The sequence below is a fragment of the Panthera pardus genome, unplaced genomic scaffold, assembly GCF_024362965.1.
Source record: "Panthera pardus isolate Hobbes unplaced genomic scaffold, ASM2436296v1 HiC_scaffold_26, whole genome shotgun sequence".
In the NCBI taxonomy this organism is placed as follows: Eukaryota; Metazoa; Chordata; class Mammalia; order Carnivora; family Felidae; genus Panthera; species Panthera pardus.
Window position 1 is genome coordinate 26,893,291 of NW_026526832.1, and position 72,089 is coordinate 26,965,379.

A 72,089-nucleotide genomic window follows, 5' to 3' on the forward strand; every position below is an offset into this window, starting at 1 on the left:
AAACAGGACAATATCATGCACTTGAGTACAAAATATAATCAAAGTGTTGCAGGACAGACAACATATAAATGACAAAGTGTCATATAGTATGTTTGATAATAGGGGGGTGTACACGGTGTTATAGGAGGATCAAGGAGCATCCAAATCTAAGAGGTGACGCTAGCTTGGTAGTTTCAAAACTCCCTCATCTCTATTAGTGAAAGAGGAATAGAGTGCTAGGGAAATACCCTCTCCCTTGAGGCTATTTTTTTAAAGCAGGGGAAAAAATTAATAAAGAATTGACTTCCTCCATAGAAGTATAAGTAATGGGATTTTAGTCAAATATTTATTTCACAGATACCTACGTGTATAAAAGGATTATTGTAATTATCTATGCATTAAAACTTATCAAGCTTGTAGTCTTCTCATCACTATAAAAATGTTCAGGCACACGAATACTTCAAATGTCCACAAGATCTTTATATACTAAAAGTCATCAGGGTAGCAAAGTTTCTCACATGAGAAAATTATTCAGATTTAATAATGAATAACCATCATATAAAACAAGTCTCTTCAATGATCCAGTTGCTAACTGACTGGGAAAATGAGCAGAATTCTAATATAATACTTATATTAACATAGTTAAGTGTGGACTCTGTTTTAAAATAGTTTTCTCAATAAAATGACCTAAGTTCTTTTCAGATCCTTTGTATTTTCTCTTTCATTTTGTCTTGAGTAGTAAGATAACAGTTGTAGTATTGAGTTAGTATTATAGTATTGGTGTCAGACCAACCAAAGTTTAGATTTTGGTTCCTTCCTTTTCTCATAAAGTTACTTAGCTCCCATGATACTTGAACCTACAAAGTAAGATTCCTATTTCAAAATGTGGTCTGGAAGCTATGTGCAGGTAAGAAATCGGGGCAAGAAACACTAAAGGCAGGAAGATAAGGACAAAGGCTCTTAATTTATTTCACAAAACTATATTTGCACAGTGTAATGAGTTAGCAATTATAAAACTATTTTATGTATACTCTAAAGTTGAGGAATGAATATGCTAGGGGGAAGCCAGAAGGAGGAAGTTATAAATATAGAAAGAAAGATTGGAATGAACACTGTAGATCTGGATTGTGATTGGAGATATTGGTATCAATTCATGGTTTTTAAGATCATAGACAAGTAAATAGTTAAATAGACATGTAAATAAACCCAGGTATGTGCATGTGCATGTATGTGTGTTTTAGTTCCATCTGTTGGAAGGGCCTAGCAGCAATGACATATGAGAAGCAACAAACCACTTAATGCCCACATACTCATTTCTTTTTTTTTAAGGTTCATTTACTTAGTTTTGAGAGAGGCACAGACAGTGTGAGTGGGGGAGGGGCAGAAAGAGGGAGAGAGAGGATCTCAAGCAGGCTCTAAACTGTCAGCACAGAGTTCAACGCAGGGCTCGAACTCACGAACCCGTGAGATCACATCCTGGGCCAAAACCATGAGTTGGATGCTTAACCGACTGAGCCACCCAGGTGCCCCCATACTGGTTTCTATATACTATTGTCCAGTAAAAGGAAATAGACTTCTAGAGAAATACCTGATTCCAGAGATGGAAGAGAAAAAGTACAAGATGAGTCTAGAGAATTCTGTCATTTCTGAAAGTAAGAAAGTACCGAATAATCTTGAGGACGTTTCAGAGATACATAGGAAGCTTGAAAGAGTTCCAAGGGGCCAAATCTGGAACAATATGAATATCTAAAAAATATGGTGACAATTGAATTACACACAACGAATAAAATAAAAATCTATGAGTCCATAATTACAGAAATGAGTAAATGTGTGAGAAGAGAATGTACTTCATTAAAGTAGAATGCCACCTGAGTACAGAAGGAATGGAGCTAGAAAATCATCAATGAAGCTAAAACTAGAGGTGAAAGTTTGAAGGATGGGGTAAGTGCAGAGGCTCTCAATACACCTCTTCACAATTACACATTACATACAAAGGGACAATTAGGAACTTCACTATGGAGAAACCTGAAAGGCACAGATTCAACCAAATCTTCCAACTAAAATCACCAATACTGGGACAAACTGACATTGTGGTCCTCCTAACGAGATGCACTGAGAAGGACACAATATTGTTTCAGTGACACTATCCCAAAAATAAGTAATCTGGATCTAATGATAAGGAACTGTCACAAAGACCCAAATTGAGGGGCATTTTAGAGAATATTTTACTAATAATTTTCAAAAAGGCCCAAGTCAAAACAAACAAACAAAACAAAACAAAAACAAAAGAGAAGGGCTAAAGAATTGTACCCGAGATAGAAGATTAAAGAGAAATAAAAACTAATGTAGTGTGTGGTCCTGGATTAGATCCTGAACAAGAAAAACAATAAGAAACAGTATATTGTAACAGCTGCCAAATGTGAATAGAGGCCCAGGATTAGATAATAATATTATATCAGTGTTAACCTTCCTGATTTTAATAATGGCATTATACTTATGCAAGAGAACACCCTATCTTAGCAAATGCACACTGAAATACTTAGGGGTATAAGGGGCACAATGTCACCAACTCTCAAAGTGTCAAAAAAATTATCTATCTATCCATCCATCCATCCATCCATCCAGGAAGAGGAATAAAGGGAGAGAGAATTAAATTGGATAAAATATAAACAATCAGTGAATCTGAATAAAAGAAATCCAAGAGCTCCTTTTACTATTTATTTGTCTATAAGTTTTAAATTACATTTAAATCAACTATAACATGCATTTATTCAGTGAACATAATTCTTGCTCTCAATCAGTTCACAGTAGAGTAGGGAGAATTTCAACAACTACATGAAACACCTTGTTCTGGCAGAAAGATATACTGGCAAAGAGGTGACTCAGAATAGGAAGTGGCCGCCTCTGCTTGGGGAAATCAATGAACCTAGTCCAGAAGTTCCTATCAGAAGTGATGAGGGCTGGAACCAGACAATGACAGAGGAGACAGATTCAAGAGATGTTGTGGAAGTTGAATCAGCAGAATTCAGTGATCAAATGAATGGCAGGATGGTGGAGCCAGGAGAAGCTTGGCATGACTCTTGTGTCCCTGCTCAGGTAACAGAGCTCACTGGGATAAGAAACACAGGATGAAGAAAAGATATTAGAGGGAGAGAATAAATCCAAATTTGAACATGACAAGTTGTAGATATCCACGAATCATCAGGCAGCAACGATACCTTTATTTACTTAGAATAGTCTCTCAAGGTATCAAGTAGACTAATCACTGAGGGCATTTGGCTGAAATTAGAAAACCACAAATGGGTATAATGTCATTCAAGCCTAGGTTTGGTGGAAATCGGATTGGGATCTGATTAAATTTAGAGTCATAGAAAGCACCTCCTCAAACCCTCGCCTGATCTCTGACACAGATAGTCTTTCCAGGGGACACATTGTCTTTATACTTATCTTTTTATTCATCCAGGAAATATTTACTTCAAACACTGTACAAGGCACTGGAGATACAGAGATGATTAATTCATTGGCCCTGCCCCCCAAGGTTTTCAGGGATTAGTGGAAAAGAAAAATAATTATAAATCAGTGTGCTTAGGGTAGAGGCTGCACAGGATTATGTAGAAGGGACAAGAGTATGACGGTGAACATGCAATCAGGGGTGTGGCTGGTTTTGAAAGATATTAAGGAAATCAAGCTAAAGCGTGCTAAGAAGTGCCTGAATGTGATAGGGAAGCGGATACAGGGGTCTAGGATAAATTCAGGATGGATTTTACCTGAGCTACCAGGAAGGTATTGGTGCCATTCACAGGGATGAGAACACAAGAGTCGAAGGCAAGCTTTCTTTGTTTTAATGGGGAGGAGGAAGAGGCTAGCAGCAGTGACTAACTGGAAAAGAAAGGAGAGGCCATCAATCTCAAAGCCAAACTCCAAAAAAACCCCGAAAAATGTCACCAACGCCAATTTCATCCACAAAAATACCGAATGCATGCTGGACTGGACTTGGCACTCCGCGCTGCGCTGAGGGACATGCATCGCTGACCCATATTTTGCAACAGTATCGAGGGGGAGCACCTCCAGAAACAAGCCGCTTGCTCCTTAAATAGCAAACACACATATGTTCTCACCACCAGCGGGGCTATTGCCAGGAAATCACACAGACCCCAAATAAAAAACAAGCCAAAGGAAAACAAAGAGACAAGCCTCCTAGTCTCCTGTTCATGGGGCACTGAAGTTCAGGGCAAGGCCCTCTCTAGGTGGTCACGGGGTCCAGATAAAATCCTTCCCAGAGCCTCTGAAATTTGTTTGTGCAGGTGAATCAGAAGGCAGGGGACCTGGGAAGAGGATGGTTACGGCGTGCCTGTTCCGTGCCAGGCACTGTGCTTCTTCCCTCACATTCCTTGTTTCCTGTCTATGAAGTCAGTGTTATTATCATTCCTATTTCACAAATGAGGAAACAGGCTGTGAGGGTGAGCGACTCTCAGAGGCCGCTGGGCAGTGGCCGTGCTAATGTTCAGAGCCAAGCCTGCAGATGCCAAAGCTGTTTCTTTTCTCAGCAATGCATCCATCGCCTGTCTCGAGGAAGTAAGCGTGCTTTCTGGGAGCTTGTCGGGGCCGGAGGTGAGGCGCCTATCACTGCCACGTCCACGCAGAAAACAACCTGGTAACAATGCAGGCCCAGTATGCTGAACGTGTGTACGTGTAGATGTCTCAACACTCCTTTTTTTGTTGTTATTCTTTTTGGGGTTTTGTTTTTAAAGCTAACTAATAAGGAGAGAGCCTCTTAGTCTCCACAGTTCCACTCAGATTATGGGTTCTCTGAGCAAGTTGATAAAGTCCTGAAAGTCTCAGGCCAGGAGTTGTTTCCCTGCTTTGTTCTACTCGAGACTTGACTCTGGGAATCAGAAGCATCAGAATGTCATACAGAACCAGACAGCTTAGATGGCCTCTGGGAACTCCAGGACACGTTCTCCTTAACACACTGGAGTTCCAGGTGCAGAAGCTTCCATGCCATGAACACGGGGAGGGCACATATTTAAGTCCTATTTAGCACTTGGTTCATCTGACCGGCATGCAGCAGGAAACTGGATAATTTTTTTTTTTTTTTTCCCTCGGATGAGGCATAGCAAGCTGATTAATGATGTGAGGGAGAGTGGGCTAAGGAGGGGAGTTCTACAAAAGTTTCCTTTCGGAGAGCCACAGCCGGCACAGGGAAAGAAAGGTGTGCTTTGTAAGGGGGTGGCAGGCAGTGTTTAGCTAATTAGGGTTTGGTTAATGCTGGTGAGTGTCGAACATTCCCGCTAATGGCTGTTACTAATGGGAGAAATGGGATCATTTGTTAACTTTACTTAGGAAAGTGAGTGTTGAAGGCAGAATGGAGAAAAAAAAAAGGTGAACATGGCCCATTTTGGCTAAGCCAAATGCAAAGTGGAAAAAATGCCTCATGAGTTTCTTTAAAAAAGCAAGACCCCAATTTCACACGTGCACCACGCTCCCTTGCCTTTAGAAGACAGTGGTCACCCATTCCTACTTAGCCTGCTGGCTTTTCAGGCCCTTTGTTGACCTTCCAATTGACCTTTCCTCCCAGTGCAACATGCATAACTTCTTAAATGGAAGTCGTCTTGGGAGGCATGTGTTATTAAGAACTTACCATGAACTATGCTCTGTGCTTTGACTTGTATGATTTCATTCAAGTTTGACAACACAATTGTGAGATATGTATATGCATCTAATTCCCATTTTACAGATGAAAAAATCGAAGCTCAAAGCCCTAATCTACACAACTAAGTGGCACTTTTATTTTCCAGGGCCTTCTGTTTTATAGAGCATCTTTACCTTTAAGACTCCCCCAGGATAACCTTTAAAACTTATTTTCTAAAGTACAAATGTTTTCCTTTTCTTTTAATTCTTTCCCAATCCATCAGATACATTCCATTCCAGTGTCCCACAGAAAGAGCTCTCTGGCCGTTTGACTTCATGGTAACCCCTGAGTCATGTGGGTAATCAAGATGGACTGACCCAAGAAATATGAACTGCCAAAACAGCTATTCTTCACTAGTGAATTCTGAATGGCTTACTCTCCTCTCTGGATAGTCTTCCCAGAACTTGTACGTTGCAGCCATGACCTATGCAAGTGGAAGGCTGATATAAAAGTCATCTGGACAGAGCCTAGTACATATGTACATTGGCCTCTAGTCACTCCTTTGAACAAGGAATTTCCACTTATGAACTTTCGGCAAGAGTACTCTGCATATGCACTATGAACAGGGTCGATATGAGAAGCTGCTCCGTAATCATGCTCTCAGGCTGGTAAAGACATGGTCTCATCCAATAGGGTTTATATTTGGAAATATGAAGACTTGTTCTTTGGACTATTCAATCACCTGCATAGAATTTCAGATCGGCCCGTTGTTAATCTGGGTATAGAAGAATGGGCCATTGGAGAGGCTCCTTCAAGAGGAAGTCGAATTGAGTAGCCACTGAAGCTTTAGAGGCAGGTAGGACTGATAATCTTGATTTTACTAATTTTCAATTTTTTGACTTTGGACAGGTTGCTTCACTCTGCTTGGTAGTTGAAATGTAATAAATAATATAAAATGTGTGAACTGTTTAATTCATAAAGATTTCAAATCTTCCCTATGGCAGCAGCATCCCAAAAGAGAAAGAAAAAAAAAAGTAGTCACTGCAAACCTTTGAAGACCTGCTTGGTTTTGGCATTTACACAATGTTACTTCCCCAGCATTATATTAGATAAAGTAAGTCACAGGCAGACCTGAATTCAAGGGGTGGGAAACAGACTTCACTTCCTGATGGGAATGGCTACAAAATATTGTGCATGGCTTAGTTGGCCACAGAACCCGGTACTCTGAGTTAAACATACAACATGCATTACTCATATATTTCTTCCTAAAAAAGAAACCCTCAAACTAGGTGTTATACACCCATTTTATAGACATGAAAAACAGGCTCACAAACATTAAGAATTTATCTGAGATTAACGAAGTAGTTAATAAAGAGCAGGTCTGCTCTTTAAACTCAGTTTTTATTCCAAAACCAACACTGATAACTCAAATATATACTTTAAAGGCCAAGCATGAGCAATGCTTACATTTCTATAGAAAGGAGCTAAGAAAAATACACTACTTTATCCTCACATTTATGTTTTTAGGACTATTCCAAAGAAAACTTCTTTTTTTTTTTTAATTTTGTCAATGTTTATTTTAGAGAGAGATTGAGAGACAGAGTGTGAGTGGGAGGGGCAGAGAGAGGAGGACACAGAATCTGAAGCAGGCTGCAGGCTCTGAGCTGTCAGCACAGAGCCCGATGCAAGGCTCAAACTCATGAACCATGAGATTATGACTTGAGCTGAAGTGGATGCTTAATTGACTTAGCCACCCTGGCACCCCAAGAAAACTTAAGTACATAAACTCTCCTTTTAGATGTCAAGGTGCTTCCAAGTCTGTTCCATGCCAGCCTCGACAATCTACAGGGAAGGGTCTACTACTCCTCCCAAAATGTCCAAACACATGAATCCAAGGGACTTAGAACAGGCTCAAACAACTCATCACATATTACTTTTCCCAGCCCATATTCTCAAAAAACAGGAAATGTTTTTAAATCAAGTGCCAAGAGCAGCCCTACCTAATTAGCCCATATTCCCAGAGATAGATGATGGTGATCATCAATTTGCAAGCCTAGGTTTTATTCATCTAACTCCCTGTTTTGAAAGATCACTAACATCAAGTCAGTTAAATGAATGTTGTAGGCAATATTCTAAGATGACCCCTCCAAAAAAATCCCTCACCCTTGAATAATTTCCTCCCCTGTGAATACAATGGAACATCACTCCCATGATTATGTTATTGTACCTGACAAAAGGGATTTTGTAATTATAATTAAGGTCACTCATCAGTTGACTCTGAGTTCATTGAAAAGGAGATTATCCAGGTAGGGGTAACCTAATTTTGTGACTTCTTTAAAAACAGAGTTTTCTGTCTGGCAACAGAAGAGAAAGGCAGAGAGATTTAAAAGGAAAGGAATTTGGGGTGCCTGTGTGGCTCAGTCAGTTAAGCATCCAATTATTGATTTTGGCTCAGGTCATGATCTCACCAGGTTTGTGAGATCGAGCCCTGCATAGGGCTCTGCGCTGACAGCGATGAGCCTGCTTGGGATTCTCTTTTTTCCTCTCCCTCTGCCCTGCCCCTGCTCATGTGCTCTCTCTCTCTCTCCCTCTCCCCCTCTCTCTTTCTCTCTCTCAAGATAAATAAATAAACAACAAACAAACGAACAAACAATGAGAGAAATTCATCCAAGGCAAGTTCTCCAATAATGAGATGGAGAATGTGGGGCAAAATCTGAGAATGGCCCCTAGGAGCTGAAGGTAATCCTTGGCCAAGGATTGGCCAATCCAAAAACTTGCACTTCAGTCCTGTAGTCACAAGATACTAGATTTTATAACATGAATGGGCTTAGAAGCAGATTTTTCCCCAGAGTTTCCAGATAAGAGCCCAGCCTGGCTGATACCTTGATTTCAGCCTTAGGAGACCTTGAGCAGAGAACCCAAATGGTTGTACAACTCTGTGAATACACTAAAAACAATTGAATTATACACTTTAAATGGATTAATTGTTTGGCATGTTAATTATATCTCAATAAAAGAGGTTTTTTAAGATTTATTTTAAAGATCTTATTTTTCAGAGAAAGAGTGCAAGCGGGGAAGGGGCAGAGAGAGAAGGGGACAGGATATCCAAAGCCAGTTCTGCACTGACAGCAGTGAGCCCGATGCAGGACTTGAACTCATTGGATGCTCAGCTGACTGAGATACCCAGGTGCCCGTCAATAAAGCTGTTTTCTAAAAAGAAAAGTGAGAAAAGTTTTGTAGGAGAAATTGAGGTATATAAGGCTAGGGAAGCAGGTGAGGAATGAGGGCGAGGCTAAATCATGGAAAGCCTTGCATATCAAGCTAATCTGACTGGAATGTGTTCCTCCAAAAATAATGGTTCCCTACAAAGGGTTTTAAATAAGGGAGTGAAAAGTCCTATTATTGTTTTAGAAAGATACCTCTAGTGGCTCTATAAGGATGAATTTGAGAAGAGAGACATATACTGCAGACTAGGAGGTTGGTAAAGAGATTAACTCACTGAAAAGATAGACTTGGCCTAAGGCAAAAGGACTGGAAGAAGGCCTAATGTTTGAGAAACAATGGAGACAGAAAAAAAGATGTAACTTTTTAAGATAAGGAAGAAGCTCAAGACCACTGGGGTTTCTAGTTTGAGAGTCCAGCTTTGTAAGGATGATGGTGCCTGCCTGGCCTTTTTTAGAGTCTGGGGAACTGGACCCAAGGGAATTGTGGGAGGTGGTGGGTGGGGATGTGCATTAGGTACTTAGAAATTTCTACTTAGATCCTGGGGCTCTGCCCTCTAGCCAAACACAAATGATACCGATTAAGTCTTTTTGTGATTGTGGTCTGGGCAGTGAAATTTTTAAGAGATCCTAAGTCATTCTAACACACAGCCAAGCCTGTGAACCTCTGGCTTGGATAGCTCCTTTCCAGGTGAGGCTGGCAGAAGAGCGCCCACCGGTTGCTTACCAATGCTTACAGCCTAGCCTACAAGACTTGGCCCTACTGAACAGAGATTGTTACAGAAACTGGTCTGGATCACCCGGCAGAAGAACCAAGTGGCACTTGCAGATCTTGGAAGGCAGGAGGTTTATTTTACACTGGTGGGTTCCGAGGAGTTCATTCCCCAGAGGTCTGAGCCCAGAACATCCACAGAGGGGACAATTTGTAGTCTGTTACTTCTGCATTCCTCATTAGTAGAAATTTGGTGCTGGGGCAAGCAGTTCTTCCAGGAAGAACCCAGAAGGGGAGTCTTCAGGCAGGGACTGGAATTCCCCTATCAGTCCTGTCGGCCATCTTCTAACAGATTTTTCCCTATCAAGATAAGCCCCATCATGAGTCATGGGGTTTCTTGGGCCCATCCAAGAAGCAGTTTCACTGAGGGTGGATTTTACCACAACAGATAAAATTTAAGGTAAGGAGAAGACTATTTGAACTGGTTAAGTGTGGGCTAGCTAGAGCTCTACTCTGAGTGGTAAGAATTCCTAATTACTCTTGTTCAGTGATTATCAAAGTGTAGTTCTCAGACAAGCAACACCAACTTCATCTGGGTACTCATTACAAATTCAGTTTTTTGGGCTTTAATCCCAACCTAATGATCACAAACCTTGGAAAGGAGGCCCAACAATCAATGTATATTTTTTTAAATAAAGTAAACCTTTACAAATTTTCAAATAATAATAGATTCATAGGCAATTATAAGAAATAATACAGAACCATCCCATTAATGAGAGAGTGTGGGCCAGCTGAGGGTCAAGTTCAGGCTAACAGCACCACTACCCACTCCCCACACCCCCAGCCTCCCCCATGCACCCCACTCCTGCCAGGTGGGACCTGTATGATATTCTTTGGACACCCCCACTACCCAAAAACAAAATAAATAAGTCTCCACCAGTTGACAAGAAAAAGGCAACCCCATCAATGGCCTAAAGTCCAGGAACTCCCTACTGTCTTAATGTTAATTGTTTGCTAGAGGGAAAAACAACCTTAGCTTTGACAATAGTTAGGTTTCCAGCAAGTCTTTAGCATGTGAAAGTCTCTTTGGAAACTTCCCTTTTGATTTTACCTACTCCAAGTCCTTGGTATATAACCAGACATTCCACACAACCCCAGTCCAGCTCTTCCTGCCCACAGGTCCTGTCCTTGTGCTTTAATAAAATCATCTTTTTACACCAAAAACATCTTCAAGAATTCTTTCTTAGCCATCAGCTCTGAACCCCACAAACCCCACCATCACCCCAAAACTTCATCACCATCACCCTTTGCCCAATATATGCCAATAGCAACATCTTGCAAAACTATAGTACAATATCACAGTCAGTATATCGAGACTGATACAATTAAGTTAAAAATATAGAATATTTACACCATCATAAGGATCTCTCATGTTGCCCTTTTTCATTTAAAATTTTTTAATGCTTATTTATTTTTGAGAGAGAGACAGACAGACAGACAGACAGAGAATAAGCAGGGGAAGGGCAGAGAAGGAGATATAAAATCTGAAGCTGGATCCATAGTCCAAGCTGTCAGTACAGAGCCCCACACAGGGCTTGAACCATAAACCGCAAGATCATCACCTGAGCCAAAATCAGACACTTGAGCCATCCAGGCACCCCTCATGTTGCCCTTTTATAGCCACGTTCACTTCCATCTTGGCCTCATGTACTTCTTAAACCTTGGCCACTACTGTCCCCAATTCTATAATTTTGTCATTCAATAATGTTATATAAATAGAATCAAACAAAATATAGCTTTGGGGGACTGGCTTTTTTTACTCAGTATAATTCTCTGGAGAGTCACCTAGTTGTTGTGAGAATCAATGTTTTCTTTGTACTGTTGAGTAGCGTTCCATGGTATGGACGTTTGTGTAACCATTCACCTACTACAGTCTTGTTTCAATAAGCCATCCAGGTCATTCTGATGCATGTTTGTTTTTGAGAACCACTGATATCTAGAAAAATAACTTAAAAAGACAGGGAAAAAAAATAAGGTGTTTTTGTACCTCTCCTTCCTACTCACTGACCTTGTGGGTCTCCTCTCATCTTCACCACTACTGTTATCACAGTACTGATATCACTCTGTATCCTGCTTATTACTGCTATGCATTTCTTAAGGGAATGATGTATTTATTTAAGAAATATTTATTGTGGTACCTCCTAGTAACTGTTCTAGGCACCAGGAAAACAGCAGTGGACAAGGTATACAGGTCTCTGCTGATGAAAAATTTTCAGGACAGTGAGGCCAAAGGAGACAATAAACAAAGTCAGGTCAAAATAAATGCCATCTGCTTAAATCCCAACCAACCCAATGTGGCCCTCTTGAACATAAGTAACACTCCATCAAGAGCACTTGGATTCTGATGGGCCCATCCAATACATGTCTGAATGTACTAGTCACTATGGAAAGAAAGATTTTGTACTAAGAACTTTATGTTAGCTGAGAAAGAAGATACTCAGGAAAGTATTATTCATAATAGCAAAATACTGGAGATACTCCAAATATTCAATAATAGGGAAATACTTATGCAAATTGTAGCAGACCCACTGTAGAGCATATGGAGTCATTAAATTAATGATTACTCAGACCAAGTAATATCATGAAAATAGCTGTGTTTAATATTATATAGAAAAAAATCAAGATACTGAACTGTATACACTATATAATTCTAATAATATTTTACAAAGAAAGAAAAATTAAATGTCAGACAAATGGGTGAAAAAATTTTGGAAGAATATAATTATGACTATCTTAGGATACTGAGTTCACAGATGCCTTTTTTTGAACTCTCTAATTTTCACTAAATTTCATTATCTTTGAACTTATTTATATGCATACGTACAAACAGTTTATTATTTTTTTTTTAATTTTTTTTTTTTTAACGTTTATTTATTTTTGAGACAGAGAGACAGAGCATGAACAGGGGAGGGGCAGAGAGAGAGGGAGACACAGAATCTGAAACAGGCTCCAGGCTCTGAGCTATCAGCACAGAGCCCGACGCGGGGCTTGAACTCACGGACCATGAGATCATGACCTGAGCTGAAGTCGGACGCTTAACCGACCGAGCCACCCAGGCACCCCCGTACAAACAGTTTAAAATATTAATAAATGTTGTTGACATTCTGACATGCTAGTTACTTGTGTATCTTTAGACTCAGAGAAGAAAAGCTATGAGAGCAACAGAGCCACTTTCCACCATATTTATTCCAATAGACCTGGATGGACATAGTGAAAAAAAAGATTCTTCGGAGTCTTCCCAGTGCACTAGTGCCTAGTTGTATTAAGCAATATGCCTCCTACGTTATGAAAATCTCCTGGCAAAAGCAGAGTCTCCTGGTGTCCCCAGAAATTTTGCATAATATCACAGCTTCACAAGAAAATAAGAAATAGCAGAAGGATGACCCAGTAGGAGTCATGTCCCACAAATGACTATGCAAAATCCTCTTAGCTCTGTCAAGGGAATGGGTATATTCCTGTCGATAACCATGGCAAGAATCAAAATTCATTAGCCAAAAATAGATGGGAAAGGCCTAGTTATACACATTTGTGGTATTCTAAAATGTCTTTTAGAGTCCTTTTATGGAACTCTTTTAAATAAAAAAATTTCATCCACAACTAGAATGAAAATTTCACTATAGAAAATGATTTTGGTTGATCTGGAAAGTGTGCATGACAGTGTCATAACCTTGTAGTATCTTGGCTTTATTACCAAGGTTGAACTCATGGGGAAATGAACCCAAGACAAACAAGAGATATGCTGCTGTGATGGTTAATTTTATGTAACAACTGGACTAGGCTAAGGAATGCCCAGATAGCAGGTTAAACTGGTGTATATATTTGGGTGTATATATGAGGATGTTTCTGGAAGAGATTAGCATGTGAATCAGTAGACTAAGCAAAGAAGATCCACCCTCATCAATGTGGGCAAGCATCATCCAACCCATTAAGGGTTCAAAGGGAACAAAAAAGGTGGAGGAAGGGTGAATTCTCTCTCTTCTTGAGCCATAACATCTACCTTTTTCTCCTGCCCTTGGACATCAGAGCTCCTGATACTGAGACCTTCAGACCCTAGAGCTTAAACCAGGGGTCTTTCAAGCTCTCTGGCCTTTACCCTTGGATTGGGAGTTCACCATTGGCTACCCTAGTTTCCAGGCCTTCAGATTGATACTGACGCATACCACTGGCTTTCCTCATTCTCCAGCTTGCAGATGGCAATCAGAAGAACCTTCACAGTCACATGAATTGGTTCCCACAATAAATGTCTTCATATATATCTATATATCTCCTATTGGTTCTGTTTCTCTAGAGAATCCTGACTAGCACAACTGCCTACATGTATGCGTAGTTTTCAGTGTTCAATAACAAAGTTAATAATCAGCAGATAATAAAGAAAGACAAATGAGGAAATCTGAAAAAATACGAATAATTCTTTAACATCATCCTCAGCACTCAAAACAAAATGACATATTTAAATCTTGGTACACAAAAAAATTCAAAACACTCATGAAGCTCATAGTCTATCCGAGGCTGTGTGCTACGGGAAGGGAGCAATAATCAAGGAACTTATTGAACATATGAATGCTGATTTACATGGAAGAGTCATGGAAAGGACAAGAAGCAAAGGCTGATCCTGGCTCCAAGAACCAGTCAGAAACCAGACTCTTCCAATCCTTCATCTCTGCAAAATCTTCCTCCTGTGTGTTACAGAAAGCAAGTCTCAGAGCGCTCCAGCTTTTGCTCCTGCTACTTTAACAACTGCTCCCTCCCAGCCTGCTCTCCTTGCTCTGTCTCACCAGTGGGACTCTCTAGAGTCTAGGATACGGGAAGAACCACCAAACTGATATTTGATTGATTATACATGTATATGAACAATAGGTATTTTTAAACTTCTGTTCCTACAACCAGATTGCATTGGAGATTAGAGATTTTCTGTTTGAACTCTCTAGTATAGCTATAGCATAATTATGAATAACACAGTGATAGCTAACATTTATTAATCACTTATAAATGCCGAGAACTGTCTTAAGTACTTCACACTATTTCAACTATCACGATTACTATCATTGTGTGCATTTTGATGTTGATACCATCATTTTCTCCATTTTACAAATAAGGAAATTGAGATTTAGGAAGATTAAACCACTTGTTCAGAATCTCAGAGAGATACTGGGTGGGGGTGAGGTACAGGGTGACAGTGGGGAAAGAATTCAAACCGAGGGCCTCTAAACTTGAGCCAATGTGTTTTACTATCTAGAAGACTCCTTGGAGTACTTTGATTAAAGCTTTCAAAAACTTCCTCTGATATTCAAATTAAATTATTAACTCCAATTAAGAGAGGAGGAAATCTGCCTTAGTCCTGGCTGGTTTGACCAACTCAGGCTGGTGTGTGTGTCTCTTTCCTAGAGCCTGGTTGAAGATAAAACCAGAACCATTAAATGCATTACATTAGCAGACCCTGTAAACCAGAGCTGGGGACTGGATTGTATATTTTCTGTGTGTACACAAGAGGGACAAATATGTGCTTAAAGTTTCGAGGATGGGGCAAATAGCAAAACGACAGTGCAGGTATCATTCTCCTACACTGTCTGGCCCAAGGGAAGGTGCTTTGACTTTGTAAAATGGAAATGACCTTGCCATTGTGAAAGAAACACCCAACATGAAACTAAAAACAGGTCTAAACTCCATTGTTCTCCATGAGACCAAAACCTCAGCTGTCAAAAATCATCTCCAGATTGCACAAAGTTCTCCAAAATCTTTTGGGGTAAACAATAATAAATGATCGGGGCCGCAAATGAGTTTGCCATTCAATTTTGCAGTACCAGAAAATGTACATCCACAGTGGGGTTTACCTGATGAGTAATATAGTAATGTTTAAAAAGAAGCAAGCAGTAATATTGATATTGCTACGTATAAAACATTTTAACATTGTGTAGACATCACTTCCTAAAAACTCTAAGAATGGTTATGAGTAGATGTACTCAAATTTGAAGAAATACTATTGCTTTTTTTATAGTCACATATATAGAGTCAGTTTGTTACTATGGAATCACATATGATGTCATAAATTTGACATTCTAAGCGCAAACCTAGGCAGAGCAACAGAAACAACAGGAAATGGAGCTGGGGAGAGGAAAACCTGCGTAACAACAAAAGAAATTCCAGTTAAAAGAAATGAGTCAAACATCTCTGAAACAGAAAAAGAAGGTGAGTGAGCTGAATGTCCTAGAACCTTGCCAAAGAGCTAAGGAAATGTAGCTATCAACAAATGTGGATAGCATTACCTCTGGGGATGTTCGGCAACAATTAAATCATTTCAGATAATGACTGCATGTGGAGAAAAGGGAAGGAAAATAAAGGAAATGAAGAATGGAGAAGAATGAGATTAGAGCATACAGTAGCAATCAGTTGAATTATTTAGCCTTTATTGGGCTGACGCTCCTATGTCAGTGGCAAGAGGTGGAAACACTGTTGCTATCTGTGAAGAATGCACAGCCTAGTAGGAAAGAGAATATATAAACAAAATACAGTTCAGTGCTCAGTGAAAATATGTATAAAAGACACAGGCAACATAAAAGAATGTTTAACTCTGGGAACTTCTCCCAGGTCATGCTGAGCTGGGTTTTGAAGAACATTAAAGAGAAGAGGAGGTTACAAGGAAATAGGGTGATATGGAGGCAAATGCCAAGTCATTTAGCACAAGCAAACACAGAGATAAAAGTGTACGGTGGAGGGCGAGTTGGAGGCGGACAGGATGCACCATGAGGCTCCTGGTCTGTAAATCCAAGCAAATGAAGGGTGTACCTGGAAATGAAGCATAATTAGATTTATGTTTGATAAAGGTCACTTTAAATTGATGGGGTAGATCTAGAAGTTGGGAGGATTTAAAGTTATGAAGCCTGACCACAAGTCTATAATTCTGAGAATGCAGTCCTATACTGATCTGAGATCTGGAACGAGGCAATGATACTAGGGATGGAGACGAAGGATTGGGTTTAAAATATCTTTTGACGGGATTTTAGGGTGATGGTGTGGAGAACGGCTAGGAGGATTTTAAGATCAGTTCTAGGACCACACAGCTCTGCCATTCTCTGCAGTCACAGTCTCCGTCACTCAACTAACACAGATGCACAAAGAGCTTTATGCCTAGACTGCGCCTGAGCACCGTGGTCTAAGCTAGAAGATGAGCTCTTAAAACAGAAATAATGCTAATCTTGGTTGCATTACAGCTGCCGAATTAGTGTGAAACAATACAAACACACACAATGGTATGTTCCGCAATTGAAAATGAAAATATTTGACTAGCTGTCCATGACATGAATTATCTCCCTGTGCTCTCCTACACAGACTTCCCTACAAGTTTGTTAATTAAGAAATGTCCATCCTTTCACTGTAGCTGGTATGAGTAATTAGAAAATATGTACTGAAGACAGGTCGGTCATTAGATCTGCATGGGATTAAGAACCTTGATTTTAAAAATCAAGCTAATATTGGTGAGGCTTAGATGCACAGAAGATTGGAGTTCTGGTTTGTTAAGAAAACAAACAAGAGAAGTTTTAATTCTACGTGGCAAAAGGAAAAGTTCCTCATGCAGCAATCTTCAGAGGAATGGAGAGAAAAAAAATTATTCTGTGTGAGCAATTTCACATTAAATTGAAGTCTGGCTGAGCCCTAGAAAATTCTGCCATAGCCTTTCCCTTGTTATCAGTTTTTTAAATGATAAATACCTCATGCCTCAATATATAAGCCAACAAATTTCTAAATTAAAAAATTGTTTATATAGTTCTCTGATAGGTGTTATTTTTTACCCATGCCTGTTATAACAGAGGGAAAATGTCTAAAATTTATATATACTTTTAAATTGGGAAAGAGACAAATTCTAATTTTTATTTATCCTCCCATTCCTAAACCCAAGGTTTCTAATGCCCCTAGGATTAAAAAATTAATAAATACACTTTGTTTTCATATTAAGAATGATACTGGATCAAAGAACTCAAAAGACAGCATAGACACAGAGAAAAGAAAGGATTCTGAGAAATCAGGAGTTCGTCTGAGCACGCAGGTGAGCTGACCTCTTTAGATATGATGAGTGAATTAAAGAGTAGAAAGCAAAACAGAAAATGTAAGGCAGCAGGGGAGTTCTGGGAGAGAAGACTGAGCTGCCGAGATTTCTACTAAAGGAAACCTAATGTTCTCATGAGAGGTTAAAGACAGACTAGGAGAAGCTGGTCCCTGCCTTCCCCACCAGTACACATCCCCATGTTCATATAGAATATATGGTGTAGAAACCACAGCCATATTCTCTGCTCAGCCTATGGGAGGAGACTGGTCATTGTTCAAATCAGGGAGGGAAGGGGAGTCTGGCCATCGCATTGACCATTTTCTGCACAATCTTTCAGATGAGGCGTGCAGTCAATCCGAATCACTTCCTGAGATGTTGCCCCATGCGAGGTCACTCGTCGTGTAGACGCTGCCTTTGTGCAGCAGAGGGAACAGTACTTCTTGGCCCCTGCCGCACAATACGTGTTTATATTCACATGTGCCTCTTGTGGGAGCAGGGCCGGCAGATCACCATGATCAGGGTGAGCAGAGATCAAACAACTGATTTTGGAGGGGAGCCACAGGCAGTCTGGGTGAGGGGCAGGATACGGGGAATAAAAACTCTTCCGCTTGCCTCTCCATGGTGTCCTCCATTCTTACTCCTCCCAAAGGAAATGCCAGAGTGCTCTATTCCCTCTTCGGTAGCTGCTTTGGAGCCATGCTGCAGCCCAATTTAGGAGGCACCTGCCCTCATCTTTGTAGTAGGGTCAAAAATGGTGAATCACACCTTCTTAGTTTCAGCTAACAGGCTTACCCTTAAGGGAACAAGTGGGGAAAAGGGAGGAAAAACGGTCAACTCTACTATGTTCCATATAAGAGGAGTCACAGGTAAAAAAAATAGGAGACATCAGATTTGTTTCTTAGTTTTGGGTTCTCCTCCAGGTGGATCCCCACTGTTTGTCCCTCAAAGAGTTTAGGATTGGGCCAGAGCTAGAATAGTACATAAGGGTCAAGGTTGAATTAATCATATAGGCCAGGGACATTCTCACTGGACTCTGCTATATTTAGCTTGACATGGCTGTTCTGTAGGTACATGCATGGCAGGAGTGGGTGATGGGGCATCATACTCCTGGGTCTCTTCTCTCCTCCAAAGGAATCACAAGAATCACCATTGCCGAAGACTGATTCTCGGGGGTACGTTGTGCGAAATCAGTGGTCACGAACTTCACGGAGCCCATCCACCAGAGCTCCATCAGTAGACGAAACCAGAAGCAAGAGTGCCAGTCTTAAGGTAGAGATGGAGATGAAATGAAGGGAACATGATATAATAATGATAATGGCGATGATGATGATGATGATGATGATAATGATAATAATTTTTTATTGATGCTTTCTATGTGCCAGGCCCTATTCTATTCATTTTACATGTTTTAGCTAATTCAGTCATCATTAACAAAACAAACAAACCTATAAAGCCCTATTTTATGGTGGAGAAAATTGAAACACAGAGTAACTTGCCTAAGATCTCACATTAATAACACTAATAGAGCTAGATTAAAACCCAGGGTTACCAGGTCTATAAACTGTACACTTAATGATTATGCTCTTTGACATCTCCTTCCATCTTTCCTTCCTTCAATAACTGAGTACCGAAGCCTTAGAAGATGGGGTGGAAAAATCAACAAAGGAAATAAGTTGTTGAAAAGTGTTACATTGTGTGGTGCTTTGGGCCCTTATGGAAGCCTTGTCCCATGAGAAGAAAACATTAGTTTTGAGATTGAGTTTTTGAGTACAGAGAGAATGACACAGACCTAGATGGAGAATATGTATCCCTACCAATCCATCTACCCCTGTTTGAAAAGTGGCTCAATAATCTAACCAAGAATGTCTTTTGAAACACATGAAACAATCATCAAAATTGAAATAAGATATAGGTGCTTAATAATTTACTGCACAGGTATACTTCCTTTCTAATTAGATGATTCTCTCCCAATGAGCTCCACTGGCACAAAGTTCTGAAGGCAACAGGGAGACCCTTGGTTCTCTAGACTACCAACCTTCCCAGCAATTGCTGCATTAATCAAAGGGCAAATAGAGAGAGAGATGCCTACAGATGTTTTGTAGAGTCTGCTGGTGGAGCATCTGGTCTAGTAGCTCATAGTTAACTGGAGGTCACAGATGAAGGCAGTGGTGAGCAAGGTCCCTTACTCAAGCCCTCCATCCCACCTGGAGGTCTCTGAATGAGCAGTTAAAATGAAAGCAAGCCATAGAACTTTGGAACTATGTGCCAGCTGCCTAAGGGCAAGAAGACCTGTAATATCTACTCCAAACTAAAACAAAACAAAACAAACAAAAAACAGTGTGAGGTGCTGATGGGATGGGGCGGCGGGGGGGGGGGGGGGGGGGGGGGGGTGGGGAGGGGAAAATAAAAGCAATCTGTCTCTGTGTCTGTTTAACAGAAATACCTAATGACTGGGTTCTTGAAACATGTGAGCCCCTCCAAGCCCTACTTAAAGGAGCTGGGATGACCGGGATCCAACTAAGGGCTAAAAATGTAACAAAGGGAAGGGCAAGGGTCCTTTACTCCTGCTGGGCAGAGATAGGGGGAAAGGCGAGCATCTAATTCAGACTCCCACTTTCTCGCTCCAGCTCCCCGCTAGCTCCACAACCTCCCGGACTTCATCCACCTCCCCCAGCCAGCAAGAGTCCCAGAAAGAGCTGTCGGCGCAGCCCTCGCCGCCCACGCCACCCATGCCTCTCGACTCGAGCCCTCCCACTCCCCCGGAGTCCTATTCCCAGTCCCGGCGCAGCAGCAAGATGCAGGAGAATCCAGAAGCCTGGGCTCATGGCATCGCGCGGGACTCCATGCAGCTACGGGAATACCCTCCTCGCACGCCCCCCACCGAATGGAAGTCCTATGCCCAGCGCAGGACGACCTACTCCACCCAGCTGGACCGCGACTGCCTGTCAGAACTGCCCCGGCAGCAGCAGCTGGAGGAAGAGGAGGAAGAGGATGAGGCCTATTGGGCATCCGTGAGAACTCTGTATGAGAAGACCCCCAGCTGCTCTCGCCCCCGACCGGTGAGCGTGGCCCACCGACCTGGGACCCAGGACTCCCCCTCTCTGCAACCCTACAGCCTGAATCTCCCCCAGCCTTCCTCCTCTCCAGTGTGTAGGGAAGTCCTGCCCAGCCTCCTGCTTCTCCTCCCCCTAAACCCCCACCCCTGTAGGTTCAGGAGTTGGAGGGGGGGCGGGTGTTGGGTTGTGGAATCTCAGCCCTTTGCTGTCTCCAGCATCTCAGTGCTCCAAGCGGACGCCTAGGTGTTTTCTTTCCACCTTTCCACCTTGCCCTGGCATGAGCCCCTTTGCTGATCCCTTCCTTCTGTGTGACTGTCCTCGCATTGGCACCCCTCTTATGCAGCCCAAACCCAAGCATGCCATCACCATCGCTGTGTCATCCCGGGCACTTTTCAACATGGTGGACGGCAGGAAAATCTTCGAGGAAGAGGGTCTAGAAAAGTACATGGAATATCAGCTCACCAATGAGAATGTCATCCTGACCCCAGGGCCTGCATTCCGCTTTGTCAAGGTACCCTCCAAAGCTGTGTTCCTCCTGTCAGAACCCTGGATGGAGAGGGAAGGACCCAGGCAGGTCCTTGGGAACTCATCCAGGTTTCTTTATAATTACTGGTCTACCTTTGTAATTCTTGCCCTTTTCAAGTTGACCTCAGGTCAACTTATGCTTTCACAGAGGCTCCTAGACTGGTGAGAAAGGGTCTCCAGTTCTAGATTTCGGATGCTGAGATGGCCCTCAGCCGAGTTCTAATGATGACATGTGTAAGAGACACCTTTGTTCCCTTCCTAGAAGGAGTGGTAACCGGAAACGATAATGAGTTATAATCCCAGCATTAGAAACAAAATGAAATTCACTTTAGCTGCCCCAAACATAATATCGAGATGATCTTGGTTGGTGCTTAGAGGCATGATTTTAATAGAGAAAGTAAAGTTCTCTGAACTCACACTGAAATGTATAGCACTTGTGATCCCCTATATAACTTATAAAATTTTACACCATAACATTATAACCAGACAGAAATAAATGACATCTCCACAAGTTGTGAGTAGAAGGTATTTGTGGGGCATGGTAGATGCATCGGAGGAAACCACTAACCTATTTTAAAGACTCATGTTTGAAAAATAGACAAAGTGCTTTGGTAGCACATATCCTAAAATTCGAACAATACAGAAACCATTAACATGGCTCTTGTGCAAGGGTAACCTGCAAATTCATGAAGCATTCTATATTTTCACAATAAAAAATAATCACCAGATGATACGGAAAAGCAGATTTTATGAATCCAAAAAAAAAAAAAATAGACAAAGCATAAAAGGGTTAACCTGATCCTTCCCTCTACCTACCCCACAGAGATAATTCTAAGAAATCAAATGTAACGGTCTTCAACAAACTTTCCCTATCTACTCAGCAAACATTAACTGATGTCCTGTGTAGCAGAGGCTGGAAATACAGGAATGAATGACATACCCCTGCCTTAATGGAGCCATAATCTCTCAGTGAGGAGTCTTCAGAGTTTGCATTTGACACTGATGCTATCCTTTCTCTCCAGACTCCAGACTCCAATGCCCACCTTGCCTGCCCCTCTTTACATGCATTCATGTTTGTAACCTGCAGGCACTGCAGCATGTCAATGCTAGACTCCGTGAGCTGTATCCTAATGAACAGGACTTATTTGATATTGTACTGATGACTAATAACCATGCCCAAGTGGGAGTGCGGCTTATAAACAGCGTCAATCACTATGGTAAGTAAAATAAACAACATGTGGAAGAACAGCTAGCTGCTCTGGAAGGGAGAAGCCATGTCATTTTGCTAACTGTGGCCTAACCAACGCAACGTCTTTGATACTGACACCCCCTTCTGCGTGAGGAATGTTTATTTGCCTATGTCAGAAAAAGAGAGGCCATGTTCATTTTTAACTTCAGCAGAGTTGGGCCCAAAGCTCCGGACTTAACTTGTCAAGTGTGAATTTCAAAGACTTAATCCCAGCTCCTGCGATATATTTCTCTGTTTTATGTTTTTCGCTTCTGAACTTGACTTCAAGGAGCCATCAACCCAGAGGCTTTCTCTGGGTGATCACACTTCTTGTTCACCACACATCCACGTCTAAGGTTTACAGGTTTTCCCCTTTCCTTTCGACTCTTAACAATTTGATTCTCCTTGACTGCTTTCCCTGCACATCAGATCCATGCCAGCAAAAATGTCTTTGTTCCTTTACATGGAAATTTGGATTGACTCTCATCTTCTCATAGCATTTCCATCAATGTGTTGGATACTTTAAGAGAAAAATCCTCATTTTCCTGTTATGGAATTACCTGACTTGTTATCTGAGGACCTTTAGCCTATCTTTAAGTGACATATCCAGTCTTATGGGTATGTGAAGTCAGAGTAAGGTTGAACTTTGGTATATTCAAGGTTTAAAGTGGGTTTAAAGTGGGAATACTTATAAATAATCAAGATGTATTTTACAAATTATGAGTTTTACATTATCCTAATTATAAGGCTGATGTCTGAGACATACTTTAAAAAATGTTTGCCTTTCAAAAAAGCAGCTTTCATAGTGTTATGACATGAAAAGAGAACGTATATAAAAGGTTTGGTATAGATGAGCAGCAAAATCACTCAGTTATGGCAGCTATTAACTTTACAGCAATCTTATTTGATTTAGTAGGTGATTTAGGTCTCTTGACCCTTGCCAAACTGGGTCCATCATGGCTAGTAGCATAAGGAATCATGGTTATTGACCTAACAGTTCTGCTAATGAACTGACTGACCTCCATCTCTTCACACAGCCTTACTCATGAAATAACAACCTTTCACCTGGAAGCATCATTTCTCTTCTCGGAGTATTGAATGCAATCTGTGTCTCCTTCTGCTACATATGGCCTGTTAGATTATAATTATCTGTTTTACGTGCCTGGCTGCTCAGGGAACTATGATTTACTTGTGAATTGGGATGGTGTTTTAATCATTTCTGAAGTCCTCCATGCCACCAAATAATTTCTGACCTTTAAATTAATATTATTTAAGGGATTGTAGAGTATACTTCGGTGCCACTTACGCCCAATGTTGGCTTAAGTGAAAAACAAGAGTATTTTGTTCATACAGTAGCAAACACTTCCACCTCAACTGTCAATGGACTCTATCTACTCTGTTGGTCCATACAGATGAAACACAATGACTAGACTCAAAATTCTGCTTTGTATCACGTGCAGGTACCCATTCATCATGTACCTAAAAAATACTTTGAATGGGTATGTACTATCTCATATGCATAATGTTATACTTTATTCAGCTATTCTCATATCATTAAACGGTATTCTGCTTTTATAAATAATCCTGAGCTGAGACTTTTCCACATAAATCTTTATCAGAGCCTCAGATTATTCCCTTAGAATAAACTATGAAAAGGTCAAAAGCTATAAACTAATAAAAGCTCTTGAGACATATTGTCAGGTTACTTTCTAGATAGCTTGTAGCAGTTTATACCCTCATCTAAAGTGAATATGGGTACCTGTTTTACAAAACTTTCACCAACATCTAGCGTTTGCTTTTTAATTGTTGTTGATTTGAAAGACATTTAGTGGTATTTTAATATTTATTCTGCTAAATAATTACATTTAAAATTCCAAGTGAAGAAGGAGACACTTTCAGACCTTTTGTTGTTGTTTTTAGAAAACAGTTTAAATCCTGGCACTGCTTGTCATTACTATTGTACTGTTACTGAAGAAATACAGAAATGGTACTTAAAATAGAGCCACACATTAACTATCTCTTTCAACAAATGAAGAGCCTGTGGTTGAAGGAAAAGAACTATGTTCTAGTCTAGACAAGAGTCCTTATGAACCAATGGGCTTAGACAAGTCTTTATGTCTCAGTTTCCTTTTGTGTCACAATGAGAATAATGCCTGTCATACAGTTGTTGTGAGGGTAAATTGGCATGGTCTACGTGGACATACTTAATGAATTATCATGTACCAAACCCATCCACTATTATATAAAATAGCTTTTTAAATGTAATATAGCAGTTTTTCAATATTAGTGCTATGAATTTTAAAACTTCAATAGACGCTCAATTATTCCTATGATAACTTTGATTTACATTTATAGTAGGTAGATTGTCTTTAGTCTCTGACATAACAAAGTCTTTCTTGCCCAATAATAGGCTTACTAATTGACCGCTTCTGTCTGACTGGTGGAAAAAGCCCCATTGGCTATTTGAAGGCATATCTTACCAACTTGTATCTTTCGGCAGATTCTGAAAAAGTACAAGAAGCCATACAAGAAGGTATTCATTTGGTTTTATCGAAGGTTTGCGCTAGTGTTGACTTTCATTGGGCTTCATATATGATTATGTGGCTTGTTAAATTTTCTTGTAAGCCGTTTCCAACGAGTGGCAGCCCCTAAGGCTGTCTTTTAGAGCTCTGACCTAGAGGTGGACATCCTCAGTGATTGTCCTACAACTGCTTTTACACTTTCCCATCCCTTATAGAAATGGAGGCAGTGTGTAAACAATAGTTTGGGGATGCGTGGTTATAAAGAGCAGTTGAGTCATCAGGTAATAGCTTGAAAAAAAAATACCGCAAAGGTTTTTTTCTTTTTTTAATCATTAAAATGGTAGAAGAAACTGACGCTTCTGGGAAGACTATTAATAAATCTCCATGGTCTGCCAGGGATCGCTTCTGCAACTATGTTTGATGGAGCCAAAGACATGGCTTACTGTGACACACAGCTCCGCGTGGCCTTTGATGGGGATGCCGTCCTCTTCTCGGATGAATCTGAACATATTACCAAGGAGCACGGGCTGGACAAGTTCTTTCAACATGAAGCACTATTTGAGAATAAGCCTCTTGCTCAGGTAGGTTCAGTGATTTCTAATTAATTTTGATCTACTTATTTTCCAACATATAAATGTTTTGAATTATTTTAGGCAGGCTATTCCTCATTTCGTATCCTTCACACTTTGCTCCCTTTCTTTCATGAACTCCTCATTTTGAAACATCTGCTGCCGAGTTGGGTACTTTTTGTTTTTGGTTTGTTTTGTTTTTAGTTTTGTTTTGTTTTAGGGTTCTTTTATCTATCCTGTTTTGGAAATGTTTCTATGATCTTCTCATGATAATGAGTTCACCTCCAAATTACAAGTAATAGAGGTAATATGGCTTACCAGTAAACCATTTCTACATAATAAGTTCTCAGAATAGTAAAGTGATTTCCAATAGGTTCAGTAAACATTTATGGACCTCTTTGACCATAGACCTCAAACTCAATAAAGGCATTATTTAATTGAGAAAATCTGCACAAGTGTGAGCTCAGATTGAATCAAACAATGAGCCTCAAGTAAGTGCAAGCTATGAACACTGAATCAAAATGAAACTGAATATTTAAATTTTTTGAATCAACCCATGAACTGAAATGTTAAAGTCACAGTCTGAAATAAACAAAACTTACAACTCCTGAACCAAAGGAAATCTGAAACATCAAGCTATTCTCTAAACTGAATCTAAACTGATGGACCATTTAGTTTTAATCTAAGAATTTTACCAAAGAATTTAATTATTTAATTGGTCTTTTTTTCAGCTTTTCTTGAACTTAAAATAAACAAATATTGTTATTTTTATTATACTTGTAAAAGTATAAATAGACTAACAGAAAGCTGAAATGTTTCACTAATTTGCCTTGTGATAGCAAGCGATATTTAAACTGTGTGTGTGTGTGTGTGTGTGTGTGTGTGTGTACGTGTGCACACATGTGCACATAACTTCATGGTCCCTGCCTTAACAGCTTCTTTGGAAAACTTGATCTTATGTTATGAAGTTGTTCATTGTTAAGAAATTGAGAGGAAAATCCTTTGTTATATTTTAGTAAGTCTGCTGAAATTCAGAGTCCATTGTATAGTAGTCTATTACTGAAATTTGGAAATTTCCAGAAAAAGAACACTTAAAATATTCAAAATCATAATTATTTCAAGATAATCTTAAAATACCATTTTCTCATCTCAGGTAAATCAAATTTCTTTTAAATTTTGCATTAATCACTTCCCTTTTCCGTGTTAAAGAACTTGTTCTTCACATTAAACATTGAAATTGTGAAGCCCAACTCTAGTTATTGCTGGAATACCCAACAAATTTCAACTGACGATACTTGTTTTCATTATGCAGTCCTTCTGGCAGTGGATAAAGACGCTATTTTACTTACTTACTTACTTACTTACTTACTTACTTACTTACTTATTTTTGATGTTTATTTTTGAGAAATAGAGCACAAGAAGGGGAGGGGCAGGGAGAGAGGGAGACACATAATCGGAAACAGGCTCCAGGCTCTGAGCTGTTAGCACAGAGCCTGATGAGGAGCTAGAACCCACAAATCGTGAGGTCATACCGAAGTTAGACACTTAACCAACTGAGCCACCCAAGCACCCCATAAAGATGCTATTTTTTACATAGTAAACGTAGCTTTTCTATAAATATCAGGTATTGCCAGTGTGTTCCACTGATGAGAAAGAAGTACAACCGAGGTACAATTCCTACCCAAGCCTTTCAAGTATGTTGGTCATGGGACTTGCAGCTTGGTCATGACAATGTCCCACTTGTCTCAAATAGAGGAGAGCTGAGAGTCCCCAGAAAATGAAACAGCTAGAGAAGATTAACTTGGCCACTCTCTGGTGGCTTAAAAGCTTCCAGTGTGGCACTATAACAAGTAACAGACATTTCCTGATTTGATCCCTACTTAGTCTCACCATTCTCAAACAGTGGTCTCCAACTCTGTGTGTATGTATGTGTCTGTGTGTGTCTCTGTGTGTTTTAATCATAACATTTGATGTATAATTTATATACAGTAAAATTCATAATTTTTATTGGGTGCTTCTGAGTTTTGACACATGTATACCGTTGTGAAACCATGACCAAATTCAAAATACTCAATATACTCACAAAATTCCCTCATACCTCTATGTAGTCATCCTACCCTGCTATCTCCAGGATCTGCAACTACTAATATAATTTCTGTCCCTATAGTTTTGCCATTTCCAGATGTCACATAAATGGAACCACACAGTATACAATCTTTTGAATCTGACTTCTTTCATTTAGCATAATGCATTTGACATACATCCATGCCATTCCACGTATCAGTAGCGTCTGTTCCTTTTTATTGCTGAGTCATATTCTCTTCTATGGATGTACCACATTTTCTTTACCCATTTACCTGCTGGAGGAGATTTAGACTGTTTCCATTTTTTGGCATTTATAAATAAAGCCACTTTAAGCATTTGCATACAGCATTCTGTGCAAACATAAGATTGCATTTCTCTTGGGTAAACACCTATGAGTAGGATTTCTAGGTCACATGTTAAGTATATGTTTAATTTTATAACATACTGTGAAACTATTTTCCTAAGTGACCATACACTTTGCATTCCCAATAGCACTATATACGAGATTTTGTTGCAGTACATACTTACCAGTATTTTGTACTGGTAATTGTTTTTTTGTTTGCTTCTTTTAAGTTGTTCCGTATCTCACTGTAGTTTTAATTTGCATTTCTCTAACAATAAATCATATTGAACATATGCCATCATATATGTTCTTTAGCAAAAATATCTGCTCAAATCTCTTGCTCATTTGTATTGGGTTTATTATTTAAGTTTGAGAGTTCTTAACATATTCGAGATACAAGTCCTCTATTAGATATGTTTTGCAAATATTTTCGCTCAGTCTGAAGACAAACATGTCTTTCTATTCTCTTTATACCATTCATTGTCTTTCAATGATCAAAATTTTACAATTTTGATGAAGTTCAAATTATCAGTTAGTTCTTTTATGAATCATGCTTTTAATGTCATATGTAAAAACTGTTTGCCAAAGTCACATAAATTCCCTGTGTTTTTGCACATAATTTTATAACTTTAGGGTTTTTTTCTTTTAGGATTATGACCTATTTCTTTTTTTATTTTTTTTTTTAATTTTTTTTAACGTTTTTATTTATTTTTGAGACAGAGAATGAAGGGGGGAGGGGCAGAGAGAGAAGGAGACACAGAATCAGAAGCAGGCTCCAGGCTCTGAGCCATCAGCCCAGAGCCCGACGTGGGGCTCGAACTCACAGACCGCGAGATCGTGACCTGAGCTGAAGTCGGACGCTTAACCGACTGCGCCACCCAGGCGCCCCTAGGATTATGACCTATTTCGAATCAACTTTTGTATTTGTGCAAAGTATTGGTTAAGTTCACTTTTACTGCCTATGGATATCCTAATTGTTCCAGCACTATTTGTGAAAAAGATTGGCTTTCTGTTCCTTTAATGTAGGTGTCCATGCTTTTACCAATATCACACTGTCTTGATAAGTGCAGTTTTATAGTAAGTCTTGAGATCAGGTAGGGTGAGTTCTTCAAATTTGTTATTTTTTAAAATTCTTTTGGATATTCTGAATTTTTTTTTTTTTTTTTGCATTCTTATATAGATTTAACAACTAGGTTTGTCCATTCCTGAAAAAAAAATTCTGCTGGAATTTTTATTATGATTATGTTGAATTTATAGCTTAAACTTGGGGGAGGCAGGAAGATGTCCTAATATCAAGTCTTTCAGTCCATGGGTATAGTACATCTCTCCATTCATTTAGGTCATCTTTGATTTCTTTCAGTGTTTCAAATGTTTTTGTATATAGATATTGCACATGCTTTGTTAGATTTATACCTAAGTATTTCATAATTTTGGTGCTATTGTGATTGGTACTTTAAAATTTTGATTTCCAATCTGTTATCACAGATTTTGCATATTGACTTCGTATGTTGCAACTTTGTTAAATTCACTAGTTAGTATAGTAAAATTTTCATAGATTATTTGAGATTTTCTACATAGACAATATTGACTGAATAAAAACACTTTTATTTCTATGTTTCCATTTTGCATGTCTTTTAATTATCTTTCTTGCCTTATTACCCTTGCTTGTGAATTCAGTGGAATGTTCAACAAGAGTGATAAGAGGGGACATCCTTGCCTTATCCCTGATCTTAGGAACAGATCATTCAGTCTTTGACTCCTAAGTATATTATCTATTGTTTTCTTCAAGATGCCCTTTGCCAAGTAAGGGAATTACTTTCTAGTCCTATTTTTTGAGAGTTTTTACGATAAATGCATGTTGAATTTTGTCAAATTTCTTTCCTGCATGTATTGAGAAAAGCATGTGGCTTTTCTAGTATGTTGATAGCTAAATTACATTGATGTATTTAAAAATGTTGAGGCAGCTTTGCACTGCTGGTGTAAATTCAACTTGGTCATGTTGTAGTACCCTTTTTATATCTTGCTAAATTCAATTTGTAAAAATATAATTTAGGATTTTTTTTTTTTTTGCCTTTATGCTCCTGAATGATATATAACTCTATAGTGTTCCTTTCTGGTAATATCTTACAGAATAATGCTAACTTCACAGAAGCATGTGGGAGATATTTTCTCCCCGTCAAATTTTTGGAAGACTTTGTGTATAGTTCGTATTATTTCTTCTTCAACTATTAGGTAGACTTTCACAGAGAAACCATATGGGCTTGGACTTTTCTGTGTAGGAAGGCTTTAACTAAAAATTCAATTATTTTTAATAAACTATTACTCAGATTTTCTCTTTTTGTCCTACTTTCTGGCAGTTTATGAGTTTGTATCTTTAAAGTAATTTGCCTGTTTCATTGAAGTCACTGAATTCATCAGCATAAAGTTTTCATATGTTCTTATTTTGCTTTTACTATCTTTAGGATTGTAGTGATATATACCTTTTCATTCCTGATATTAGTAATATTTGTCTTCTCTGTGGTTCTCCCTTGTTCTTAGTCTAGCTAGACAACAATTTTATTTATCTTCTCAATAGCCAGCTCTAAGTTCCTAAAGATGGAAGTTGAGGACACTGATTTAAGACTTCTAAAATAAGCATTTAATACATTAAAATTTCTTCTAAATGATGCTGTGATGGCATCCCACAAATGTCGATAGGTTGTTTGTAATATTCATTCAATTCTAAGTATTTTTTAATTTTCCTCTGACTTTCTCTTTGATTTATGGGTCATTTAGAAGTTGGTTATTTGTCAAGTATTTAGAATTTTACTAGATATCTCATTCTTATCAATTCCACATAGAATTTTGTTGTAATCAAAGAATACATTTTATATGATTTCAATTCTTTAAATTTATTGAGGAGTGTTTTATGCCCAGAATATGGTCTATCTTGGTTAATGTTTCATGTGTACTTGAGAAGAATGTTGATTCTGTATTGTTAAGTTGAGTAGTCAAAAATGTCAATTAGATTAAATTGACAGTGTATTAGGTAATATTGCCCAAGTTTTCCATATTGTCAGTAGGTTTCTACCTACTTCTTCTATCCATTATTGAGGAGGCAGGGATGAAGCCTTCAAGTATGTTTGGGGATTAATCTATTTCTCCTTTCAATTATATGTGTTTGCTTCATGTATTTTTAATCTCTTCTGCTTACTGCCTAAATATTTAGGATTGTTATGTCTTCTTGGTGAAATAATCCCTTTTCATTATGTAATGTCTCTCTGTCTCATAGTCATATAACCACTCCAGCTTTTTTATTTGTTTTGGTTTGGGCTTTTTCACTGGTGTTTGTATGGCATATCTTTTCCATAATTTTTACTTTTAACCGATTTATGTTTTTACATTTATTTTTTTAATGTTTACTTGTTTTTGAGAGAAAGAGAGACAGAGCGTGAATGGGGCAGGGGCAGAGAGAGGGAGACATAGAATCCGAAGCACGCTCCAGGCTCTGAGGTGTCAACACAGAGCCCAATGCAGGGCTCAAACTCACAAACCACAAGATCATGACCTGAGCTGAAGTCAGACACTCAACTGACTGAGCCACCCAGGCATCCCTATGTTTTTACATTTAAATTGTCTCTAGAAAGGATGATACAGACACCCGTTCTGAATATGGTGACATAAACTGGTCCCTATTTATTCCCTTTGGAAACTACTCAAAAGCAGTAGGAGAACTGTATTCCTCTATGTTTCAAAGCCAAACTAGTTATTAGTAGGGTGGATCCTGCCAACAGTCACCATACCCCCTTTGCTGCTGTTGCCAATTTTAGAAATAGTTAATAGTTTTAGAATACCTTTAGAAAATGAATTTTACATGTTTTTTTTTTCCCTGATATTTGCAGTCTTAGAGAAACAGTGATCTAAATAATGTTTAGATCTAAATAGACAAAAGATCATCTGTTAAGTCATGTTTATAAATAAACAGTTTGTTTCCAGGACAGCAGGGAAGGGATCTTTTGAATTGAAAACAAGTCAGTCGTACAATACTATCCTTGTCCTTCCCCCATAAACTCTCTAATTGTTCCCAGAAAAACCAGTCTGCTTCAGTGATGAGTAATAAAAACAGAAGCAGCACAGAACATACACAAAGATACTGAGACAAAGGCAAAAAAGGGCAAAATCTAATAACAGATGTAGATCTCTCACTAGAAATAGTGGCCAAAGCATAGGTAAAAATTGTGACTAAACATTTACTATGACTTTTAAAAACGTAATAAAGCAGGGTCAGGGTCATAAAGTGGAAATGCAAGAATCAAGGGAGAGATAATAAAATGTTAAATGGTAGAACTCTGGAAATGAGTAAAATTGAAAAATAGGATTTTACAGAGAAAAAAAATGACAGAAATGTATCATAGATAAAGAAAATCCAACATATGCATAAGTGGAATCCCTGAAGAAAACACTGAAATTATGTTTTGAAGGGAGGAGGAGAGGATTGTGTGTGGTAAATACAAAGATGCAAAATTATATCAAAATATAAATCAATAAAATATCTGAAACTGTCAGATTTATTAAAAGATTAGGGGCACCTGGGTGGCTCAGTCAGTTAAGTGTCCAACTTTGATTCAGGTCATGATCTCACAGTCATGAGTTCGAGCCCCGCGTCAGGCTCTGTGCTGACAGCTCGGAGCCTGGAGCCTGCTTGGATTCTGTGTCTCCCTCTGTCTCTCTCTGCCCTTCCCCAGCTCATTCTCTCCCTCCATTCCTCTCCCTCTCTTCCTCTCTCTCTTTCTCAAAACAAAAGTAAATAAAAATATTTTTAAAATAAACTATTAAAAGAATAAAGATTAAAGGTGACATTATGTAATTGGGAACTAGAACAAAATTATCATCACCAAGACATTCCCTAGTAAAAAATTTTGACATCAAAGATGAAAAAGTAATTCTTTGAGCAGTCTGCACATATGAGTGGGGGAAAAAATCAAGCTGTCTTCAGTTTTCTCCACAGCAGCACTCAATAGCAAAAGACAGTGGTGCACTACTTATAAAATCACTTGGAGAGAAAATATATATCACAGATTCTATATCTAGCCAAAAGTTTATTCAAGTAAAAAAAATAGATCAACAGTTGAAAACATACTATATTCTCAGAGATTGTTATTTCCATAAGATTTTCTTGGGAAAATTAGTCTAGAAGACACATATTGGCCCACATGTAGATGAGGCACAAATGGATGCAGAATATATTTAACCATAGAGCTAAAACTAAAACAATTGTAGGGATTAGGGTGACAGAAAAGAAAGTACACATTATATGTCCTAACGATGTAGAAATTATATCACTAATGAAAACAAGAAAAATGCGGAGGAAAAACATCCAAGGAAGAGTAAGTATGTTGATATCTTCAGTTACAATAATGATCAAAGGATAAGATGTAAAACTGATAAATAGAAATATAGGAATCTTTAATAATGAAAATGAGGAAGAGGGAACAAGTAAAATTGGGTGCTTGCAAAGAAACAGAAGATGAAAGAGAGGTAAAGAAGGACTGTAATTTCATTACTTCTCATTATAAAAAACACTAGGTCTGATATTTAAAAAAATAAAGGATTAAAAGTACTATAAAAAGTTAAAGTTACAAAGGTAACCAATATAAGGAAATACTACAGACCTTCCTAAATGTTAGAAGAAACACACATACACACATTCACAAAGAAAAAAGATACTCAATGAACAAGGAAAATACAATAAAAATCCTAAGACAGAACCATTATCGCATATATTAGTAATGCCAATAAATATAAATGGCCTAAAACTCAACTTTGTTTTAAAAAATTAAGACTTCCATATTGGATCATATAGCAGAATCCAATTCTTGCTCTATTCCAGAGAAACAGCTAGAACTAAGTGTTCAGAAAGATGAAGATAAAAGTAAGTGTGAAGATATACACAGGTAATTGTAAATATAAGACAAGGTTAGATTCAAGCCAAGAAGTCACTTAACTAGCATATATTACAATATAGCATAAATTATAATAATAAAACGTGCAATTCACAAAAAGCAAACCAAAATAGTGCTTCAGTGATTAACCAGACTTTATTTAGAGTATCCCATTTTGCCATGGATAATTTATGTCTGTCGCCCTGGTTTAACTTTGTATAGAAACTTCTTTCACTCTTAAAACATCTATGTTTAGATGATAAATTATATGGTCATCCTATATTTATTCCAGCAATGCAAGGATAGTTCCACAAAAGGAAACATATTCACATAAACGCAAGGAGTTTCGGGACTTTGCCATCGGCCTTAGAATACTGACGTTCTAATGCAGTATTATATCCTTTTATAAGCTCTTATAAGCCTCTGCTTTTTCAGCATTCACTTCTTTTAGCTCACTGGATCACAGCTATGACATATGTTCCTTTTACAGGGTCCCTTAAAAGGCTTTCTGGAAGATTTAGGCAGACTGCAAAAGAAGTTTTATGCCAAAGACGAACGGTTACTTTGCCCTATCAGGACCTACCTGGTTACAGCCAGGAGTGCAGCCAGTTCAGGCGCCCGAGTGCTGAAAACCCTTCGCCGCTGGGGTCTAGAGATAGACGAAGCTCTTTTCCTTGCTGGAGCCCCCAAAGGTCCCATCTTGGTAAAGATAAGGCCCCACATTTTCTTTGATGACCACATGTTCCACATTGAAGGGGCACAGAAATTCGGCACCATCACAGCTCATGTACCTTATGGCATTAATCAAAAAATGAACAATTAGGGATGGGGAGGAGAAATAAAGCAGTGAGTCTGGTATTACAGAAGCCACTTTTGTGGATCTCTAGGGTAATTAGATAGGTATTTCAGATGATTGGACCTCAGAACTTAGTTCATTTGGAAAGGTTTCCTCTTGATATTTTGAAAATATTTTGAACCCTCAAGTTACCTGCAAGCTACTTCTCTTTGAGCTATCAATGCTGTTGAATACCACTGCACTTACCTTTATGTGTAAGTCATATTGATGACTCTTTAGGATAAGTTTAGAACCCGAATGCTTGAATACTTAACAGGCTATCTCAGGTGTCTAGTTAGTTTTACAAAGCATTGCTCATTTTTGGAATTGGTTGATAGAATGAATTGTTACCCACCATCATTGTAGAACATTGGTCTTCAAAGAAGGAAAGAGTAGGGTTAGATACACTCTTGAAAATTGGAGCTTTTTATTCTGCTGCCTCTGTGACCAGGCTTTTAATCAATGCAAAATGAAAAGGTCACTCCACCTGCAATTTTGACTCCTGCACCAAGTTTGACACTGCTCATTGAGAAATAAATCAGCAGGTTATTCATAGAGGGCACTTTCCATCTAAGATGAGCTCCAAACAGAAGGTCTGGAGAACCTGAAGAACCTGGGGAAGGTTCTTTGAAGCTTACCCGAGGGTGCATTACCTCTGGACTACAAGGCTTCATATTTGAAGTCTCTGGCTCTGGGCCTGGCAGGTAGGTCCAATGTTTACATAAAAAAAAAAAAAAAAAAAAAAGCTTTGGCTACCACTTCAAAATGTGACATGAAGTGTAATATCCTAGCCTTTCGTTGTTATTATTATTTTGTTATTTTTCTTTTGATTTCAAGAAACATCTATTGGTTATTAACCATAATCTACTGCATAATAGGCACAGTGAGATGGTTATTTTCATGTTACTTCATTTTCTCATCAAACCAAATGTTTGTAACAGAACATTATTATTACCCTCATTTTTACCAATGGAGGACTTAAGACTCACAAAGAAAAAGTAGCTTGTCCAATAACGTGCAGCTAATAAATGGTAGGACTGAGATTCCTTCAAAAGCTACATTCTGTTTTCTCTGTGAATATACAGCCTTCCACTTCAAGTTGTTATTAATTCCATGGTCATAGGACCCATCCTGAACAGATAGTCATTCCATTACGTCCTATGCTTCAGTTACATAGCAGTTACATAACAGGTCTGAGGATTTCCCTCCTCCTCTCCTCTTCATGCCCTCTCCTGCTTCTTCTACCCCCACTTCTATCTCTACTGCACCCATGTATACATATTCTGCCCCGGCTCTAGGTAAAGAAGACTGCTGCTGACATATAGGTTTGCTCTCTTTCTTGATTTGATATAAGCTAGTCCAAAATATACCAGTCATGACACTTACTGAGTACCTACTGTTTTCTATGCATTCTCCAGTGTGAAGACCACAAGAGAAACTCAGACATAATCCTGTCCTTTGGGAAATTTAAAACCTTGAACAATCCCTTAGAGTAAGTCAAGCATGCAAACTGATATAGTCAACCCCAAAAAGCTGTTTGTCCTCAGTGCCAAGAGAGGGTCACACATGGAAGTTGAGGAAGAGATCTGTGTGGGCTGGATGTGGTCAGACTATAAAGAGAACCGAGGTGAGCTTTTAAGAATGAAAAAGACATGGATAGGTAGAAAAAGAAAGAGGAAACAGATGTGCTCTGGGATCAGTGAGCTTGAGAGGCAACTTCAAATTACCAAAAGGAAGAAATAAAGGCCCACCCCTGGTGACTTCTTCTCTGGTGCTTTGTGGAATCCTCAGGGACAGTGCTCCTTCCCACCTGTAAGCTCTACCTTCAGCACTCACACGAAACCTTCTTCTGTCATTCTAACCCTCTTCTATGTGCGTGCTCAATGCATGTTATATCCTTCCCAAATGTACAGGAGTGGAGGAGAGTTTATCAAAATAATCTAGGGAGTTAATTTCAAACTGTACAAGTTGTGTGACTCCTCTCTTATCCTAAAGATTCTAGAATGGGGGCTTGGGCAGGGGAGGTCTCTGTACAAGACAATAAGCACATTGAGGGAAGAAATAGTGTCCTATTTCTCTGTGACTCTCCCAGGGCAGGGGCCTGGCACATACTGGATGGGTGAGTAGATGAACGAATGACAACTTGAGAAAAGTTGGGTCTAAAGCTATGAAATTTGCAGCTTGAAGATGGGTCCCTGTGGCAATAAGACCTCACATCTTTGTATCATTTTTACAGTGTACAAAGCACTTTCCCTTCCATTATCACGTTGAATAGCCTCCTGGAGGGAGGCGTGGAGGCACTAGTGAATGGGCTTTTCCCACTGTATCTCTGCCAGTATGAAATAAGACCATTGGAGGATGCCTTTTGCTATAGAGACCTATGACCTAACGGTTTTCAGTTCTCAAACTGTGGTCCACAAATCAGCAGCATCAGAATCACCTGGGAACTTGTTAGAATTGCAAAGTCTCAGGTCCCATCTGGAACCTATTGAATTCTAAACTCGTACTGGCACCCTACAATTTCTGGGGGGGGGGGGGGTTGTTTTTTATGAGTCCTCCAGGAGGTTCTGATACAACGCTAAACCAACCAGAACCACTGATCCATTCCATTTCCGAGTGGTTCCTGTTGCTGAGTTCTTCGCCTCATCATAATAAAAAAGAGCCCTTCCTCAGACTCCAGGTGGGCAGGGACAATTCTGAGGGTGAAAGTAAACTTCACTGAGGGTTAACAAGTCCCAGGGCCCTTTAACGGAAAACACACTAAGCAAGCTCCGATGTATGGGATTTGTAAATTAAAAATATTCATTAGGCATTCCCATGGGGTCAACCCCCGCTACTCTCGGGCCTGTGCTCACCCTCCACGCTCAGGCTGGAGACCTCTCCACGTAGTCACCACGACCCAGGGCGCTGTACTACGGCAACCAATCAGATGCCCTCGGAAGGAAAACTACAAGTCCCAGTATGCCCCACGCCGTCCCGTCAGGCGGCGAAAGGCCGCGCCCCAGAATTCTTCGCGGGCAGGTGGCAGCCTTAGTCCCTGGCGCGCGCGACCACTCCGGAAGTCCCGCGCAGGGGCCGGTGGGCCCTCGGCACCCGCGGCTATGGCCCTGGTGGCTACAGTAGCGGCACTCCTGGCTGCACTGGGTGGGGCTCTGTGGCTGGCGGCCCGGCGCTTCGTGGGGCCCAGTGTCCGGCACGGAGGAGGGGACTCCGGCCTCATGCACGGGAAGACTGTGCTGATCACAGGGGCGAACAGCGGCCTGGGCCGCGCCACGGCCGCCGAGCTGCTGCGCCTAGGGGCGCGGGTGATCATGGGCTGCCGTGACCGCGCGCGCGCCGAAGAGGCAGCGGGTCAGCTCCGCCGCGAGCTCCGCCAGGCTGGGGGCTCCGGGCCGGGCTCCGACGCCGGCGAGGCCGGCGAGCTCGTCGTCAGGGAGTTGGACCTCGCCTCGCTGCGTTCGGTGCGCGCCTTCTGTCAGGAGATGCTCCAGGTGTGGGGCTCCGGGAGCCAGCTGGAGATCGGGGACGGGCGCAGGCCTCGGCGAGCGGGTGGGGCGTGGGCTGAGCGGCGGGTAGCCGCCCAGAGTCCGGGGGGTGTGACCTTGGGAAAGACCAAGCCTAAGAGTCCCAACAGTCCAGTGGTTTTGAGAAGGCTAGGGAGTGCAGGCTGGGAAAATTGGTAGGACAGGCGTCTGCCTTCCAAAGATGCTGAGGAAATAATGGCCCCAAGAGGAAAATAAGCCAGTTTCTGCACATTTCCTTTCATTATGTGAGGCCGGCCCTGGAGGAGATCCGCGAGGTCACGGACTGTTTTTTCTGTGTCCCTAGTGAATCTGCACCAAGCCATCTTTCAGAGAACCTTAGAGCCAGGGACCTTGAAACAATGTCCCCCCCCTACTGGGGTAGGAAGTTTAGTTCTCTGTCACCAGTGGACTCATTAGCACCACATCCTTAAGCAGTATCTGGCCTGATTTCTAAATAGACTGGAGCTCAGAATCCCAGTGGCCAAGTGCTCTAAACGGGGACAAATAAATATAATACTTCGTATTTATTGAAGGTTTCCTATGTGCCAGGAGGTGTTCCAAGCATTCTTAGGATGACTTTCCTGTGTGCCAGGAGGTGTTCCAAGCACTTATAATGAAATTAAAGTGCCCTTGGCTATTACTGTCATCAAAGCCTCACAGCAACCGTGGTAGACATTTTTATCCCCATTTTACAACGTTAGGCAATGAAGGCTAGGTAGGCCAAGTAATTTGCCCAGGATCTGTCTCCAAAGCCCTCGCTGTTAGCTTCTATACTCCTGCTGCCTGCCAGTGAGGTGTAGGATTTCTTCGGTTAGCTGATAAATATTCCACTGCAGGGGATGTCCTCTGTTGAAATTGAGATAGAAGAGTTTCCTGCAGGGGTAACTTGCAAAAGCCATATAGAAAAGTGAAATTTAAAATTAGCTGGCCTGGGAAAGGTGCCTGTATGAAATGGAGCCTCTTGAGTCTGCAGCAGAGGTTCCCAAACTGTCTAATTATTTTTTTTCATAATGCTGGTGAGCCAAAGGAAAGATCTATCGGTTTATTAAGTAATTAGGTCCAAACAACCCAGTATTTACATCCTAACAACTTAGTAGCTGTTTGAAAAAATAATACACATAATTAAAAGAAAAAATTTTTTATTTCATTGTTCAATAACCATAACTATTGATGGGAAATGTGCACCTGTTGTTCACTGCACCAACTTCTCAGTCTTTGGGATCAGACTGGAAATGTCCATCTTTTTTTGTTCTACATTGATTTTTAACATTGTACTTGCATTTTGGTAAAAACTCAGCTTTGCAGAGATGAGACACCATTGAAAGGAATTTAGCAAAATTTAATGTTTAAGCTGTGAACCCCCTGCAGCTAGTAGTTTGAGATGTTGTACAGATTATCACTTTGTTTCCCTGGAAAATATAAAATTATCCATAGCACCCTGTGGAGTCCCTTATGAGGCTGTAGGGCGCTTTGATGCATTGTTTGGGAACTATTGCAGATCTTTTTTGTCTGTTTGTCTTAATAACTAGTGTTTCATTATCAGCTGAAACAGTTAACAATACTGATGTATAAAAGATGTTGAAGCATAAAAAGTGGGTCTTCCTGTTCATTAAAATGTGGATGGGTCTGGGAATGCTTCTCATTTCTGATACTTACAGCATTTAACCACTTTGGCCATTTGAGACAGAACTAATTAAAAGTTAAAGAGATAAACTTTATTAAGTTTCTTCCTGGCTCTGAAGTTCAGTGACAATAACCATATATATATTTTTTTAGTGGAAGTGTAAATTTCCCACAGGTTGGTATTCATGGTATTTATATCATTTATCTCCTCAAATTTAAAAAAAAAAATAGTGAATGATAAAGTCTTAAAATAATACAAGCCCAGCAAAGAATGATGGCTCAGAAATGATTAATACAGGAAACTCTTCCAAAGGATTAGTGAAAAAAGAACACTCCTTTCTTTCCCCCACGGGTGAACTTTTGCCTTCTTTTTGAAGTTGACTGTTGGAAAAGCCAAAGGTGCGTAGACAGACAGAATGATAAATAGTTGATCCTCTGACAGGTAGGCTGTGATAACAGTTGTGAAATTTAACACATTTTTCTTTTTACTTACACTTGGCAAAAGGGCCAGTGAAATTTGAAATTTGACCTCAAATTAATTTAATCGTAGGTCATCACTCTGTCTTTACACCTGGAACATGTTGTGCATTTTTTTCTCTGCCCATCAGAAGAGACAGAGAGGAGCCAGGAAACGGCTGGGGAAAACCAACTTAATATGAATTAAAAAATGAAAAGACTTCCTTTTGAGGACAGTCTAAATTTTAGCATTTTACTCTGGAGAGATGCAGGAGGGTACAAAGTGCAGAATTCTGACTATATAGATCTTCCAAGCTGCGGGCCTCTTGTAGCTTGAAAGAGGTAGATTTCATACAGGGAAAAAAGAACTGTATTCTAGAATCCTAATAGATGTTAAAGGTGTTGGTTGGGGCTAACTCCTCTCTAAATGTCCTTTGCTGTCATTGTGAGACTTAGTGTTATGTTTCATTGCATTGTTGTTGTTGTTTTTTCCCCCATTGTGTAGTTTCTGATATTTTGATATTACCTACTTATTTTTTTCTTAATATTTCTTTGATTTATTCTTGATATCCTCTCCAGTCTTATTTTGCATCCTTGACCCTCTCTACTGTCCCAATTTTGAGGAAACCACTTGAAGTTGCTCTATCCCCATGGTACTGTTTGCCCTTAGAAAACTACAGAATGGAGAAATCCTAATTTGGCCCTGGCATTGTTAATAGCAGCTCTGGGAATAAAGGATGCTGACCTGCCTTCTGCTATACTTCCACTTTCTAGCACACATCGATTCTCTAGCTATGGTTTGAAACTCCCAATTAGAAAAGCAAGCTAGCTTACTAATTAAAAATAGGGGCATTAAAAAATAGGGCATTGCTGTCAGAAGATTTCCTCTTCCCATTTTTGTTTGCCACTTAGGAGCCCTGTCTTCACAAATGACCTAACCCGGGTGCTTCAGTTTGCTCTTGAAGTTGTTGAGGGTAGATGAGATAACATGTGAGAAGCACAAGCCCCCCATTAAGCATGCAACCCACCCTCAACTGTTGAAAACCCTTGAAGGCATTGTATAGAATTTTAGTACTTTGCAAGAATTTGTTTTTAATTTCATTTGAGGCCTGTGTTCATAATTACCTCATTCTCTTTTTGACATTTAAAGGAAGAGCCTAGACTGGATGTCTTAATCAACAATGCAGGGATCTTCCATTGCCCTTATATGAAGACCGAAGATGGTTTTGAGATGCAGTTTGGAGTGAACCATCTGGGGCACTTCCTACTCACCAATCTTCTCCTTGGACTCCTCAAAAGTTCAGCTCCCAGCAGGATTGTGGTAGTCTCTTCCAAACTTTATAAATATGGAGACATCAACTTTGAAGACTTGAACAGTGAACAAAGCTATAATAAAAGCTTTTGTTACAGTCGGAGCAAACTGGCTAACATTCTTTTTACCAGAGAACTAGCCCGCCGCTTAGAAGGCACAAATGTTACTGTCAACGTATTACACCCTGGTATTGTGCGGACGAATCTTGGCAGGCACATACACATTCCACTGTTGGTCAAACCACTTTTCAATTTGGTGTCGTGGGCTTTTTTTAAAACCCCAGTAGAAGGTGCTCAGACTTCAGTTTATTTAGCCTCTTCACCTGAGGTGGAAGGCGTGTCCGGAAAGTACTTTGGGGACTGTAAAGAGGAAGCGCTATTGCCCAAAGCTATGGATGAGTCTGTTGCAAGAAAACTCTGGGATATCAGTGAAGTAATGGTTGGCATATTAAAATAGGAACAAGGAGTGAAAGAGAGCTATTTATAAAACTGGATGCCTTACATCTGTAATCAGAAATGGTGTGGCTTGAGTACTTGCTACTTGAAAACACAGCTTTGGTTTTACAGTAACTGCTGAGAGGTACGTAAGGATATTTTGAAGGTACTAAAAAAGTTATTTTCTAGAGAACATAAAATTTCAGAAAAGTTTTAAATATAAGCATAATGAGTGGTGTAACGAGCAATAGTATAATGAATATATAATGAACAATTTTATAAATTATGATTGAGCAAGCATGGATTATAAATATTAAAGAATCCAGTGACTTAAACACCTTGAGAAGTTTTTTCAAATATCTTTTTGAGTTTCATGGCCAAAGTGTTAAATATTTATATTGCAGTGCTGGTTTTTGTGTGAAAATAATATGCCTATTGTGTGCACCATTCTCACTTGGAATAAATTCAGTGATGCAAATTCTTAATTGTGCATTTTTTACAAGTTTCACTAAATTGTGTCCTTTATCATCTTATTAGCCTCCACTGATCTTGGTATGCCCAGTGTCTTCCCTTCCCACACATCTTGCATGCTGCATTAAGAAGTAATATTTCGGGGCGCCTGGGTGGCTCAGTCGGTTAAGCGGCCGACTTCGGCTCGGGTCATGATCTCGCGGTCCGTGAGTTCAAACCCCGCGTCGGGCTCTGTGCTGACAGCTCAGAGCCTGGAGCCTGTTTCAGATTCTGTGTCTCCCTCTCTCTGACCCTCCCCCGTTCATGCTCTGTCTCTCTCTGTGTCAAAAATAAATAAACATTAAAAAAAAATTTTTTAAAGAATATTTCAAAAACCCAAATCTGTGTCACAGTGTCATATCCCTGCTTAAAAATATGTGGTGGTTTCCAATTGCCCATAACAGTGGGTTTCCAGCCTTTTTTTGTTAAGCTGCAGAATTCTGTCTTCAAAAGAAGTCTTAAGGGGCGCTTGGGTGGTTCAGTTGGTTTAGCATCCAACTCTTGATTTCAGCTCAGGTCATGATCCCAGGGTCATGGGATCGAGCCCGTGTCAGGCTCCGAGCACGGAGCCTGCTTGTGATTCTCTTCCTGTGCCCCTCAACCCCCAACCCTCTTCGTTCTCTCTCTAAAAACATAAACAATACAAAACAAAAAAGTCTTAAGTAGAGAAACTTAATGGATAAAACAAGTAATTACAATACTTGTTAGTATTGTCTTTTTCCAAATATGTTCCTTTTGCTAATTCCTGAAAGGACTTAGCAGAATATGATAGTTTATAAACTACTTCTATTTAAAGTTTAAACTCTTTAATATACATTTGAGACTATCCAGGAACTGGCCACAGGCTTACCTTGTCCTCTTAGTGTTGTCCAATAGAACCTTCTGCAATGATGGAAATAACTGTGTCTGTGCTGTCCTGTGAGGTACACTCTAGATACGTGTGGTTATTGAGTACTTGAAATATAACTGAGACCTGCATTTCTAATCTTATTTAACATTAATTTAGATTTAAATAGGCACAGGTGCCTAGTGACTAATGTCTCAGACAGGAATCTCTCTTCATTCCATTGTATAACCCAGTCATCATTATAAATCAGTCATATGTTCACTTGCTTCTTGGCCTTTCCTTCTATCGTTCCTTCCATCCCTGTAGGCAGAACCAGTCCTTTTACTACTTTGTTTTAATTGATTTTGGAGCTTTACTAATTATTTGCTCAAAAATCCAGTTAGATACTTAGAATAAGAATTCTTCAAGGAATTTTTTTTTATTTTGTTATATTCTTATTAGTGTTCCTCAAGAATCAAGTGTAGTACTTGACACACAGTAAACATTGAATACTGATGTTTGAATGAGTAATAAGTAATGGGTCAGTGGTGTGCCTAAAAATAAGTCTGAATAGGGCTATTGTAGGTATCTGTACTGTAACATCAGAAAAAATAATTAGTATTTCTTTGTCTTAACCATCTCTTATCGGAAAAGGAATTGGGACAGAAAATGATGGACTGTACAATACTGAATTTAAGGACCATTTTGCTCAGGAGTAATCCTCGGTTGGTTATTTTTAAGACTATTTATATTATCTGGTTACCAGTATCAATTCTTTTCGAGAATCGCAGGACCTTGGCAGATTACACAGAAGATCTGTTTTCTGTTAGAGCACTGGGTTGTGCATCTGAGGAACACGGTGTTTGTATCATCACAGGTGTGCCTCTGCAGGTGTAGTGGGTATAGCTGCATCATGTTCTTTGAAATGTATTTTTAAAAAATACTCCACAAAGAGACTTGCTGAACTTAGAAATATGGCAGGAAATACACCAGAATGCAACTTGGAAAAATGGAAGCTAATAAATCTGTCCTACACCTCGACTTCATTAAAAAGAGCGCCTTTTTTATTTTTTTTTTCTTCCAGTTAATACCATCTTTTCTGGCTTCATTTTGATACCTGATGCTTTTCAGGGGAGTTGGGCCTTTTGTAAGAGTTGAGCCTTTCAGAGTTCTTGTTTGCGGCACCATAATAAAATAGGATATATTAATTTATCATGATGGAAAACTAGAAACTCATCTGGAAACACCAAGTATTTAGGTAAAATGAGCTGCCATTTGGAAGATGTCCTTCCCACCCCGTGTTGTATGGAATCGAGGGCTAATAGCTATAGTATGACTAGTTAGATTTTGAAGATTATTATTAAACTCTTCTGTTCTGCTGACTTACTTCTAACCATTTCACTGGGCAAAGAAATGAGCAAAAGGCAATTCTGTTCCGCTGATTCTTATTCTCACCCTTAGCAAAATATTGTTAGAAGTGTGCAGTGTGCCAGATGATGCAATAATTGAGTTAGAAACCCATTTTCATGTTGGTTTCTGGCTTCATCTTTTGAAATGTTGCCTTCTACATCAAGCAACTTGTTCTGAAAAGAAGTGAACTTGCTAGATTTTCTGCCTCGATTCTACTCAGAGTAACTATTCTGTATAGGGGTTTCCCAGTAGCATTTAACTGGGAAAGGGATCTCATGGCATAAAGACACCACCACATCAGATTTGATTAACAGCTCAACTATCCAGTTCTCCCTGAGACACTGGCAAGGTGCTTAACCTCCTTGAGCTTCTGTTTTCTTGGCTCTATCATTCAGATAATACTTTAAAGGACTGTGCAGTGAATATATTAGAGTATGTAAATAAAGCATTTAGCAAAGTGCCTGGCACATAATAGGCACTCATCCATTTCCCCTTCCCAAATGCACCTGATCATTACTATTAATGGTAATAGTAATTAATAATAGTAATGTTTATGTGAGTTTGTATGATGGAAACAAAACTAAACCAAGGGTCAGCAAACTTTTTACAAAAGGCCAGACTGTAAATATTTAAAGTCACTAGGCCATATACAATCTGTGGTACATGTTCTTTTTCTTTTATGATCCTTTAAAAAATGTAAAAACCTTTCTTAGCTCATGCAGGCCAGACGATTACATTTATGCAACAGCCCAATGGACTAACGAACTCTTCTTCTCTTTCAGACACTGTGCATGACAGCGGTTCTTGAGTGTGCTGTAACACCAGTTTCTTTGTGTGGCTCCTGTTGTTTCTTCATATCATCTCTAATCTTGTATGACTATTTGTTTGCAGACCCAGGAAGTCTAGAGAGTGTATTTTTTAAAACCTCTCTCCAGCTATCGATTCTGATGTGAGGAATCATAGTTATCCTCCTTCAACTCTCTCCCCTCACAAACCTGCTGAGCCTGGCCAGAGATCTGAGGGAACCTCTATTTGAATATTTAATTGATTCCAAATGTCCTAAGGAACACTGAAGAGAGAACATGTTACTAATCACCCTTCAGGAGCTTGGCCCCTACAGACAGCTTCAGATGTTTCACAAAGCTTATCTGGACAATAGGGAGTTAAATTAGTTACAGGTTAACACGAGGAAGGTAGTTTATTCCTAAAGGCAAGTTAGGTGGAGTGCTCCATTTTGCACCACCAGTAAGGAAGAGTTTTTGCTAAATTAGATATATCACCAAAGTACAGAGAAGCACCTTTAACCGACCATTGACTTACTGTAATAACTCCATCTTGTAAAACATACTGACTGATACCCATAGGGTACAAATGCTCTAGGCTGGCAGGTTCCCCTCCAGGGCACCTCTGGCTCAGAATTCTGCTCCCACCTGTTCTATCATATATTTACGAAGAGTGAGTTGTAGAGCATTCATGTATTCACTTAACGGATATTTATTGAATGCCTATTATGTGCCAGTCATTATTCTAGGCTTTGGGGAGGCAGGGGCAACAAAGAAAACTCAACCAAATCTGTGTGTGTGAGTTAGTTGTGCACTATTAGTAATCATAATAGAAACTATTCATCATAATACAAACCAATGAAATATGAGCACAAAGAGAAAGAACTTCTATGAAAGGTAAGCTGAGTGCTTTCTTACAATTAAATGAGGGCAGATCGCTAGAAACTTGCTGTTGAATAAAGTTTCAAAACACCTGTCAAATACTAAAAATATATTTATAAAAATCTAAAAGGTGTCTATATTTAGTGCTTTGCAGGTGACTTTCAACTTTGACTCCATTTTATTTTATTTTTTTTTAAATTTTTATTTATTTTTGAGACAGAGAGAGACAGTGCATGAACAGGGGAGGGTCAGAGAGAGAGGGAGACACAGAATCAGAAGCAGGCTCCAGGCTCCGAGCAGTCAGCACAGAACCCGACGCGGGGCTCGAACCCATGGGCCGTGAGATCATGATCTGAGGCGAAGTCGGACGCTCAACCGACGGAGCCACCCAGGCGCCCCTTGACTCCATTTTAAAGATACAAAAACTGGAAATCATAGACTATACTGTGTAAGTGACTATAATGCAATAAGATGGGATTCCAAGTGAACTCATACTCAGAAAAACAACAAATAAGGGCCCTTTGCCTTGTATCAGAAGATAGGCAAATAAATGAATATGCTGTATGTTTCAAGTTGAAATAATAAATCCCAGTGCATATGATTCATCTTTATGATTTCCTTCTTTAATCAACTTGTTCATGTAACCAACCAATTCCAAAGAAGAGGGCTAGTACTGTATGAAATAGAGCTATCACTGACACCAGAAAGTTTCAGTTTGGAGGAATTGGCAATAAATGTGTTCTGCATAGTGAGTCATATTTTCCCTAAGACTTCTAATCTAAATTGAAATATATATATTTTAGTACCCCAATAGACTTAATTGATTATTGGGTTTATTTGGTCCTGAGTGTTTTTGCATCCTAAGATTTATTTTCATCATTAACCCTGTTTGTTTCTCTGCTTCATTTAAAGCCCCTACTAATTGTGTTAAGTAGGTAAGTTCCTTAATATTTAATAGTTATTTTTTCAGTATGTCCTTCGGTCTTTAGAAGTTGCCATGTTACATATGATGTATGACAGCCTGGTCTGTTCCAAGTCTCAAGTTTTAAAATCTATTCAAAAAACAACAAAAAAGAAGTTGCTAACTTCCTTTATAAATTCTGACTTAAAAAATACTTTTTTTTTTTTTTTTTTGGAGGGAGTATACCCTATAGTCTACATAGTAATCCAGTGATTAGCAGAACGGTTTTAAATCCTAATAGCACCTTTCCTGCTACTATGAGAGCAGTAAAATGAATGAGTAAATAGAAGTTTAAGTTGTAAATATATTCAAGAGATTTTTATCTGTACAGACCTACATACAATGTTAACATTTTAGGAATATCTTGAAGTTGTACACATGGTTTGAGGAAATGCTGAGCGCAGAGAAATACATAATCATTAGTTTGTGAAAAAAGCAAAGCAAGTTTCTGCCACCAACCCATGAAAGCACAGGAAATGGCTTCATGTAGTAGGTGTTGGAGTCTGAGCATTCTGTTGACAGAAGCGGGTCCTACCCAGGGGTTTTGTGTTAATGTAATCAAACACTTCAGAGCTGCAGCCTAGCAAGCTCAAGTCCACCCACCTCAGAGTTTATCTTTAGCTCATCTGGAAGAGTTTATTTTAAACATTGAACATTGTTTGCTGCTGTTGAAATGAAAGTGAGAGAGTTACAAGCTTTCTTCCACTGCCATCTGGCAGATATACTGATGGATCGGGTTCTTTAATCCATGTAGCCCTGTGTGTGGGAGCTATTGTCTTTGTGTTGATCATGCAGCTGGCTTGGCTGAACTTTAAAAAGCTCACACAAAGCTATGGAGAGCCATCCTATAGATAAATGAAGTTGGGGGTGTTGCAAAAGCCAATGGAGTCCTTTGCAGGAGGGTGGAGAAGGCTCGAATGTAGATTTTTCATTCTTCTCCGAACACACCATAGCTCTCTTTGTGACCTGTAAAAGAGGAGAAGAACCGTATTGGAATATTTTAAAAGAAATCATCGTAGCCACAAAGAAGTAACTATAGCTAAATTGGAAAAGTATGCAGCAGGGTAGAAAGGAAAGGAATAGCAGGTTAGAGGGTCCCCACCTCCTTAAAATAAATGCGGGATGTAAGAAATCAAATAAATGTGCTCTTATTTTCAGTGGGGATTTTTTTTTTTTTCACTATGTGTGATATGGGGACATTCAAAGGCACCAACCACATACTTAGTCATAGCCTTTTGGGGTGTGGGACAATGTAGGATCTAAGTCAGTACCTTACACCGAGTATAATTTATGACTAACTCCAGTGTGTAATTCTTATCTTACCCACTAATGCATATACAAGCATTAAGAGATTCCATGTGAACAATGGGCTATGCGCAGGATAGGATACATTCAATATAACTTGCACTCAGTTTATAGAAAAACAAGAAGACAAATAGAACCAGAACTATCTTGGGTATGTTAAATTGCCATTCAGTTTTCTTTCCTTTTAGTAAAACAACTGCACTGTGCACATTCCAGACAAAAACCAGTTTCCAACAAAAGATGCCTCTACAGTGAGATTTTGAATGAGTGATTCCTACTGTTTTTGGCTATTTTCTGGTAGTTGTGGAAACAGAGTTGCTTCTTTTTATTCAGTCTTATTTTTGTTGTTTTGTTTTGTTTCGATAACAAGAAGCAATTGAGGTAGATCCTGTAGTTCTGTGTCCACTCACTTCTCAGTGGGTATTGAGCAGGGGCTACAGCAGTAGCAGCATCCTGATTCTGGTTTCCTGATCCCAGAATCAAAGCTATGTCTTGTAAATAAGTATTTCTGCCAGGCTCCCACCTTCCTGACCGTGCATGACAGAAGTAGTAGCTTCCTCTTACAGGTCAGTTCTGTAGTATTTCTGGATTCATTCCTGTTACTATAACCTAACCCAGTATTTCAGCCCTCCCCATTATTTTGTAGGCACCTACTTCCCTACTTTACTCAATCCCCTTTTCCTTAAAATATCTGGGCGGATTGTTTTCTGCTGAAAGAAAGAAAGAAAGAAAGAAAGAAAGAAAGAAAGAAAGAAAAGAAAGCAAGCAGATTAACAGGATTACTGACCAGGGACAAGAAGCATAAAGTTTCAAATAAAAACCACCTTGCAAATGAGCAAGCAATGGCATAATAGAAGACACAAAGAAATGGAGGGTTACAGCTGGAAAGGGAGGGAGCTGATGAAGGAGAGGCAGCCAACATGGCATTTCTTTGGTAAAATCACAGAAGTACAATGCTTGGGCCCTCACTCAGCAGCCTCACATATTTGAACTTGTCAAGATGTCAGTAGACAATGAGAAACCACCAAAGGAACTGGAAACCTCTTTCCTTTGGGTGACACACAGTGAGGAAATCCATTTGGGGAACAAAATTATAACCAGAAATTTGATTAGATACCTGTATTAGGTGAATTCATAAGCAGATTTATGCTCTAGATGGCCATGGCTCTTGAAGGGGGCTTTGAAAGGATGTGTTCTCTTGTTGACTACTCCACCTTCTGGGTGACATTTTCTTTTTGCTTTTTTTGAATCTGTGCTTATCACCTAAATATGGCTAGTCTGCCTCAGGAAACATTTCACTTCTATAATACATCACAGAGAAGTAAAAGCGGCCGAGTGAATTAGCCACACTCAAAGACACAGGTAGGGGTAGAGGAATATATCATTCATGGTTGCAAAGGCTGACATATGAGAGAGTATCCGCGAATCTTTCCTAATATGAGATTTCTGGGGAACAGGTTAATTTATCACAGCTGTTTTCCATTTAGGAAAAATGTAATAAATACTAGGCTTCCTTCAGCAGGCAATTTGATTAAGATTGTAGAATGACGTGTGATGGATAATCCTGCATAAGTGTTTTGGGCAGTGTGAATGGATTAGAAGGACGTTCATAACTGAAACCCTGGCTACCCTAGGAATATTTATTTCTAGTTATCTGCTGCAAATCAAATCAGAGAAGTAGAGGTAAGGGGGATGCGGAGGCTACATGTGAGTGTTTAAGAACCAGACTATAGTGCATGGAAGGCAAGGACATATTTGAACATTTTTTTCTTCCTGCTAACATCTGGCATGGGGCTAAAACATATCAATTACTCACAAGATATTAGGTTGATTATTTAATTAGTTATTTAATTACCAAAAACTAAGGTGTCTACCACCATATTGATGGTCAGGGTAGATGGAGCTGATTTAACTGGCCTGGCAGATGGTCTCTTCCGACATTCTGGAAAATAAGCTCAACCTTCACAGGGAGTAGAGGGTTCTTTGGGCTTGTGACAGTAATGCTGGATTGTCTTCTACACTCTTACTCAAAACACGGAATGATGCGTATGAAAGAGCCTTGAGTAAGTGTGTCATCATTTTTGACAGTTATAGTCAATAATAATTAGGAATTTGTAGGAGGGGAAACTAGAATGTCAACAAAGAAGGCTCATAGGCTGAAAAAAACGAATCTTGCCACAGATTTCCCTGGAAACGTCTATATAGTTCATTCAAACTATTGACTAGTGCCTTCCAGTTCTTTTTGCAAATTCCTGTGGATTCTGGTAAGCAGTCTGCCTTCAGTTGATGAGAGAGGATTTGCCAAAGCCAACACAATTAATTCTGCCACAACCAGTATGTATTTGCTCTGGTTCATAATTAATTTTCAAATAAGTATATATGCATGAAAAGAAATAAAGAGGGCTTATGTTCTTTTTAAAAATAATGCCACCGTGGGGTGCCTGGGTGGCTTGGTCGGTTAAGCGTCCGACTTCGGCTCAGGTCATGATCTCAGGGTCCGTGGGTTCGAGCCCCGCGTCTGGCTCTGTGCTGACAGCTCAGAGCCTGGAGCCTGTTTTGGATTCTGTGTCTCCCTCTCTCTCTGCCCCTCCCCTGTTCATGCTCTGTCTCTCTGTCTCAAAAATAAATAAACGTTAAAAAAAAATAAAAAAAAAATTAAAAATAAAATAAAAATAATGTCACCATTCTTGCAAATCCCTAAGACCATGGATGATCAATTCAATTAGGACAATTGAGATGTGATTAAACTCACCAGAGAGAGTTCTTTCTAGAATAATTATTATTTATGAGAGATATTTCACATATATTATCTCTAATTCTTGTAGCAACACTGCAAGATATTCTTATTCCTAATTTGCAGATAAGGGAAGAGAGTTTCAGAAAGCCTACGTGACTTGCCTAGAAAGTGATGGGCCCAGGATTTGAACCAAAATTTTTCAGGTTTTGGAGACTTTGGCTCCTTCCTACCAGTGTGCACTTCTTTTAGTGAACTAAAATAATGTACATAGAAAAAGTTAAAATTTTCTCTAAAACCAACACAATAGTAGATATTTCGTTTTCATATTTATGATCATTATTATTCCCAATCTGTCCCTTTAATATATTCATTTTCTAGAGTAGATAATATTTTAAGTAAGGTTATTTCTGCCTGATAGGTCAAGAATGTGTTAATTTTTTTTTTCATTGACTACTATATTTAGTTTCTCTGTCAACACAAGTTAATTGAAAAGGTTTCTGCATAATATCCCTAAGTGTAAATTATTTATCGGGGCAGTTAAAAAACCCAGTGCCCCATCCAGAATGTTGGTTCCCTGCCAAAGGGATATATATCATCTTTCATGGCTTTGCAGAAATTGCACAAACAATGAAATGTCTGAGTTAAATCATAATACAATGATCAAAAGAATTGTATTACTGTACTTTATAGTAAATGCATCCATTTCTTTTGAAATAAAGCAGTTTTAACTCTCCAACATCTGCTGAAAATTCAGAGATTATACATATCCTATTAGCAAAAACCCTCTAAAGATTCCAAATACTTAGAATAGTTTTCCCACTTTGCAATTGATAACACACTTGACATATCAATATTATTTCATGTAAAATTTTCTGAATAAAGTGAGAGATGACAAGAAAAATACTTTTTGTGTTTCGTTTTCCAAAAAAAAATTATTTGAGGGAATTTTGGCTGCTGAAAATGACAGGTTACTTAGACCAATACTTTAATTTAAAGACAACTGACAATTCTGGATAAAAATAGAAAAAATATGCGGACAATGTGGTGAGAAATTTTTAGATCAAAATCAGGCAAACATGATGTAAGAATCCTAAAAGTTAAGAGAGAAGGCAAAATTACTCTTGCCCAGAGGACCTTTGTCTCCCTAGCAGAAACAATGATGAATGCAAAATTTTGTTTTGACTGCCCAGAGCCTGAAGGAGGATAGAAGTGAAAGCCTGCACAAAATCTGGGATTTGGTACACACTCACAAAAATTCACATGAAGCTGGGATTCTGAACCATTCCACGCTCGTTCTAAGTATGAAAAAGAATTAACATTGAATTATACCCCCAACTGTCCCGTGGAACAGGGGAGTTGTCTTAACATTGAACAGAAGAAGGAACTTATAAAAGAAGAGAAAACCCCTCCCTGGAAGGAAGACTAAGCCCTGGCCCCCAGGGAGAAGTGCCCATTGACTTCACCAGAGCAACCCCCAAAAAACTCAAACCATCAATTTGGCCGAAAGTCCTTTGGGGGACTGGTAGTACCCTAGAGGACCAGCAGAAAAAAACCCAAATCCTCTTCCAAGGAAGGGACCTTCATAAAAGGGCTTGAGCAATCTCCATAAATATTTTTTTTTCAAAGTCAACAAGTAGCTAAGGTACAAGCATAGGAACCATGAGTAAGAATCAGCAGCACTGATCCGAGGATTTCAGATACAGAATTCTCAGACATAGATGATATAACAAGTAAGTTGAATTCTCAGACATAGATGATATAATAAGTATGTTTGCTATGCTTAAAAAAATAAAAATTAGTTGAAAATTTCATCAGAGAAAAACTACAAAAGTGACACCTTTTAGAACTATATAACATTTCTAGAAATGAATTTATTTATAGAATTTATAGCAAATTATAACAAATATAATTTATAACAACATTGTAACAAATGAAAAGTGAGAGGGTAGATTTGGCTGCTGATTGAACACAGCAGAAGAGAGAAATAATAAGCTAAAGAGACAGATTAGAAGAAATAATGCAGAATGTTTCAAAGAGTGACATAAGGATGGAAGTTTTAGGGGAGAGATCAAGAAATTTGTAGACAGAACATTATATATATATTATATATATATATATCAACATATATATGTCAACATATATAGGTAAGAGATATATATATAATATATATAATGTTTATATATATATTATATATATTATACATACATGTATATATATGTATGTATATACATTATATATAATATATATATATATTATATAATGTTTATTTTTGTGAAAGAGAGAGACAAAGTGTGAGCTGAGGAGGGGCAGAGAGAGAGGGAGACACAGAATCTGAAGTAGGCTCCAGGCTCTGAGCTGTCAGGACAGAGCCCTATGCGAGGCTCGAACTCATGCTGTGAGATCATGACCTGAACCGAAGTCTGATGCTTAAACTGAGCCACTCAGGTACCCCAGAATATAATATATTTTTATTGTAGTTATAGAAAGAAAAAAGGGGAGAATAGGGACAGAGGCAATATTTGAAGAGATAATGACAGAGAATTTTCCAGAACTGATAAGAAACAATAATCCACAACTTCAACAAACCTAATTTTAAAAGGAATGTTAAAAAGGCACACACTGAAAACTTACATACACACAACAAGCTGCACGCAGATATTTATAGCCTTACTTGTAAGTGCCAAAACTTTGAAGCAGCCAAGATATACTTCAGCAGGTAAATGGTTAAGTAAACTGTGGTACATCCAAACATTGGAAGGTTATTCAGGACTAAAAAGAAATGAGATATCAAGACAAGCAAAGACATGGAGGAGACTTCAATGAATATTGTTTAGTGAGAGAAATCAATCTGGAAAGGTTGCATACAAAATAACATACACATATGAAAGATAGTAATAGACTGAATGACAATAACTGCCAACCTAGAATTCCATACTCAATCAAAGTATATACCCAGAATGGAAGTAAAATAAAAATGTTAACAAACATAAACAGTCCAAAATGGAGAGAACCAGCCACAGCTGAACCCCATCAAAGGACATTCTAAACAATTCACTTCAAGCATAAGGAAAGTAATTCCAGATGGAAGTCCTGAGGAGATAAGACCAAAGAAAATATTAAGTAAAACTGATAATTATATTAGAAAATAAGACTCATATGAACACTTATTATATAAAAATAATGTATATAAAATAATAACGTGAAAGAATAGACTTAATACACCTGATAAGATTTAGATTGAAATCATGAAGTGGTAAGTTGAGTTAAAGTGTTCTAATGGTTTTCCATTATCCAGGAGTAAGATTAAAAAGTCAAGATTGATACTCAAATTTGTTAAGTAAAGGATGCATGGTGTATTATAGAGTAATCACCAAAACAATTTTTAAATTTTTTTTTTCAACATTTTTTTATTTATTTTTGGGACAGAGAGAGACAGAGCATGAACGGGGGAGGGGCAGAGAGAGAGGGAGACACAGAATCGGAAACAGGCTCCAGGCTCCGAGCCATCAGCCCAGAGCCTGACGCGGGGCTCGAACTCACGGACCGCGAGATCGTGACCTGGCTGAAGTCGGACGCTTAACCGACTGCGCCACCCAGGCGCCCCACCAAAACAATTTTTAAAAGGTATAATCTCCAAACTAATACAGCAGGAAAAAAAACAAAAATAATCTTTCTAGGGGCACCTTGCTGCCTCAGTCAAAGGAGCATATGACTCTTGATCATGAGTTTGAGCCCCACCTTGGACGTAGAGATTACTTAAATAAATAAAAAGTTTTAAAAAATATTTCTAAAAGAATATAAAAACTAAGAAAAAGAGTAGGCAATATGAGACAAACATAGGACACAACATAATAAACCAAATGTATAGTTATAATAAATGTAAGTGATTAAATACTCCTATAACAAAGACAAAGATTTTTGGACTTTTTTTTTATGTTTATTTTTGAGAGAGAGACAGAGCATGAGTGGGGGAGGGGCAGGGAGAGAGGGAGACATGGAGTCTGAAGCAGGCCCCAGGCTCTGAGCTGTCAGCACAGGGCCGGATGTGGGGCTCGAACTCACAGACTGCAAGATCATGACCTGAGATGAAGTCGGCAGCTTAACTGAGCCACCCACGTGCCCTGGTTTTTAAAAACCCAATTGTAGGGGCACCTGGGTGGCTCAGTCAGTTAAGCGTCCGACTTCAGCTCAGGTCATGATCTCTCAGTTCATGAGTTCAAGCCCTGCTTTGAGCTCTGTGCTGACAGCTCAGAGCCTGGAGCCTGCTTCGGATTCTGTGTCTCCCTCTTTCTCTGCCTCTTCCCTGCTTGTGCTCTGTCTCTCAAAAATGAATAAATGTTTAAAAAATTTTTAAACCCAATTGTACATTGTTTCAAGAGATGCACCTTACATGTAAGTATGAAGATATTAAAAGCAAAAGAAAGGAAAAGGCTGCATCAGGACAAGTCACCAAATGAAAATGGACATAACTCTATTAGGACAAAGTAAAACTTAAGCCAAAAAACATTAGTGTAGATAAAGAAGGTCACTTCCTAACAGTAACACTTTTAGTCCACCAGGAAGATATGATAGATTTGCTTTTTGTTTTTTTGTTTTTTTGTTTTTTTTCAAATGTGCCATGAACCTAACTGTGTGAAAATTAAAAATTATAGAGCCTCAAAACATATAAAGCAAAAAGCAAGCAGATCTACTGTCTGTCATAGTATCTTTTTTTTTTTTAATGTTTATTTATTTTTGAGACAGAGAGAGACAGGGCATGGACAGGGGAGGGTCAGAGAGAGAGGGAGACACAGAATCCGAAGCAGGCTCCATGCTCGGAGCAGTCAGCACAGAGCCCGACACAGGGCTCGAACTCACGAACCTTGAGATCATGACCTGAGCCGAAGTCGGACACTTAACCGACTGAGCCACCCAGGCGCCCCAGTATCTTTTTTTTAAAACACACATTTCTCAGTAGTTGATACCCAAAGCTGACCAGATGTCAGTGAGCCTGTAGCAGATCTGAGCCATAATTTGGTTAACAAAGCTAATTTAATAGACAGAGAACATTGTACTCAACAGCTGAAGAATCCATGAACTTTCGAGCTTGTACAGAAGAATTTCAAAGTGATTTCATTTTATTTACTTTTTAAATGTTTATCTACTTATTTTTGAGACAGGGAGAGAGAGTGCGGGGGAGGGGCAGAGAAAGAGGGAGTCAGAGAATCCCAAGCAGGCTTTGCCCTGTCAGCTCAGAGCCCAGTGCTGGGCCTGAACTCACAAACCATGGGATCATGACCTGAGCTGAACTCAGGAGTCACATGCTTAACTGATGGAGCCATTCAGGAGCCCCTCAAAGTGATTTTATATTAGACTATAAACCAAGTTTCAACTATCTCTTGAATTTGAGATCATATAGAATGTATTTCCTAATCACAATGCAGTTAAGATAAACATCAGGAATAATAATCAGAAATTCTCTTATGTTTCAAAATTGAAACATAAACTTTTAAAATATCAATGGTTCAAATCAGAAAGCAAAACAGAGATGTTTAAATATTTTAAAAGATATGATAATTAAATAATAGCCTTGAATGAATATATTAGAAGTAGAAAATCATTGGGAATCAATCAGGCATGCATTCATATCTAGAGGTTAAAGTACAGCAAATATTAGCTCGAGAAAAGTGAAAAATTTTCAAGATAAGAGCAGATACTAATGAAATAGAAAATCAACTTACAATTGAGAAAATCAACAATGTTGATTCTTTGAAAAGATTTATAAAATGGGCCTACCTTTTGTAGAGAAGGCACAAATAAACAGACAATGTCACTCACTGCCCTTCAAGCCCTCAATGGCAGAATCTTCTTTAAGATCTTTCCTACTTTCACTAATGATCTCTGTGAGGCTCTTCCAATTTCTGCCTGCTGTCTAGTCCAAAAACCGTGTTGCCTTTATATTGACTGATTGATTGATTTAATATTATTCCACTTCTAGGTATCAAAATTTGTTCTGCTTCCCCACTGCTGTGAAACAAAACACTCTAGAACGCAGTTACTTAAAATAATAGCAACCATGTATTTTGCTCATGAGTTGGCAGTTTGGGACCAGGCTCTGCATGGGGGGCTCATCACTTTTCCTCTTCACATTAGCTGGGACCTGAGCTGGTTTGAGGTATGCAATATGTGTAGGTGCAGAGGGCCTCATATTCATAAGAGGGCCCACAGTCTCTTCAACTTTTTAATAATTTTATCTTTGAATCTGTGTTTTGTAAATAAAATCTGATGGGACAATGGAACATGCAGTAAAGGCTTGGAGCCTAAGGTTACATGTAGTTTAGCCCTCTGACACCTTCTAGCATCCCAGAGAGGATTCCTAGCTGCCTGGCTCCCACCTTTATCAGGCACCTGCCTCAACCATCCCTATTCTTGCAGGGTGCTGAGAAACCTTTGAGGGTTGGCACTCACTTGGCATGTATCCCTGTCCCAAAGGGTGCACAATATGAAATAGCAAACAACAACCGAAAAACCTATGGCAGGCAGGTCAACCAAGAGGCCATTAATAAAAGAAAAAAACTTTTCTCCTACTTTAAGAACAAAGGTATCTGAATTTTCAGTTGCACTGAGCCCCACACATTATGTAGCCAGCCCCAAGTGGGCAACTGGCCTGAAATGGAAGATCCGGTTCCAAGATGGTTCATTCACGTGGCTGGATAGTTGGTGCTGGCTGTCAGATGGTTGCTCGGCTAGGACGGTTGGGTGGGGGGCATGGTTTCCGTCTTTGTGGACCTCTCTGATGGCTTGGACTTCTTATAGCATGGCATCTGGATTTCAAGTGGCAGCTGCTGTGTCCTAAGACTTGGGCCTGGAAATCTGCATAGCATAGCATTAGTTTTGTCCCATCCTATTAGTTACACTAATTGTAATCCCATTCAGATTCCAAGGGAGGGAGCATAATGATCTGTGATATGTGGGTAATAAAACAATACAGCAAACTAGGGAAATAACCTCACAGAAGGAAGGATAGTGGATAACTATAGGAGGGAGGGAGAAAATTGTGATCCAGGTGTCTAGGAATGTTCTATCTCTTGGGTGATTGGGTACAGGCATTTAAAACTATTTGCATATGTGCTATGTGCTACGCTTTCTTTTGTTTGTTTGTTTTTTGGTATATGGGTTTTTTTTTAATAAAACATAAACAAGAAAAGTAATTGAATTTAGAACTAAGGTTAGCTTTCAGATGCTTACAGGATAGCTTTAAAATTACTAAAACTATTGCTAAATACATTTATGATTTTGTATCCTAGAAATGCATCTTTTCTTAAAGTAATTGTAAATGAAATAAAACCTCATTATTGTGACTTAATTAATTGGGATTTTGTAATAGCATGTTTGAAGATGAAATGAGTTGCCTTCACATTCTCTCAAGACAAAGCATATCCCAAGCAAATGAACATGCAATGCAATGTACCACCTGGTCAAGAGAAGTTGTTTTTAACCATATTATTAATTGACAAATCTAAAGATTATCATATTTCATTTAAAATTAGCCTTTGGTGGATATGTATATATTTGAAACAGAATTTCTTTTTTTTTAATGTTGTTTTTATTTATTTAATTTTTATTTTATTTATTTATTTTTGAAAAAGAGACAGCGCAAGCAAGGGGAGGGGCAGAGAGAGAGGAGAGAAAGAATCCCAAGCAGGCTACGTGCTGTCAGTGCAGAGCCTGACACAAGGCTCGATCCCATGAACCCTGAGATCATGACCTGAACCATCAAATCAAGAGTCAGACGCCTAACCAACTCAGCCACGCAGGTGCCCCTGAAACAGAATTTCTAGTTTATAAATAATGATTCATATTAGCCCTTCTGCCTAATCTGAATAATTTTTTCTACTGGCCTTCCTAGAGTAGCCTAAATTATAGTATTCTGAAAATTACAACTCCGATTATTTTTATTTAGAGATACATCAGAATGGTCACAAGTATTACAGACTCTGTCTCTAAAATTTATAATCCATCTATGTTAACATTCCCCAATTTCTGACTACCCCAAAATACCATTTTATGTGTCTTTTGCACATCACCTGAAAAGCAGATTCTGAAGTAGAGATAAGCAGGCAAGTGGCTTATTGGACAGTGCTTATTTCATAAAAAGAGATAAGAAAAGCAAGGTTGAGTATTAGAAGAAGTTTTCAAACTTACTTGATATGGACTGCATTTTATCTATATATTTTTAAAAATCGCTCGAGATTTTTTTTAAAAGGAGGTGATAAATCAATATAAATCTCAGAATCCTGACACATTTGAGACTAAATTGTCCAGTAATGGATACTCATTTATTTGTTTGTGTTTGTTGAATGAATGAGTGAAATAAGTGTAATGAAAGCAAACAACTTACAACATCAGTCCTATGTTCATTGGGCTTAAGTTCATTATCTCTGTGTCCAGTTATAAATCAAAATGTACCAAAGAATATAAACAAAATACTAGAAATATTACATCGAATATTATACCACAACAGGGCCAATGTGAGATTTTGTCATTTATAAGTATCTGGATCAACCATTCCTTATATCTATATTAGGATTTCATACACCTGTAAGAAGTATATTATATGGAAATAGCCATCTGACTTTATTTTGTCTTCTGAGCTTCACAATATTTTGTGAGGCCAGTATCCTCAGCCCCTTCTAAAAATCTTTTTGATGTTTATTTATTTTTGAGAGAGAGAAACAGACAGAGCGCTGGTGGGGGAGGGGAAGAGAGAGAGAAGAAGACACAGGATCTGAACAGGCTCCAGGCTCCGAGCTGTCAGCCCAGAGCCCGACACAGGACTTGAACCCACGGACCGTGAGATCATGACCTGAGCTGAAGTCGGACGCTTCACCAACCGAGCCACCCGGGCGCCCCCCTCAGCCCCTTCTAGAGGTGAGGAAATCGAGGCTTGGAGGTGTGAAGTGGCAGCGACTAAACGGTAGGGCTGCAGTCTCAGGTTTCTGCTACCTGCCATCCTTCGACCTCACAAGCATTTAGGCCTTTCGCTCAGCAGATCCATGAACCTCTGTCAATGCGATCCAATAAATCTTAAGGGGAGACTCACCTCTTTCTCAGTTATTCTTTTTTTTTTTCCAAAAAGGCTCTGAAAGACCCAGGTGAATGATTATCTGCTGGTAGAACTTCAAAAACCATAAATTAAACTAGAAAGGTGGGTGGCTACCCCTAAATCCCATCCTTCTGTGCATTAATCCCAGTTACCGGCGGGGGGGGGGGGGGGGGGGGGGGAACTTGTCTGGGAGAAAAAGGCTCTGGCCTCTTCTGAAGAGTGGGAAACCTTTTTCAACGGATCACCATCATCTTAAAGGGCTTCCAGAACTGCATAATACCCCCAGAATTAAATAAATTACACATGGGTTATGAGAAAGCTAAGCACTTATTTATCCACATCATTAGTCATCGAAATTCTTGTAGGGAGTAACAGCCAGCCCCACAGGTCAGCCACTTCATGTTCCCTTAACACTTCCACTGTTTTTTAAACACCCGCTTCTTGATTTATGACTGTACTGTGGCCTCAGCCTGGGCCTAATAACACAGCACATACCACCCCTGAGCAGAGTGACATACACATTCCCTCGCACCAATGTAAGTCACCCCATATGTGGGCCCTCGCCTTCTATTCTGCTCTCTGGAAGTTCACGAAAACAGGTGACCTGCGTTGCAAGCCAAGGACCTTCACTTCAACATGAAGACTTTCAGCAAACGATAACTTACTTCTCAGCTAGCTTCAGCCACTCCGTATTCTTGAAGCTTTTTTGGCTGCTTCTTATTTTCCTCCAACTGGGCCACTCACTTCTGCCGGGAATGCTTCCCCTTGTTTTCACCCTCCACCGGCCAGGGATTGTTTTTCACTTCCTTTGTAAAATCACTAGCCATGTGATGAACCCCAGATCCCATGCCACCTCTACAAAAAGCCTTTCCCACCTCCTTGTCCTTTCCAGCCCTGAACACACTACTGTAAGTCATGTCTGTCTCTAGGTCAGGCCCACGTGCATCTCTATGCCTGGCACATACTAGACGTCCCTAAAAACTCTCCTGTTTTTGACCATCTATCATATTCCAGGTATTGTGCTGGGTGCTGGCAATAATACATCGATGCATAAGACCAATTTTTGCCCCTCAAGATACTCTCAGTCTGGCAGGTGTAGATGAATATGTGCATACAAAATAAATAAATACTAGATTGGATCTGTGATAAAGAACTCACAGGAAAACTAACAATAGTAAAGGGGAAAGCTTTAGGTAAGCATGTGGTTTGGGGCTGGCCTTGGAAGCGTGGGTTCCTTGCGGAAGAAGGGACAGAAGAAGATCACAGGCAGTGGGAGATGCACAGGCTGAGGCACGGGGACTTGGCCATGATGTGGCAGGAGGGTGGACACTAAGTAAGATGCGGGAAAGATGGATGAGGCAAGGGTCGCGGCTGGCATGAAGGGCCTGTGAAGGACAGAAAGGTAACCTAGGTTTTTACCATGGGATGTCGTTGGAGTTTTTTTAGCAGATGAATGTCACAGCTAGCTCCGTATTTCGGATAGATTGTGATCACAAGGACAAGGTCATTGAAATGGGGAAGTGGTGTAGACAAACCAGTTTGGAAGTTGCAGCTCTTAATCCAGGAAAAGAGCTAGTCGGAACTGAGAGCTACTTTGGAGGGAGAATTGACAGCTTGGGGAGACTTACTGGATGTGGGACGAGAGCTAGAGAGTGGTGGTGAGAAAGACCTTCAATGGATTAAAATAATTAATTTGATTCTTGACCATTCAGATACAAGCATCCCCTCAGCACTGCTTTCACCTGAAATGGGACCAAAGGAACTCTGGTAACCTCAGGTAGAATCCTCTCTCTGGTAGACTTAAGTGAGGTCACGAGGATCTTCCCAAACCCACCTGAGGAGGAGAGACTAGGGAAGTGGCCATTGCCAATGAATGAAGGCTCTGTTTGTTCTGGGGAAGTATGATGTTTTCCGTTCACTCACTCATTCTCCCACTCCTTTGTTCAAAAAATGTTTGCACTGCAGATTCCATGTGACTTCAATGAACTTGGAAAAAACAGGCAGGTAAATGGATGTTATGGGCTGAATTGGGTCCCCCCACCAAATTCACATGCTGAGGGCCTAACCCCCAGGCCCTTAGAATGTGACTGTATTTGAAGAGAGGACCCTTCATGAAGTCATTAAAGTAAAGTGAGATTATATGGGTATTACCTAATCCAATATGATTGGTGTCCCCACAAAAAGAGGAGGTCAGCACACAGACATCACAGACAGAGAAAAGACCATGTGAGGACACAGAGAAAATAAGACCACCTACCTGCAAGCCAAGGAGAGAGGCCTCAGAAGAAATCAAACCTGCTGACACCTTGATCTTGGACTTTCAGCCTCCAGAACTGTGAGAAGATAAGTTTCTTTTGGTCAAGCCACCCTGTCTTGGTATTTCGTTGTGGCAGCTCTCACAGACTAATAAACTAGATAACTGAAATTTACGATGATAAGAGTGTGATAAAGTATAAACCTGGTACCATGGGGCACAAGGGAATCATGATCAATTCAGCCTGGGAGATCTAGGGGAGGAATAAATTCTTCAGTGAGGTTCTCAGTTTGCCAAGCTAAAATTGAAGGATGACATCACGGACAGAGGAATTCCTTCTTTCTGGCTCTCAGTACCTCTCTCCATGTTAGTCTTCTGGTGCCTTGTAAAGGTTTTGTTTGCCTCAAAGGACCCTCAGCCAGTCATTACTAAGAGAGAGAACACAAAGCCTGATCTTCCTTAAGGCCCCGGGCTCTGCTCTGCCTGCCTCTGCTTGGTTTCATCCTCAGGCAAGCTGCCTACACGTGTATGCAAGGTGGCTGCTGACACCTCCAGCCCACACGGCCCTGCCAGCCTGGGTTCCTCCAGACGGAGCTAATCTCACAGATGAGCCCCGTTTGAAACACATGCCCTCCTCTGTGCACCACCATAGCCAGGGAAGTGGTGCTCCTGAGCCAGGCTAGCCTGGGTGACAATATGAACCCCGTGGTCAATACCATCTAAACCACGTGGAATGGCTTTAACACGGGAAGAAGCAGCTGGGTTGTTGCACGTAGAAGGAATACCGTGCAGGGGAAAGCAGTAGCTGCTCCTTGCAGCACTATTGTCACTCCTATTTGGAGAAGAGAACAGATTCCGAGAGGTTAAGTGGCTTCCGTGCCATGCATTATTTATTCATTTATTACTTTACTCAACCATAATTTCTGACTATATGCCAAGCACTGTGCTAGGAACTTGGACTCAATTAATGAACGAAACTAAGACTCTAATGAAGCTTGAGTTCTAGTTGACAAGGACATCAACAAAGAATAAAATTGTAGGAATAATACAAATAAATCAATTATATATTATGAAGGTGGTAGGAAAAACCTGAGGAGGATGAAGGGGTGCCTGCTGAAATGGTGGTAATAATAAATGAAGTTCACAGGGCACATCTCGCTAAGAGGGTGACATTTAAGTAAAGACATGGAAGAAGGTGAAGCGGCTGGCCAGGCTGAGGGAAGAGCATTCAAAGGTTATAAAGCGGGGACTGTGTGCAGCATCATTTAAGGAACAGCAGCCAAGAGGTCAGTGCACAAGTAGCAGGGATGAGCAAAGGGGTCACATTGGGTAGAGCCTTGGGGACCCTTCAAAGGACTTGGATTTTGATTAACGAAAGTGGGAAGCTACTGCTCTTTTGAGCAGGCTCAGTAGCTCTGAGTAGATGGGACCCTGTTTCCTCTGACACTGGAGTCCGAGCTCTCAGACCCTACTGTAAATGGAAGGCCTGGAGCCCATGAATGTGGGGATGTGTATTGAGAATCTACAGTCAGATGTTCTGTACTTAGTAGGGTCTATGCCTCAGTGGCCCCGCCCTGCCTCATCCTCCGACCAGGGTGTTAGGTCACCAAGAGTTCATGCCCAGTGGATGTGTGAAAGGTCTCCAGCCCAGCCCAGTCCAGTCCAGCCCAGCCCAGCCTAATTCCCCTGAGAATGAATGGATTTTTGTGTTTCATTCAAGAACCTTCTTTGCTTTTTCATAGACATTTTTCTTACTTTCCTTTATACCCAAATGATGTTTTACAATGTATTTCATTGAAAAGAATATCATTATGAAGATCATTTAGATAAATCACACATTCAAAAGTTCTCCAATATTCTCCTTAGAAGTTAAGTTCTTTTGTGGGAAAAGGAAGCCTGCATCTGAATGACTGTTCTATGCCCAAGTTGGCATAATTATTGTCGAAAACTTATCCTTTTCCTCGGACCCAGGTCTCTACCCTCAGTGAGCTAAATATTCCTCAAGAGCTGGGCCAGCGCCTGCAGAGGGACTGGTCTGGAGGGGAGGGAGGTGGCCAGGTGGGAGGTGACTCAATGAAGGCTGGCCATTAGGGTCAGCTCAGCCTAGAGGGCCTGAGGTAAGGTGTCTTCCTGCCTTCTGATACACATCACCTTGATATTTGGAAGCTGCCCGGTGTGGAGGCAAAAGCAGTGGCTGTAAAACCCGCTGTCACAGCTGTATATGCTGGAGCCCAGTCGCATCATCTCTCTAAACTTATCTCATTGACGTGAAAATGAGTGTAAGTGGGACATAAGAAAAAAACTCAACGTAAGGCCTGGCACACAGTACACAGAATATTAACTCTATCAATTAGCATTTAGATTTAAAAGCATTTAGATTTAAATTTGTATTTTTTAATGTCTACTTATTTTTGAGAGACAGAGAGTGAGCAGGCGAGGGGCAGAGAGAAAGGGAGACACAGAACCCAAAGCAGGCTCCAGGGTCTGAGCTGTCAGCGCAGAGCCCGATGCAGGTCTCGAACTCACTTCAGCGGGGCTGAAGTCGACGCTTAACCGACTGAGCCACCCAGGCACCACTAGATTTAGATTTAAAAGCATTTAAATGTTTTAAGAAGCTTTTAGATTTAAAAGTCCTGAACTCAAGCCCTGTTCTGTCCCTTCTCGGTTTTATGCACCGAGTTATTCTCCTCTGAATCATCTGTGGCACGAGGTCAGCGATTCCTGACTACCTTCAAGCATTATTTGGGAGACTGTGTGACATCATAGATGTGCAAGTACCTTGCACTTTGTAAATGTGCTCTATAAATATATGGGATTCCTATTGTTACAAAGCAAATAATCTCATGGAGACCGTGTACTTTCAAAAGCTTTTGATCTGGATAAACTGACAAAGGAAAAATATGCTTCGTAGACTTGGCACAGTTAGAGTCGCAGCCAAGAACTGAGCTATTTGTAGCCTGGGGCCCCCAAGCTAAAAAATATTTCCTGCCGGGGCAGCGTGTCATGGGACCTCCATCTTAGTTTTGCCATGGAATGGGTTCCATGTGCTACCTGGGACCTTTAAGCATACTGGCACCCTCAAGCATACTCCCTATCTGCTGTCCCACACTGCCCAAATTTTAGGGCACACGTAACTCACTGCCTGCAGTCTGGGGCAAGAGTACGAGCAAACAAATACCAAATGGACAGGAGGTAACGGAGAGAAAGTGAACATCGGTACATAAGAGGATTCCATGGGAGTCAGGACTGACCTAGTGTGTGTGGGATTCCCTTCTGGACCTAGTGTTACACAAGGGTGGAGGGAAATACAAAGTCACCATAATAATGGAAATGACAAAGGGGCACCTGGGCGGCTCAGCCGGTTGAGCGTCCAGCTTTGGCTCAGGTCACGATCTCATGGTTTGTGGGTTCAAGCCCTGCATCAGCCTTTATGTTGACAGCTCAGTCTGGAGCCTGCTTCAGATTCTGTGTCTCCCTCGCTCTCTCTGCCCCACCCCTGCTCACACTCTGTTTCTCTCTGTCTCTCAGAAATGAATAAACATTATTTTTTTTTAACTAGTGGCAATGACAAAGATGTTTTGAGTGATTAAGTCAAGCATTCTGCTAAAGGCGTAAAGGCATAGTTTTCACAATATTTCTGAGGTTGATATTGCTATTTTTTCACTGTATGGTTGAGGAAACAAGGCCACGAGTTTATGTGACTTGTTCCAGATCACACACTGGTAAAGGCCGAGCCCATATGTCTGACCTGTCCACTTCCAAGCTCTGAAGCACTCCACTGTCCTGGCCTCTAGGGGCTTCAAGTTGATCTCGGAGGACGTGAGAAGACAGAATACAGTTCTGTGCCATGTGCAGCAGGCGCTGAGAATAGTGGAGGATGGTTGTCAGAGGAAGGAGAGGTCTTTATGGATGAGATGTGTCTGGAAAGCCTTCCTGGAGTAAACCAGAAATGAGCTTGGCTGGAGTGTTGGGAAAAGGTAATAGGAGAGCCGCAGAAAGAAACTAAAACCTGAAATGATCACTATTTATTAATTGCTTAGGATGAAGGGGTGAGAGCACTCTTGGGCTTTTGATGTAGCCTGTTCGAGGAACTCTCCCCTGACATTTGTAACTTCAGGGACTGCTCCCACAGGTCAGGTCTGTGGTCCAGTGGACTCGGACACCTAACTGAGAAATAGACCAGAGATGTGAATAGGCATTTCCAGAAAACAAACCTAAAATGCAATGAACTTGAGAATCCCACTAACAATCAAAATAAGAAGATACAAATCCATTTCCATTTGATGAGCAAGAATGAAGCGGTCTCATAGTCAAACATCACCAAAGCTAGCGGAACGTTTTATACAAACACTCACACACTGCTGGGAAAAATGTAAAGTGGTTCGTCTACTTTGGAAAGCAAATTGGCAATAATAAGTAACGAAATTAAAAATGAGCATCCTCCTTGGCTCTGCAGTTCCATTTCCAGATGTTTATTCCAAAGGGATTCTCAAAGATGTGCACAAAAAAACATGTGCAAGAATATTCATTGCAGCAGTGTTCTGAACAGAGAAAAATTGGAGAACACCCCAGTGTCCATCTATAAATAAATAAATACAACGTACTATATATGTAAATTCTATTCATCTGTTAAAAAGAATGATCCAGATATATATATACAAATCTCAAAAACATATGTTAACCTCCACTTCTGGTCATGATGCAGTAGCTGTAGCAAAGCACTGTTCTTTCTAGCCGAGAATAAGAAAAGTGGATGAAGTAAAAAGGCAGCAGAGAGCTACTGAAGCAGCCAAGACTTTTTGGGCTCAGTTGTGTGCATGATATTTTAAACACTGTTTTGATATGGTGCATTTGCCAATTCTTGGTGCAGAGAGAGAGACGGGGAAGCCTGGCGGAGGGGAGTTACTAAGAGGAAATCTTAACAGCCTAGGTAGATGAACACTGGAGTTTGGAACTGACAAAGCAGCCCAGGCCACTAGGGGGCCACAATTCTGGAGACAGCAGAGACAAACGAAAAGTACTCTGTGGGCACCTGACCATAAGGGTACCCATACCATGGTATCGTCATAGAACCAAATAAAATGAGTGTGCCAAATACAATGCTTTCTCAGCAGTGATATCCCCCCAAATAGGCAATGGGGTGTGTCAAATGTGCTAAGAATGTAAGAATGGCACATTATTAGAGGATACTTTGGTGAGTAAATCACATAGGAAGTTTCAATCCTTATTCTAATCTCCGCCCCCTCACTCCATTCTCTGAACTTCTTCACTATTTTGTATATTATAAAGTATGGTAGGAAGTCAGATGAATTTAAACATAGTACACCAAATGATCAAAATTTAAAGTAACTCTAATGTCCAAAATTTATAAACGTTGAGAATTGCATGATGATCAATAGTGCTGTCTCAGTTGTAAGCTGGGCTCACTGTTGCCCATGACAACGCTACATTTGTCAGCCCATACAAGTCCCTCCCCTGTCCATTCTGCTGTTTACCCAAAAAGGTGGGGGAAGGGAACTCTTGCTGCCATTTCTTTCGGTACTCTGTATTCTCATCATTTAATTTTTCCCCCATCTCTTGTATCAATGTCATCCAAGGGTGCACTAAGCAGCGGGGAGAGTGCTTTTGCTGAGAAACATTCCTGAGAATAAAAACCTTAGGAAATAGATGTAGATGTGATAAAATACCATGAAGATGACCAAATATCCACCAGGATAACTCAACCAGTCGATTTAAAATTCATTTAGGGAAACACTAATGCTAACCCCAAGACAATAAAAGCAGTATTAAATAAGCATCTCTAAATTTCCTGAGTCTTTATATATTATATTATAGATTTATTATTTTAAAAGTAAATTCAAAGTAAAAAAAAATATAGCTTTTACCATAATTATAAATTTGTAAGTCTCAAAGACACATCCTTCCTTCCTTATGCCCATGAGAAAATGAGCTTTGGATTTTTCAAATTTGTCATTGTGGGAAGTCTCCAGTAATATGTGACTTGCATAGAAGGGTGTCATCCAGTATTGACTTCCATGTTGGTTCTTGTAACCCAGGCCCTGGCTCTGTGCTGGCCACCCATCTTCATGCCTGGGGTAGTTCCTAGCATGGGTAGCCTTCCCAGAGCCCCTCTCCCTGCTCAGTCGTCGGAGGGCCACGGAATGAGCAGGGCTCCCATACCTCCCAGAATCCTCACCCGGGGCCTGGGGGACAAGCCTAAGATTGCAGGGCTTCCGATGAGGCAAATAAAACTGACTGGCTAAACCTTGCGAAGTTCAAGTGTAGGAACTCGATAAGGCGGTGAAAGCTCAGTGCAAGGGGCGGCTGTGCTCCAAGTCTTGATAATTTCAATATGTTTCTCAAACTTCACAGATAAGTCCGGCCTCCAGCCAGGCTCTCAAAATGACCTTGAAGAAAGGCAGCACTACCCTTGGATGTGCCTCTGCTGGGAGAATCAGCCCGCGGAGCATGTGAAAGAGTTTAGGGCTGGAAGCAACGGGGCATACATGCAACCCAGAGCATGGGTCTCAGCTTTGCCCTTGAAACATGTTTAACCTGTTTCATCTTTTGGCCTCCATTTCCTCACATGCAAGAGAAAAACTGCACGAGATTATTTCTGAAACTCCATCTTTATGGGCATATGAAACTAAAAAGATGCTATTTATTGCCCGCCCCCCCCCAACCCCCCATGAGACTGAACGTAAATTTTAAGGCGCAGCAAACCCACATTGTCCCCGTCGTCTCCCAATGCTGACCCTGCCACCTCGGGTTCGAAAATGCTCAGAGACCTTCCTTGTGCTTTCTGTTTTATGATTTGAACTTGACAGAGTCCAGAGAAAAGGAAGAAAATGTCTCCCTCTTCTCAGGGCCATCCCTCTGTCTGCACGTGCTCAGCTGTTAAAATGAGAATAACAATCATTACCATAAGGAAATACTTATCTCCAAGGGATATGGGGAAAGTTCATGAGATAATGGATCTTGTAGCTGCCAGGGGGGGAGGAAGGGGAGCAGCCGCCCCTGCCCCCACCCTGGGGTGTAGTAACTCTTTCAGGATCAGCAGGAAACGGCTCCAGGTCAGACCAAGGTGGAGCATCGGGAGCATGGTTTCACAGCTCGGTCCTTTTTAAACCTCCCAGAGCTGGGTTTCTCTGTCCTTTCCTACCTCCCGCTGAAAGATGCTAGAACCAGAGACCCCCAGATCTCCTGCCTGGGCAGCCCCTCTCCCAGGACTCCTGTACGTAACATCTGTTTGGGATCGCTGACAATACTCTGGAAAATACAATACATGGACATCCCCCTGCCCCCCCCCCCGCCCCCGCCCCCAGCAAAACTGCTTCTGAGTTTGTACTAAAAGAGCCGACTTTCCCAAAATTAGAATTGTACCTCATTGCCCTCCTGTCATTTCCAGGCGCCCAGACCAGTGTTGGGAAAGCCTGGAGTTATTTTTAGGTGAGGATACTGCCTTGCCTTTCACCCACAGAGAATCTGGATGCTTTGGGCCTGTGGCCACACAGATGTCCTCAAGGCCTCACCATTGCTGTGCTCTATCAGCTCACACCTGAATCATTGCATCAGCCGCCATCCAGTGCCCTCCAGTCCTCAATGCTTATTTCTCCCTGTACGCCGTCCGGGCCCCACGTGCTTTCATCAGCAACCTGCAGAATCTCCCAGTTTCCAGCGTCTGTGCACGTCTACCCAGGTTTTCCTCTGGGCATGTGCTGCTTGGGGCTCTCAAGGGCGCCATTTTGCTCTTTTGTCATAACCATCTTTTGAGGGAGGCAAGCAACCCTATTATTGCCCCTATCTTAGGAGGAAATTGAGTGGCAGGCAGTATTTTGCCCCATCCCAGAGCATTGTGAATGCCAAAACCAGATTCGTGAATCCAAATCCAGGGTTCTTTACCTGCCTTATGTCCTTTCTTCCCTTCTGTGCAGCATCAGAGGTCTCTGTGGGAGATTTAAAAAAAAAAAAATGACTGCTCCAAACCATCCCCAGAGATTTGGATTCAGTGGGTCTGGGGCATGGGGATATGTATTTTCAAAATGGTGATCCTGTGGTTCACCCGAGGCTGACAACTGCTATCTGGTCAAGTAGAAACCTAGTTGTCCTTTCTGGCTCCCTCCCATCTCATCCCTGTCAACCATGGGTCAGGTTGGGCTGGTAAAGCCACTACATTCTGAGTGTCCCTGTTGTACCCAGCCACTGCTTCTTTGTCCCTGTGGGACCTCCTGCCTGCAGTGTTCCTCGAAGGGTTCTCTGCCTGCTCCAGAGATCTCTTCCCAGGGCTCAGCTCAATCCTGCCACTTCCACTGAACCTGCCTCAAGTGTGGAAGGCCACGGGATTGGCTCTGTGTGGAAGCTTCCACACACTCAAAGCCTGAAATACTTATTTTGGCATTATCATTTATTGCCTATGTCATTACAGACATGTTTTATAGGGGCGCCTGGGTGGCTCAGTGGGTTAAGCATCTGACTTTGGCTCAGATCATGATCTCACAGTTTGTGAGTTTGAGCCCCGCATCGGGCTCTGTGCCGACGGCTCGGAGCCTGGAGCCTGCTTCCGATTCTGTGTCTCCCACTCTCTCTGCCCCTCCTCCACCCGCACTCTGTCTCCCTCTCTTTCTCAAAAATAAGTAAACATTTAAAAAAAATTTTTTAAGGCATTTTTTATAGATTAGTACTGTCACTGTGGAGGAACTACAAGGGGCACAGAGGGTGAGTGGGGTGGGGCACAAAGGACATAGCGTTCAAAGTCAGGAGCCTTGGCTCTCGGCCTGGCTCTGCCATCCGCTGGCTGCAGGCCACGGTTTCCTTATTGCTCTTTTTGGTGTTGTTTATTTCTGTCTTTGAGCTTTAGTTATCTTTCTTACAAAAAGGAGATAATAATGTTGCTCAGCTAACTCAAGGTTGGGTCTCGAAAAGCACCTAGCCACCACCAGAGCAGTAGAGGCACTGCTGGCCTCGAACAGGCCTCGATATTTTATGGGCCTACATCTGAGACCCAAACCTAGGCCTTCTGCCCATTTTGTCTTCATTAAACCACATGATTGAGAGAACTGGACTTTCAGAGGCAATCACTTAAAATGTGACTTCTCATCACCTCTGAAATTCAGGAGAATCCCAGTTCTGCAAACACCTGTAAACAGGCATTGAACGTAAGAATAAGCAAATGAAGTAAAATTGAAACTGTGTAGGACATAAGCTAAGAGGAGAAAGAGAAGGGATTACTCCATCTGGTAAGAGAGTCAGAGAAGACCTC

The 72,089-nt window shown here is 40.2% G+C and overlaps 2 protein-coding genes, 2 long non-coding RNA genes and 1 other non-coding gene across 7 annotated transcripts; 4 read left to right on the plus strand and 1 right to left on the minus strand.

Annotated features, from left to right (window-relative positions):
• Window positions 1-9,896: 9,896 nt before the first annotated feature.
• On the plus strand, window positions 9,897-36,114 carry NT5C1B (5'-nucleotidase, cytosolic IB). 3 transcript variants are annotated; one of them, XM_019451269.2, is made up of 12 exons: window positions 9,897-10,004; window positions 15,666-15,790; window positions 17,556-17,645; window positions 17,983-18,165; window positions 18,777-18,914; window positions 20,273-20,704; window positions 21,045-21,212; window positions 22,314-22,443; window positions 24,865-24,987; window positions 25,373-25,557; window positions 33,843-33,884; window positions 34,385-34,468. In XM_019451269.2, exons 2-11 carry the CDS (start codon window positions 15,758-15,760, stop codon window positions 33,852-33,854), a joined length of 1,494 nt encoding a protein of 497 aa, XP_019306814.2. In that variant the 5' UTR covers window positions 9,897-10,004; window positions 15,666-15,757; the 3' UTR covers window positions 33,855-33,884; window positions 34,385-34,468. The 3 variants fall into 3 exon arrangements, with proteins under 3 accessions (XP_019306814.2, XP_019306797.2, XP_019306806.2); XM_019451252.2 differs by lacking the exon at window positions 33,843-33,884 and having other exon boundaries at window positions 9,898-10,004; window positions 34,385-36,114; XM_019451261.2 differs by lacking the exons at window positions 17,983-18,165; window positions 33,843-33,884 and having other exon boundaries at window positions 9,902-10,004; window positions 34,385-36,114.
• On the plus strand, window positions 21,830-21,932 carry LOC128773720 (U6 spliceosomal RNA). Its single transcript, XR_008418154.1, has one exon. It is a non-coding gene; the product is annotated as a U6 spliceosomal RNA (small nuclear RNA).
• On the minus strand, window positions 27,327-37,753 carry LOC128773684 (uncharacterized). Its single transcript, XR_008418095.1, has 3 exons — window positions 37,585-37,753; window positions 34,478-34,685; window positions 27,327-27,902 (listed from the first exon to the last, which is right to left on the minus strand). It is a non-coding gene; the product is annotated as an uncharacterized LOC128773684 (long non-coding RNA).
• RDH14 (retinol dehydrogenase 14) lies at window positions 37,738-42,563 on the plus strand. The gene is made up of 2 exons (XM_019451281.2): window positions 37,738-38,220; window positions 41,483-42,563. The coding sequence occupies exons 1-2, from the start codon at window positions 37,831-37,833 to the stop codon at window positions 42,098-42,100; spliced, it is 1,008 nt and encodes a 335-aa protein (XP_019306826.2). The 5' UTR covers window positions 37,738-37,830; the 3' UTR covers window positions 42,101-42,563.
• LOC109268135 (uncharacterized) lies at window positions 38,227-39,845 on the plus strand. The gene is made up of 2 exons (XR_002080484.2): window positions 38,227-38,805; window positions 38,849-39,845. It is a non-coding gene; the product is annotated as an uncharacterized LOC109268135 (long non-coding RNA).
• Window positions 42,564-72,089: the final 29,526 nt, after the last annotated feature.

Bases quoted from the DNA above. Each gene is read 5' to 3' on its own strand.
- NT5C1B (XM_019451252.2), top strand. From the start codon at position 15,758: ATGAGTCAAACATCTCTGAAACAGAAAAAGAAG. The intron at 21,213-22,313 runs GTACCCTCCAAA...TGTAACCTGCAG, and splicing joins CTGCATTCCGCTTTGTCAAG to GCACTGCAGCATGTCAATGC. The intron at 24,988-25,372 runs GTATTCATTTGG...ATGGTCTGCCAG, and splicing joins ACAAGAAGCCATACAAGAAG to GGATCGCTTCTGCAACTATG.
- RDH14 (XM_019451281.2), top strand. From the start codon at position 37,831: ATGGCCCTGGTGGCTACAGTAGCGGCACTCCTGGCTGCACTGGGTGGG. The intron at 38,221-41,482 runs GTGTGGGGCTCC...TGACATTTAAAG, and splicing joins TCTGTCAGGAGATGCTCCAG to GAAGAGCCTAGACTGGATGT.